We start from the raw sequence: 72,089 nt of genomic DNA, 5'->3' as shown, positions 1-72,089 counted from the left end.
TTTACTTTAATGTATGGAAGAACCCCGGCAGGCATCTGCCACTAAAAAGGGTCAATTTTTGGAGTGCTTGTCAAAAGCCATTGCTTGTTGCTTTTACATCTATGTATGGAAGAACCCCGGCAGGCATCTGCCAAAAAAAGGGTACATTTTTGGAGGGCTTGTCAAAAGCCATTGCTTGTTGCTTTTACATCTATGTATGGAAGAACCCCGGCAGGCATCTGCCAATAAAAAGGGTAAATTTTTGGAGGGCTTGTGAAAAGCCATTGCTTGTTGCTTTTACATCTATGTATGGAAGAACCCCGGCAGGCATCTGCCAAAAAAAAGGGTAAATTTTTGGAGGGCTTGTCAAAAGCCATTGCTTGTTGCTTTACATCTATGTATGGAAGAACCCCGGCAGGCATCTGCCAAAAAAAAAAGGGTCAATTTTTGGAGGGCTTGTCAAAAGCCATTGCTTGTTGCTTTTACATCCATGTATGGAAGAACCCCGGCAGGCATCTGCCACTAAAAAGGGTCAATTTTTGGAGTGCTTGTCAAAAGCCATTGCTTGTTGCTTTTACATCTATGTATGGAAGAACCCCGGCAGGCATCTGCCAAAAAAAGGGTACATTTTTGGAGGGCTTGTCAAAAGCCATTGCTTGTTGCTTTTACATCTATGTATGGAAGAACCCCGGCAGGCATCTGCCAATAAAAGGGTAAATTTTTGGAGGGCTTGTGAAAAGCCATTGCTTGTTGCTTTTACATCTATGTATGGAAGAACCCCGGCAGGCATCTGCCAAAAAAAGGGTCAATTTTTGGAGGGCTTGTCAAAAGCCATTGCTTGTTGCTTTTACATCTATGTATGGAAGAACCCCGGCAGGCATCTGCCAAAAAAAAAGGGTAAATTTTTGGAGGGCTTGTCAAAAGCCATTGCTTGTTGCTTTTACATCTATGTATGGAAGAACCCCGGCAGGCATCTGCCAATAAAAAGGGTAAATTTTTGGAGGGCTTGTCAAAAGCCATTGCTTGTTGCTTTTACATCCATGTATGGAAGAACCCCGGCAGGCATCTGCCAATAAAAAGGGTACATTTTTGGAGGGCTTGTCAAAAGCCATTGCTTGTTGCTTTTACATTAATTTATGGAAGAACCCCGGCAGGCATCTGCCAAAAAAAAGGATCAATTTTTGGAGGGCTTGTCAAAAGCCAATGCTTGTTGCTTTTACATCTATGTATGGAAGAACCCCGGCAGGCATCTGCCAAAAAAAAGGGTCAATTTTTGGAGGGCTTGTCAAAAGCCATTGCTTGTTGCTTTTACATCTATGTATGGAAGAACCCCGGCAGGCATCTGCCAATAAAAAGGGTAAATTTTTGGAGGGCTTGTCAAAAGCCATTGCTTGTTGCTTTTACATCTATGTATGGAAGAACCCCGGCAGGCATCTGCCAATAAAAAGGGTAAATTTTTGGAGGGCTTGTGAAAAGTCATTGCTTGTTGCTTTTACATCTAAGTATGGAAGAACCCCGGCAGGCATCTGCCAAAAAAAAGGGTACAATTTTGGAGGGCTTGTCAAAAGCCATTGCTTGTTGCTTTTACATCTATGTATGGAAGAACCCCGGCAGGCATCTGCCAATAAAAAGGGTAAATTTTTGGAGGGCTTGTCAAAAGCCATTGCTTGTTGCTTTTACATCCATGTATGGAAGAACCCCGGCAGGCATCTGCCAATAAAAAGGGTCAATTTTTGGAGGGCTTGTCAAAAGCCATTGCTTGTTGCTTTTACATCTATCTATGGAAGAACCCCGGCAGGCATCTGCCACTAAAAAGGGTCAATTTTTGGAGGGCTTGTCAAAAGCCATTGCTTGTTGCTTTTACATCCATGTATGGAAGAACCCCGGCAGGCATCTGCCAATAAAAAGGGTCAATTTTTGGAGGGCTTGTCAAAAGCCATTGCTTTTTGCTTTTACATCTATGTATGGAAGAACCCCGGCAGGCATCTGCCAAAAAAAAGGGTACAATTTTGGAGGGCTTGTCAAAAGCCATTGCTTGTTGCTTTTACATCTATGTATGGAAGAACCCCGGCAGGCATCTGCCAAAAAAAGGGTACATTTTTGGAGGGCTTGTCAAAAGCCATTGCTTGTTGCTTTTACATCTATGTATGGAAGAACCCCGGCAGGCATCTGCCAATAAAAAGGGTCAATTTTTGGAGGGCTTGTGAAAAGCTATTGCTTGTTGCTTTTACATTAATGTATGGAAGAACCCCGGCAGGCATCTGCCAAAAAAAATGGTCAATTTTTGGAGGGCTTGTCAAAAGCCATTGCTTGTTGCTTTTACATCTATGTATGGAAGAACCCCGGCAGGCATCTGCCAAAAAAAAGGGTCAATTTTTGGAGGGCTTGTCAAAAGCCATTGCTTGTTGCTTTTACATCTATGTATGGAAGAACCCCGGCAGGCATCTGCCAATAAAAAGGGTAAATTTTTGGAGGGCTTGTGAAAAGCCATTGCTTGTTGCTTTTACATCTATGTATGGAAGAACCCCGGCAGGCATCTGCCAAAAAAAAGGGTAAATTTTTGGAGGGCTTGTCAAAAGCCATTGCTTGTTGCTTTTACATTAATGTATGGAAGAACCCCGGCAGGCATCTACCAATAAAAAGGGTACATTTTTGGAGGGCTTGTCAAAAGCCATTGCTTGTTGCTTTTACATCCATGTATGGAAGAACCCCGGCAGGCATCTGCCCAAAAAAATGGTCAATTTTTGGAGGGCTTGTCAAAGGCCATTGCTTGTTGCTTTTACATCTATGTATGGAAGAACCCCGGCAGGCATCTGCCAATAAAAGGGGTACATTTTTGGAGGGCTTGTCAAAAGCCATTGCTTGTTGCTTTTACATCTATGTATGGAAGAACCCCGGCAGGCATGTACCAATAAAAAGGGTACATTTTTGGAGGGCTTGACAAAAGCCATTGCTTGTTGCTTATACATCCATGTATGGAAGAACCCCGGCAGGCATCTGCCAAAAAAAGGGTACATTTTTGGAGGGCTTGACAAAAGCCATTGCTTGTTGCTTATACATCCATGTATGGAAGAACCCCGGCAGGCATCTGCCAATAAAAAGGGTCAATTTTTGGAGGGCTTGTCAAAAGTCATTGCTTGTTGCTTTTACATCCATGTATGGAAGAACCCCGGCAGGCATCTGCCACTAAAAAGGGTCAATTTTTGGAGGGCTTGTCAAAAGCCATTGCTTGTTGCTTTTACATCTATGTATGGAAGAACCCCGGCATGCATCTGCCAATAAAAAGGGTCAATTTTTGGAGGGCTTGTCAAAAGCCATTGCTTGTTGCTTTTACATCTATGTATGGAAGAACCCCGGCAGGCATCTGCCACTAAAAAGGGTCAATTTTTGGAGGGCTTGTCAAAAGCCATTGCTTGTTGCTTTTACATCTATGTATGGAAGAACCCCGGCAGGCATCTGCCATTAAAAAGGGTCAATTTTTGGAGTGCTTGTCAAAAGCCATTGCTTGTTGCTTTTACATCTATGTATGGAAGAACCCCGGCAGGCATCTGCCAAAAAAAGGGTACATTTTTGGAGGGCTTGTCAAAAGCCATTGCTTGTTGCTTTTACATCTATGTATGGAAGAACCCCGGCAGGCATCTGCCAAAAAAAGGGTACATTTTTGGAGGGCTTGTCAAAAGCCATTGCTTGTTGCTTTTACATTCATGTATGGAAGAACCCCGGCAGGCATCTGCCAAAAAAAGGGTAAATTTTTGGAGGGCTTGTCAAAAGCCATTGCTTGTTGCTTTTACATCTATGTATGGAAGAACCCCGGCAGGCATCTGCCAAAAAAAGGGTAAATTTTTGGAGGGCTTGTCAAAAGCCATTGCTTGTTGCTTTTACATGGATATGTATGGAAGAACCCCGGCAGGCATCTGCCACTAAAAAGGGTCAATTTTTGGAGGGCTTGTCAAAAGCCATTGCTTGTTGCTTTTACATTAATGTATGGAAGAACCCCGGCAGGCATCTACCAATAAAAAGGGTCCATTTTTGGAGGGCTTGTCAAAAGCCATTGCTTGTTGCTTTTACATCCATGTATGGAAGAACCCCGGCAGGCATCTGCCAAAAAAAAGGGTCAATTTTTGGAGGGCTTGTCAAAAGCCATTGCTTGTTGCTTTTACATCTATGTATGGAAGAACCCCGGCAGGCATCTGCCAATAAAAAGGGTAAATTTTTGGAGGGCTTGTGAAAAGCCATTGCTTGTTGCCTTTACATCTATGTATGGAAGAACCCCGGCAGGCATCTGCCAAAAAAAAGGGTCAATTTTTGGAGGGCTTGTCAAAAGCCATTGCTTGTTGCTTTTACATTAATGTATGGAAGAACCCCGGCAGGCATCTACCAATAAAAAGGGTACATTTTTGGAGGGCTTGTCAAAAGCCATTGCTTGTTGCTTTTACATCTATGTATGGAAGAACCCCGGCAGGCATCTCCCAAAAAAAGGGTCAATTTTTGGAGGGCTTGTGAAAAGCTATTGCTTGTTGCTTTTACATTAATGTATGGAAGAACCCCGGCAGGCATCTGCCAATAAAAAGGGTCAATTTTTGGAGGGCTTGTGAAAAGCCATTGCTTGTTGCTTTTACATCTATGTATGGAAGAACCCCGGCAGGCATCTGCCAATAAAAAGGGTCAATTTTTGGAGGGCTTGTCAAAAGCCATTGCTTGTTGCTTTTACATCCATGTATGGAAGAACCCCGGCAGGCATCTGCCAAAAAAAATGGTCAATTTTTGGAGGGCTTGTCAAAAGCCATTGCTTGTTGCTTTTACATCTATGTATGGAAGAACCCCGGCAGGCATCTGCCAAAAAAAAGGGTCAATTTTTGGAGGGCTTGTCAAAAGCCATTGCTTGTTGCTTTTACATCTATGTATGGAAGAACCCCGGCAGGCATCTGCCAATAAAAAGGGTAAATTTTTGGAGGGCTTGTGAAAAGCCATTGCTTGTTGCTTTTACATCTATGTATGGAAGAACCCCGGCAGGCATCTGCCAAAAAAAAGGGTCAATTTTTGGAGGGCTTGTCAAAAGCCATTGCTTGTTGCTTTTACATTAATGTATGGAAGAACCCCGGCAGGCATCTACCAATAAAAAGGGTACATTTTTGGAGGGCTTGTCAAAAGCCATTGCTTGTTGCTTTTACATCTATGTATGGAAGAACCCCGGCAGGCATCTCCCAAAAAGAGGGTCAATTTTTGGAGGGCTTGTCAAAAGCTATTGCTTGTTGCTTTTACATTAATGTATGGAAGAACCCCGGCAGGCATCTGCCAATAAAAAGGGTCAATTTTTGGAGGGCTTGTCAAAAGCCATTGCTTGTTGCTTTTACATCCATGTATGGAAGAACCCCGGCAGGCATCTGCCAAAAAAAATGGTCAATTTTTGGAGGGCTTGTCAAAGGCCATTGCTTGTTGCTTTTACATCTATGTATGGAAGAACCCCGGCAGGCATCTGCCAATAAAAGGGGTACATTTTTGGAGGGCTTGTCAAAAGCCATTGCTTGTTGCTTTTACATCTATGTATGGAAGAACCCCGGCAGGCATGTACCAATAAAAAGGGTACATTTTTGGAGGGCTTGACAAAAGCCATTGCTTGTTGCTTATACATCCATGTATGGAAGAACCCCGGCAGGCATCTGCCAAAAAAAGGGTACATTTTTGGAGGGCTTGACAAAAGCCATTGCTTGTTGCTTATACATCCATGTATGGAAGAACCCCGGCAGGCATCTGCCAATAAAAAGGGTCAATTTTTGGAGGGCTTGTCAAAAGTCATTGCTTGTTGCTTTTACATCCATGTATGGAAGAACCCCGGCAGGCATCTGCCACTAAAAAGGGTCAATTTTTGGAGGGCTTGTCAAAAGCCATTGCTTGTTGCTTTTACATCTATGTATGGAAGAACCCCGGCATGCATCTGCCAATAAAAAGGGTCAATTTTTGGAGGGCTTGTCAAAAGCCATTGCTTGTTGCTTTTACATCTATGTATGGAAGAACCCCGGCAGGCATCTGCCACTAAAAAGGGTCAATTTTTGGAGGGCTTGTCAAAAGCCATTGCTTGTTGCTTTTACATCTATGTATGGAAGAACCCCGGCAGGCATCTGCCAATAAAAAGGGTCAATTTTTGGAGGGCTTGTGAAAAGCCATTGCTTGTTGCTTTTACATCTATGTATGGAAGAACCCCGGCAGGCATCTGCCAAAAAAAAGGGTAAATTTTTGGAGGGCTTGTCAAAAGCCATTGCTTGTTGCTTTTACATCTATGTATGGAAGAACCCCGGCAGGCATCTACCAATAAAAAGGGTACATTTTTGGAGGGCTTGTCAAAAGCCATTGCTTTTTGCTTTTACATTCATGTATGGAAGAACCCCGGCAGGCATCTGCCACTAAAAAGGGTACATTTTTGGAGGGCTTGTCAAAAGCCATTGCTTGTTGCTTTTACATCTATGTATGGAAGAACCCCGGCAGGCATCTGCCAAAAAAAAGGGTCAATTTTTGGAGGGCTTATCAAAAGCCATTGCTTTTTGCTTTTACATTAATGTTTGGAAGAACCCCGGCAGGCATCTGCCAAAAAAAAGGGTCAATTTTTGGAGGGCTTGTCAAAAGCCATTGCTAGTTGCTTTTACATCTATGTATGGAAGAACCCCGGCAGGCATCTGCCAAAAAAGGGTAAATTTTTGGAGGGCTTGTCAAAAGCCATTGCTTGTTGCTTTTACATTAATGTATGGAAGAACCCCGGCAGGCATCTACCAATAAAAAGGGTATTTTTTTGGAGGGCTTGTCAAAAGCCATTGCTTGTTGCTTTTACATCTATGTATGGAAGAACCCCGGCAGGCATCTGCCAAAAAAAAGGGTACATTTTTGGAGGGCTTGTCAAAAGCCATTGCTTGTTGCTTTTACATTCATGTATGGAAGAACCCCGGCAGGCATCTGCCAATAAAAGGGGTACATTTTTGGAGGGCTTGTCAAAAGCCATTGCTTGTTGCTTTTACATCTATGTATGGAAGAACCCCGGCAGGCATGTACCAATAAAAAGGGTACATTTTTGGAGGGCTTGACAAAAGCCATTGCTTGTTGCTTTTACATTCATGTATGGAAGAACCCCGGCAGGCATCTGCCAAAAAAAGGGTACATTTTTGGAGGGCTTGACAAAAGCCATTGCTTGTTGCTTATACATCCATGTATGGAAGAACCCCGGCAGGCATCTGCCACTAAAAAGGGTCAATTTTTGGAGGGCTTGTCAAAAGCCATTGCTTGTTGCTTTTACATCTATGTATGGAAGAACCCCGGCAGGCATCTGCCAAAAAAAGGGTCAATTTTTGGAGGGCTTGTCAAAAGCCATTGCTTGTTGCTTTTACATCTATGTATGGAAGAACCCCGGCAGGCATCTGCCACTAAAAAGGATCAATTTTTGGAGGGCTTGTCAAAAGTAATTGCTTGTTGCTTTTACATCTATGTATGGAAGAACCCCGGCAGGCATCTGCCAATAAAAAGGGTCAATTTTTGGAGGGCTTGTCAAAAGCCATTGCTTGTTGCTTTTACATCCATGTATGGAAGAACCCCGGCAGGCATCTGCCAATAAAAAGGGTCAATTTTTGGAGGGCTTGTCAAAAGCCATTGCTTGTTGCTTTTACATCTATGTATGGAAGAACCCCGGCAGGCATCTGCCAAAAAAAAGGGTCAATTTTTGGAGGGCTTGTCAAAAGCCATTGCTTGTTGCTTTTACATTAATGTATGGAAGAACCCCGGCAGGCATCTACCAATAAAAAGGGTACATTTTTGGAGGGCTTGTCAAAAGCCATTGCTTGTTGCTTTTACATCTATGTATGGAAGAACCCCGGCAGGCATCTCCCAAAAAAAGGGTCAATTTTTGGAGGGCTTGTCAAAAGCTATTGCTTGTTGCTTTTACATTAATGTATGGAAGAACCCCGGCAGGCATCTGCCAATAAAAGGGGTACATTTTTGGAGGGCTTGTCAAAAGCCATTGCTTGTTGCTTTTACATCCATGTATGGAAGAACCCCGGCAGGCATCTGCCCAAAAAAATGGTCAATTTTTGGAGGGCTTGTCAAAGGCCATTGCTTGTTGCTTTTACATCTATGTATGGAAGAACCCCGGCAGGCATCTGCCAAAAAAAAGGGTACATTTTTGGAGGGCTTGTCAAAAGCCATTGCTTGTTGCTTTTACATTCATGTATGGAAGAACCCCGGCAGGCATCTGCCAATAAAAGGGGTACATTTTTGGAGGGCTTGTCAAAAGCCATTGCTTGTTGCTTTTACATCTATGTATGGAAGAACCCCGGCAGGCATGTACCAATAAAAAGGGTACATTTTTGGAGGGCTTGACAAAAGCCATTGCTTGTTGCTTATACATCCATGTATGGAAGAACCCCGGCAGGCATCTGCCAAAAAAAGGGTACATTTTTGGAGGGCTTGACAAAAGCCATTGCTTGTTGCTTATACATCCATGTATGGAAGAACCCCGGCAGGCATCTGCCAATAAAAAGGGTCAATTTTTGGAGGGCTTGTGAAAAGCCATTGCTTTTTGCTTTTACATCTATGTATGGAAGAACCCCGGCAGGCATCTGCCAAAAAAAAGGGTAAATTTTTGGAGGGCTTGTCAAAAGCCATTGCTTGTTGCTTTTACATCTATGTATGGAAGAACCCCGGCAGGCATCTACCAATAAAAAGGGTACATTTTTGGAGGGCTTGTCAAAAGCCATTGCTTTTTGCTTTTACATCTATGTATGGAAGAACCCCGGCAGGCATCTGCCAAAAAAAAGGGTCAATTTTTGGAGGGCTTGTGAAAAGCTATTGCTTGTTGCTTTTACATCTATGTATGGAAGAACCCCGGCAGGCATCTGCCAAAAAAAGGGTCAATTTTTGGAGGGCTTGTCAAAAGCCATTGCTTGTTGCTTTTACATCCATGTATGGAAGAACCCCGGCAGGCATCTGCCAAAAAAAAGGGTCAATTTTTGGAGGGCTTGTCAAAAGCCATTGCTTGTTGCTTTTACATTCATGTATGGAAGAACCCCGGCAGGCATCTGCCACTAAAAAGGGTACATTTTTGGAGGGCTTGTCAAAAGCCATTGCTTGTTGCTTTTACATCTATGTATGGAAGAACCCCGGCAGGCATCTGCCAAAAAAAAGGGTCAATTTTTGGAGGGCTTGTCAAAAGCCATTGCTAGTTGCTTTTACATCTATGTATGGAAGAACCCCGGCAGGCATCTACCAATAAAAAGGGTATATTTTTGGAGGGCTTGTCAAAAGCCATTCCTTGTTGCTTTTACATCTATGTATGGAAGAACCCCGGCAGGCATCTGCCAAAAAAAAGGGTCAATTTTTGGAGGGCTTGTCAAAAGCCATTGCTAGTTGCTTTTACATCTATGTATGGAAGAACCCCGGCAGGCATCTACCAATAAAAAGGGTATATTTTTGGAGGGCTTGTCAAAAGCCATTGCTTTTTGCTTTTACATCTATGTATGGAAGAACCCCGGCAGGCATCTGCCAAAAAAAAGGGTCAATTTTTGGAGGGCTTGTCAAAAGCCATTGCTTGTTGCTTTTACATCCATGTATGGAAGAACCCCGGCAGGCATCTGCCACTAAAAAGGGTCAATTTTTGGAGGGCTTGTCAAAAGCCATTGCTTGTTGCTTTTACATCTATGTATGGAAGAACCCCGGCAGGCATCTGCCAATAAAAAGGGTCAATTTTTGGAGGGCTTGTGAAAAGCCATTGCTTGTTGCTTTTACATCCATGTATGGAAGAACCCCGGCAGGCATCTACCAATAAAAAGGGTCAATTTTTGGAGGGCTTGTCAAAAGTCATTGCTTGTTGCTTTTACATCTATGTATGGAAGAACACCGGCAGGCATCTGCCAATAAAAAGGGTCAATTTTTGGAGGGCTTGTCAAAAGCCATTGCTTGTTGCTTTTACATCCATGTATGGAAGAACCCCGGCAGGCATCTGCCAAAAAAAATGGTCAATTTTTGGAGGGCTTGTCAAAGGCCATTGCTTGTTGCTTTTACATCTATGTATGGAAGAACCCCGGCAGGCATCTGCCAAAAAAAAGGGTACATTTTTGGAGGGCTTGTCAAAAGCCATTGCTTGTTGCTTTTACATTCATGTATGGAAGAACCCCGGCAGGCATCTGCCAATAAAAGGGGTACATTTTTGGAGGGCTTGTCAAAAGCCATTGCTTGTTGCTTTTACATCTATGTATGGAAGAACCCCGGCAGGCATGTACCAATAAAAAGGGTACATTTTTGGAGGGCTTGACAAAAGCCATTGCTTGTTGCTTATACATCCATGTATGGAAGAACCCCGGCAGGCATCTGCCAAAAAAAGGGTACATTTTTGGAGGGCTTGACAAAAGCCATTGCTTGTTGCTTATACATCCATGTATGGAAGAACCCCGGCAGGCATCTGCCACTAAAAAGGGTCAATTTTTGGAGGGCTTGTCAAAAGCCATTGCTTGTTGCTTTTACATCTATGTATGGAAGAACCCCGGCAGGTATCTGCCAAAAAAAGGGTAAATTTTTGGAGGGCTTGTCAAAAGCCATTGCTTGTTGCTTTTACATTAATGTATGGAAGAACCCCGGCAGGCATCTGCCAATAAAAAGGGTCAATTTTTGGAGGGCTTGTCAAAAGCCATTGCTTGTTGCTTTTACATTCATGTATGGAAGAACCCCGGCAGGCATCTGCCAATAAAAGGGGTACATTTTTGGAGGGCTTGTCAAAAGCCATTGCTTGTTGCTTTTACATCCATGTATGGAAGAACCCCGGCAGGCATCTACCAATAAAAGGGGTACATTTTTGGAGGGCTTGACAAAAGCCATTGCTTGTTGCTTATACATCCATGTATGGAAGAACCCCGGCAGGCATCTGCCACTAAAAAGGGTCAATTTTTGGAGGGCTTGTCAAAAGCCATTGCTTGTTGCTTTTACATCTATGTATGGAAGAACCCCGGCAGGCATCTGCCAATAAAAAGGGTCAATTTTTGGAGGGCTTGTGAAAAGCCATTGCTTGTTGCTTTTACATCCATGTATGGAAGAACCCCGGCAGGCATCTACCAATAAAAAGGGTCAATTTTTGGAGGGCTTGTCAAAAGTCATTGCTTGTTGCTTTTACATCTATGTATGGAAGAACACCGGCAGGCATCTGCCAATAAAAAGGGTCAATTTTTGGAGGGCTTGTCAAAAGCCATTGCTTGTTGCTTTTACATCCATGTATGGAAGAACCCCGGCAGGCATCTGCCAAAAAAAATGGTCAATTTTTGGAGGGCTTGTCAAAGGCCATTGCTTGTTGCTTTTACATCTATGTATGGAAGAACCCCGGCAGGCATCTGCCAAAAAAAAGGGTACATTTTTGGAGGGCTTGTCAAAAGCCATTGCTTGTTGCTTTTACATTCATGTATGGAAGAACCCCGGCAGGCATCTGCCAATAAAAGGGGTACATTTTTGGAGGGCTTGTCAAAAGCCATTGCTTGTTGCTTTTACATCTATGTATGGAAGAACCCCGGCAGGCATGTACCAATAAAAAGGGTACATTTTTGGAGGGCTTGACAAAAGCCATTGCTTGTTGCTTATACATCCATGTATGGAAGAACCCCGGCAGGCATCTGCCAAAAAAAGGGTACATTTTTGGAGGGCTTGACAAAAGCCATTGCTTGTTGCTTATACATCCATGTATGGAAGAACCCCGGCAGGCATCTGCCACTAAAAAGGGTCAATTTTTGGAGGGCTTGTCAAAAGCCATTGCTTGTTGCTTTTACATCTATGTATGGAAGAACCCCGGCAGGTATCTGCCAAAAAAAGGGTAAATTTTTGGAGGGCTTGTCAAAAGCCATTGCTTGTTGCTTTTACATTAATGTATGGAAGAACCCCGGCAGGCATCTGCCAATAAAAAGGGTCAATTTTTGGAGGGCTTGTCAAAAGCCATTGCTTGTTGCTTTTACATTCATGTATGGAAGAACCCCGGCAGGCATCTGCCAATAAAAGGGGTACATTTTTGGAGGGCTTGTCAAAAGCCATTGCTTGTTGCTTTTACATCCATGTATGGAAGAACCCCGGCAGGCATCTGCCAATAAAAAGGGTCAATTTTTGGAGGGCTTGTCAAAAGCCATTGCTTGTTGCTTTTACATCCATGTATGGAAGAACCCCGGCAGGCATCTGCCAAAAAAAAGGGTCAATTTTTGGAGGGCTTGTCAAAAGCCATTGCTTGTTGCTTTTACATCTATGTATGGAAGAACCCCGGCAGGCATCTGCCAAAAAAAAGGGTCAATTTTTGGAGGGCTTGTCAAAAGCCATTGCTTGTTGCTTTTACATTCATGTATGGAAGAACCCCGGCAGGCATCTGCCAATAAAAGGGGTACATTTTTGGAGGGCTTGTCAAAAGCCATTGCTTGTTGCTTTTACATCTATGTATGGAAGAACCCCGGCAGGCATCTGCCAAAAAAAAGGGTACATTTTTGGAGGGCTTGTCAAAAGCCATTGCTTGTTGCTTTTACATCCATGTATGGAAGAACCCCGGCAGGCATCTGCCACTAAAAAGGGTCAATTTTTGGAGGGCTTGTCAAAAGTCATTGCTTGTTGCTTTTACATCTATGTATGGAAGAACCCCGGCAGGCATCTGCCAATAAAAAGGGTCAATTTTTGGAGGGCTTGTCAAAACCCATTGCTTGTTGCTTTTACATTCATGTATGGAAGAACCCCGGCAGGCATCTGCCAATAAAAAGGGTCAATTTTTGGAGGGCTTGTCAAAAGCCATTGCTTGTTGCTTTTACATCTATGTATGGAAGAACCCCGGCAGGCATCTGCCAAAAAAAAGGGTCAATTTTTGGAGGGCTTGTCAAAAGCCATTGCTTGTTGCTTTTACATTAATGTATGGAAGAACCCCGGCAGGCATCTACCAATAAAAAGGGTCAATTTTTGAGAGCTTGTCAAAAGCCATTGCTTGTTGCTTTTACATCTATGTATGGAAGAACCCCGGCAGGCATCTGCCAAAAAAAAGGGTCAATTTTTGGAGGGCTTGTCAAAAGCCATTGCTTGTTGCTTTTACATTAATGTATGGAAGAACCCCGGCAGGCATCTACCAATAAAAAGGGTACATTTTTGGAGGGCTTGTCAAAAGCCATTGCTTTTTGCTTTTACATCTATGTATGGAAGAACCCCGGCAGGCATCTGCCAAAAAAAAGGGTACATTTTTGGAGGGCTTGTCAAAAGCCATTGCTTGTTGCTTTTACATTCATGTATGGAAGAACCCCGGCAGGCATCTGCCAATAAAAAGGGTCAATTTTTGGAGGGCTTGTCAAAAGCCATTGCTTGTTGTCTTTACATCCATGTATGGAAGAACCCCGGCAGGCATCTGCCACTAAAAAGGGTCAATTTTTCGAGGGCTTGTCAAAAGCCATTGCTTGTTGCTTTTACATCTATGTATGGAAGAACCCCGGCAGGCATCTGCCAATAAAAAGGGTCAATTTTTGGAGGGCTTGTGAAAACCCATTGCTTGTTGCTTTTACATCTATGTATGGAAGAACCCCGGCAGGCATCTGCCAACAAAAAGGGTCAATTTTTGGAGGGCTTGTCAAAAGCCATTGCTTGTTGCTTTTACATCTATGTATGGAAGAACCCCGGCAGGCATCTGCCAATAAAAAGGGTCAATTTTTGGAGGGCTTGTCAAAAGCCATTGCTTGTTGCTTTTACATCCATGTATGGAAGAACCCCGGCAGGCATCTGCCAAAAAAAAGGGTCAATTTTTGGAGGGCTTGTCAAAAGCAATTGCTTGTTGCTTTTACATTCATGTATGGAAGAACCCCGGCAGGCATCTGCCAATAAAAGGGGTACATTTTTGGAGGGCTTGTCAAAAGCCATTGCTTTTTGCTTTTACATCTATGTATGGAAGAACCCCGGCAGGCATCTGCCAAAAAAAAGGGTCAATTCTTGGAGGGCTTGTCAAAAGCCATTGCTTGTTGCTTTTATATCCATGTATGGAAGAACCCCGGCAGGCATCTGCCAATAAAAAGGGTCAATTTTTGGAGGGCTTGTCAAAAGCCATTGCTTGTTGCTTTTACATCTATGTATGTAAGAACCCCGGCAGGCATCTGCCAAAAAAAAGGGTCAATTTTTGGAGGGCTTGTCAAAAGCCATTGCTTGTTGCTTTTACATCTATGTATGGAAGAACCCCGGCAGGCATCTGCCAAAAAAAGGGTAAATTTTTGGAGGGCTTGTCAAAAGCCATTGCTTGTTGCTTTTACATTCATGTATGGAAGAACCCCGGCAGGAATCTGCCAATAAAAAGGGTAAATTTTTGGAGGGCTTGTCAAAAGCCATTGCTTGTTGCTTTTACATCTATGTATGGAAGAACCCCGGCAGGCATCTGCCAAAAAAAGGGTACATTTTTGGAGGGCTTGTCAAAAGCCATTGCTTGTTGCTTTTACATTAATGTATGGAAGAACCCCAGCAGGCATCTACCAATAAAAAGGGTATATTTTTGGAGGGCTTGTCAAAAGCCATTGCTTGTTGCTTTTACATCTATGTATGGAAGAACCCCGGCAGGCATCTGCCAAAAAAAAGGGTCAATTTTTGGAGGGCTTGTCAAAAGCCATTGCTTGTTGCTTTTACATCCATGTATGGAAGAACCCCGGCAGGCATCTGCCAAAAAAAAGGGTCAATTTTTGGAGGGCTTGTCAAAAGCCATTGCTTGTTGCTTTTACATTAATGTATGAAAGAACCCCGGCAGGCATCTGCCAATAAAAAGCGTCAATTTTTGGAGGGCTTGTCAAAAGCCATTGCTTGTTGCTTTTACATCTATGTATGGAAGAACCCCGGCAGGCATCTACCAATAAAAAGGGTATATTTTTGGAGGGCTTGTCAAAAGCCATTGCTTGTTGCTTTTACATCTATGTATGGAAGAACCCCGGCAGGCATCTGCCAAAAAAAAGGGTCAATTTTTGGAGGGCTTGTCAAAAGCCATTGCTTGTTGCTTTTACATCTATGTATGGAAGAACCCCGGCAGGCATCTGCCAAAAAAAAGGGTCAATTTTTGGAGGGCTTGTCAAAAGCCATTGCTTGTTGCTTTTACATTAATGTATGGAAGAACCCCGGCAGGCATCTACCAATAAAAAGGGTACATTTTTGGAGGGCTTGTCAAAAGCCATTGCTTTTTGCTTTTACATCTATGTATGGAAGAACCCCGGCAGGCATCTGCCAAAAAAAAGGGTCAATTTTTGGAGGGCTTGTCAAAAGCCATTGCTTGTTGCTTTTACATCTATGTATGGAAGAACCCCGGCAGGCATCTGCCAAAAAAAAGGGTACATTTTTGGAGGGCTTGTCAAAAGCCATTGCTTGTTGCTTTTACATCCATGTATGGAAGAACCCCGGCAGGCATCTGCCAATAAAAAGGGTCAATTTTTGGAGGGCTTGTCAAAAGCCATTGCTTGTTGCTTTTACATCTATGTATGGAAGAACCCCGGCAGGCATCTGCCAATAAAAAGGGTCAATTTTTGGAGGGCTTGTGAAAAGCCATTGCTTGTTGCTTTTACATCTATGTATGGAAGAACCCCGGCAGGCATCTGCCAATAAAAACGGTCAATTTTTGGAGGGCTTGTCAAAAGCCATTGCTTGTTGCTTTTACATTAATGTATGGAAGAACCCCGGCAGGCATCTACCAATAAAAAGGGTACATTTTTGGAGGGCTTGTGAAAAGCCATTGCTTGTTACTTTTACATCCATGTATGGAAGAACCCCGGCAGGCATCTGCCAATAAAAAGGGTAAATTTTTGGAGGGCTTGTCAAAAGCCATTGCTTTTTGCTTTTACATCTATGTATGGAAGAACCCCGGCAGGCATCTGCCAAAAAAAAGGGTACATTTTTGGAGGGCTTGTCAAAAGCCATTGCTTGTTGCTTTTACATCCATGTATGGAAGAACCCCGGCAGGCATCTGCCAAAAAAAAGGGTACATTTTTGGAGGGCTTGTCAAAAGCCATTGCTTGTTGCTTTTACATCCATGTATGGAAGAACCCCGGCAGGCATCTGCCACTAAAAAGGGTCAATTTTTGGAGGGCTTGTGAAAAGCCATTGCTTGTTACTTTTACATCTATGTATGGAAGAACCCCGGCAGGCATCTGCCAAAAAAAAGGGTACAATTTTGGAGGGCTTGTCAAAAGCCATTGCTTGTTGCTTTTACATCCATGTATGGAAGAACCCCGGCAGGCATCTGCCACTAAAAAGGGTAAATTTTTGGAGGGCTTGTGAAAAGCCATTGCTTGTTGCTTTTACATCTATGTATGGAAGAACCCCGGCAGGCATCTGCCAATAAAAAGGGTCAATTTTTGGAGGGCTTGTCAAAAGCCATTGCTTGTTGCTTTTACATCCATGTATGGAAGAACCCCGGCAGGCATCTGCCAAAAAAAAGGGTCAATTTTTGGAGGGCTTATCAAAAGCCATTGCTTGTTGCTTTTACATCTATGTATGGAAGAACCCCGGCAGGCATCTGCCAAAAAAAAGGGTCAATTTTTGGAGGGCTTGTCAAAAGCCATTGCTTGTTGCTTTTACATTAATGTATGGAAGAACCCCGGCAGGCATCTACCAATAAAAAGGGTACATTTTTGGAGGGCTTGTCAAAAGCCATTGCTTTTTGCTTTTACATCTATGTATGGAAGAACCCCGGCAGGCATCTGCCAAAAAAAAGGGTCAATTTTTGGAGGGCTTGTCAAAAGCCATTGCTTGTTGCTTTTACATCTATGTATGGAAGAACCCCGGCAGGCATCTGCCAAAAAAAAGGGTACATTTTTGGAGGGCTTGTCAAAAGCCATTGCTTGTTGCTTTTACATCCATGTATGGAAGAACCCCGGCAGGCATCTGCCAATAAAAAGGGTCAATTTTTGGAGGGCTTGTCAAAAGCCATTGCTTGTTGCTTTTACATCTATGTATGGAAGAACCCCGGCAGGCATCTGCCAATAAAAAGGGTCAATTTTTGGAGGGCTTGTGAAAAGCCATTGCTTGTTGCTTTTACATCTATGTATGGAAGAACCCCGGCAGGCATCTGCCAATAAAAACGGTCAATTTTTGGAGGGCTTGTCAAAAGCCATTGCTTGTTGCTTTTACATTAATGTATGGAAGAACCCCGGCAGGCATCTACCAATAAAAAGGGTACATTTTTGGAGGGCTTGTGAAAAGCCATTGCTTGTTACTTTTACATCCATGTATGGAAGAACCCCGGCAGGCATCTGCCAATAAAAAGGGTAAATTTTTGGAGGGCTTGTCAAAAGCCATTGCTTTTTGCTTTTACATCTATGTATGGAAGAACCCCGGCAGGCATCTGCCAAAAAAAAGGGTACATTTTTGGAGGGCTTGTCAAAAGCCATTGCTTGTTGCTTTTACATCCATGTATGGAAGAACCCCGGCAGGCATCTGCCAAAAAAAAGGGTACATTTTTGGAGGGCTTGTCAAAAGCCATTGCTTGTTGCTTTTACATCCATGTATGGAAGAACCCCGGCAGGCATCTGCCACTAAAAAGGGTAAATTTTTGGAGGGCTTGTGAAAAGCCATTGCTTGTTGCTTTTACATCTATGTATGGAAGAACCCCGGCAGGCATCTGCCAATAAAAAGGGTCAATTTTTGGAGGGCTTGTCAAAAGCCATTGCTTGTTGCTTTTACATCCATGTATGGAAGAACCCCGGCAGGCATCTGCCAAAAAAAAGGGTCAATTTTTGGAGGGCTTATCAAAAGCCATTGCTTGTTGCTTTTACATCTATGTATGGAAGAACCCCGGCAGGCATCTGCCAAAAAAAAAGGGTCAATTTTTGGAGGGCTTGTCAAAAGCCATTGCTTGTTGCTTTTACATTCATGTATGGAAGAACCCCGGCAGGCATCTGCCAAAAAAAGGGTAAATTTTTGGAGGGCTTGTCAAAAGCCATTGCTTGTTGCTTTTACATCCATGTATGGAAGAACCCCGGCAGGCATCTGCCAATAAAAAGGGTCAATTTTTGGAGGGCTTGTCAATAGCCATTGCTTGTTGCTTTTACATCTATGTATGGAAGAACCCCGGCAGGCATCTGCCAAAAAAAAGGGTCAAATTTTGGAGGGCTTGTCAAAAGCCATTGCTTGTTGCTTTTACATCCATGTATGGAAGAACCCCGGCAGGCATCTGCCACTAAAAAGGGTCAATTTTTGGAGGGCTTGTCAAAAGTCATTGCTTGTTGCTTTTACATCTATGTATGGAAGAACCCCGGCAGGCATCTGCCACTAAAAAGGGTCAATTTTTGGAGGGCTTGTCAAAAGCCATTGCTTGTTGCTTTTACATCCATGTATGGAAGAACCCCGGCAGGCATCTGCCAATAAAAAGGGTCAATTTTTGGAGGGCTTGTCAAAAGCCATTACTTGTTGCTTTTACATCTATGTATGGAAGAACCCCGGCAGGCATCTGCCAATAAAAAGGGTCAATTTTTGGAGGGCTTGTCAAAAGCCATTGCTTGTTGCTTTTACATCTATGTATGGAAGAACCCCGGCAGGCATCTGCCAATAAAAAGGGTAAATTTTTGGAGGGCTTGTGAAAAGCCATTGCTTGTTGCTTTTACATTAATGTATGGAAGAACCCCGGCAGGCATCTGCCAATACAAAGGGTAAATTTTTGGACGGCTTGTGAAAAGCCATTGCTTGTTGCTTTTACATCCATGTATGGAAGAACCCCGGCAGGCATCTGCCAATAAAAAGGGTAAATTTTTGGAGGGCTTGTCAAAAGCCATTGCTTTTTGCTTTTACATCTATGTATGGAAGAACCCCGGCAGGCATCTGCCAATAAAAGGGGTACATTTTTGGAGGGCTTGTCAAAAGCCATTGCTTGTTGCTTTTACATCTATGTATGGAAGAACCCCGGCAGGCATCTGCCACTAAAAAGGGTCAATTTTTGGAGGGCTTGTGAAAAGCCATTGCTTGTTGCTTTTACATCTATGTATGGAAGAACCCCGGCAGGCATCTGCCAAAAAAAAGGGTACAATTTTGGAGGGCTTTTCAAAAGCCATTGCTTGTTGCTTTTACATCCATGTATGGAAGAACCCCGGCAGGCATCTGCCAATAAAAAGGGTCAATTTTTGGAGGGCTTGTGAAAAGCCATTGCTTGTTGCTTTTACATCTATGTATGGAAGAACCCCGGCAGGCATCTGCCAATAAAAAGGGTCAATTTTTGGAGGGCTTGTCAAAAGCCATTGCTTGTTGCTTTTACATCCATGTATGGAAGAACCCCGGCAGGCATCTGCCAAAAAAAAGGGTCAATTTTTGGAGGGCTTATCAAAAGCCATTGCTTGTTGCTTTTACATCTATGTATGGAAGAACCCCGGCAGGCATCTGCCAAAAAAAAGGGTCAATTTTTGGAGGGCTTATCAAAAGCCATTGCTTGTTGCTTTTACATCTATGTATGGAAGAACCCCGGCAGGCATCTGCCAATACAAAGGGTAAATTTTTGGAGGGCTTGTCAAAAGCCATTGCTTGTTGCTTTTACATCCATGTATGGAAGAACCCCGGCAGGCATCTGCCAATAAAAAGGGTAAATTTTTGGAGGGCTTGTCAAAAGCCATTGCTTTTTGCTTTTACATCTATGTATGGAAGAACCCCGGCAGGCATCTGCCAAAAAAAAGGGTACATTTTTGGAGGGCTTGTCAAAAGCCATTGCTTGTTGCTTTTACATCCATGTATGGAAGAACCCCGGCAGGCATCTGCCACTAAAAAGGGTACATTTTTGGAGGGCTTGTGAAAAGCCATTGCTTGTTGCTTTTACATCCATGTATGGAAGAACCCCGGCAGGCATCTGCCAAAAAAAAGGGTCAATTTTTGGAGGGCTTATCAAAAGCCATTGCTTGTTGCTTTTACATCTATGTATGGAAGAACCCTGGCAGGCATCTGCCAATAAAAAGGGTCAATTTTTGGAGGGCTTGTCAAAAGCCATTGCTTGTTGCTTTTACATCTATGTATGGAAGAACCCCGGCAGGCATCTGCCAAAAAAAAGGGTAAATTTTTGGAGGGCTTGTCAAAAGCCATTGCTTGTTGCTTTTACATCTATGTATGGAAGAACCCCGGCAGGCATCTGCCAATAAAAAGGGTAAATTTTTGGAGGGCTTGTGAAAAGCCATTGCTTGTTGCTTTTACATTAATGTATGGAAGAACCCCGGCAGGCATCTGCCAATACAAAGGGTAAATTTTTGGACGGCTTGTGAAAAGCCATTGCTTGTTACTTTTACATCCATGTATGGAAGAACCCCGGCAGGCATCTGCCAAAAAAAAGGGTACATTTTTGGAGGGCTTGTCAAAAGCCATTGCTTGTTGCTTTTACATCCATGTATGGAAGAACCCCGGCAGGCATCTGCCACTAAAAAGGGTAAATTTTTGGAGGGCTTGTGAAAAGCCATTGCTTGTTGCTTTTACATCTATGTATGGAAGAACCCCAGCAGGCATCTGCCAAAAAAAAGGGTACAATTTTGGAGGGCTTGTCAAAAGCCATTGCTTGTTGCTTTTACATCTATGTATGGAAGAACCCCGGCAGGCATCTGCCAATAAAAAGGGTCAATTTTTGGAGGGCTTGTCAAAAGCCATTGCTTGTTACTTTTACATCTATGTATGGAAGAACCCCGGCAGGCATCTGCCAATAAAAAGGGTCAATTTTTGGAGGGCTTGTCAAAAGCCATTGCTTGTTGCTTTTACATCTATGTATGGAAGAACCCCGGCAGGCATCTGCCAAAAAAAAGGGTCAATTTTTGGAGGGCTTGTCAAAAGCCATTGCTTGTTGCTTTTACATCTATGTATGGAAGAACCCCGGCAGGCATCTGCCAAAAAAAAGGGTCAATTTTTGGAGGGCTTGTCAAAAGCCATTGCTTGTTGCTTTTACATTAATGTATGGAAGAACCCCGGCAGGCATCTGCCAATAAAAAGGGTCAATTTTTGGAGGGCATGTCAAAAGCCATTGCTTGTTGCTTTTACATCCATGTATGGAAGAACCCCGGCAGGCATCTGCCAAAAAAAAGGGTCAATTTTTGGAGGGCTTATCAAAAGCCATTGCTTGTTGCTTTTACATTCATGTATGGAAGAACCCCGGCAGGCATCTGCCAATAAAAGGGGTAAATTTTTGGAGGGCTTGTCAAAAGCCATTGCTTGTTGCTTTTACATCCATGTATGGAAGAACCCCGGCAGGCATCTGCCAATAAAAAGGGTCAATTTTTGGAGGACTTGTGAAAAGCCATTGCTTGTTGCTTTTACATCCATGTATGGAAGAACCCCGGCAGGCATCTGCCAATAAAAAGGGTCAATTTTTGGAGGACTTGTGAAAAGCCATTGCTTGTTGCTTTTACATCCATGTATGGAAGAACCCCGGCAAGCATCAGCCGCCTAAAATGGTTAATTTTTGTACCTTTTTTAACAATGCATTAAGCATACAACATGCACAAGTGCAGTGGTTTCTGTTAGTTATCACCGTGTCCCATCCGTTTTCCTAGAGCCATACATGTTGGCGTAACTTTGACACTAACTTTGCCTTAACCCCTTCCCTCTTTAGCCACTTTTGACCTTCCTGACAGAGCCTCATTTTTCAAATCTGACATGTGTCACTTTATGTGGTAATAACTCCGGAATGCTTTCACCTATCCAAGCGATTCTGAGATTGTTTTCTCGTGACACATTGGACTTTATGTTACTGGAAAAATTTGCTCGATATGTTCAGTATTTAATTGTGAAAAACACCAAAAATTAGGGAAAAATTGCAAAAATTAGCATTTTTCTCAATTTAAATGTATCTGCTTGTAAGACAGGCAGTTATACCACACAAAATTGTTGCTAATTAACATCACCCATATGTCTACTTTAGATTGGCATCGTTTTTTGAACATCCTTTTATTTTTCTATGACCTCACAAGGCTTAGAACTTTAGCAGCAATTTCTCACATTTTCAAGAAAATTTCAAAAGGCTATTTTTACAGGGGCCAGTTCAGTTGTGAAGTGGTTTTGAGGGCCTTATATATTAGAAACCCCAAAAAAGTCACCCCATTTTAAAAACTTCACCCCTCCAAGTATTCAAAACAGCATTTAGAAAATGTCTTAACCCTTTACACATTTCACAGGAATTAAAGCAAAGTAGAGGTGAAATTTACAAATTTCATATTTTTCTGCAGAAATACATTTTTAATAAAAATTTTTTTATAAAACAGAAGGTTTTACCAGAGAAATGCAACTCAATATTTGTTGCCCAGTTTCTGCAGTTTTAGGAAATATCCCACATGTGGCCGTAGCGTGCTACTGGACTGAAGCACCGGCCTCAGAAGCAAAGGAGCACCTAGTGGATTTTGGGGCCTTATTTTTGTTAGAATATATTTTAGGCACCATGTCAGGTTTGAAGGGCTCTTGCGGTGCCAAAACAGTCAAAATCAACCAAAAGTGACCCCATCTGGGAAACTAGACACCTCAAGGAAATTATCTAGGGGTGTAGTGAGCATTTTGACCGCACAGGTTTTTTACAGAAATTATTGGAAGTAGGCCGTGAAAATTAAAATCAACATTTCTTCAAAGAAAATGTAGGTTTAGCGATTTTTTTTCTCATTTCCACAAGGACTAAAGGAGAAAAAGCACCACAAAATTTGTAAAGCAATTTCTCCCGAGTAAAACAATACCTCACATGTGGTAATAAACGGTTGTTTGGAGACACGGCGTGGCTGAGAAGGGAAAGAGCGCTATTTGGCTTTTGGAGTTCACATTTAGCAGGAATGGTTTGCGGAGGCCATGTCACATTTACAAAGCCCCTGAGGTGACAAAACAGTGGAAAACCCCAACAAGTGACCCCATTTTGGAAACTATACCCCTTGAGGAAATTATCTAGGGGTGTAGTGAGCATTTTGACCCCACAGGTTTTTTGCAGAAATTTTTGCAAGTAGGCTGTGAAAATGAAAATCTACATTTTTTCAAATAAAATGTAGGTTTAGCTAATTTTTTTTTATTTCCACAAGGACTAAAGGAGAAAAAGCACCATAAAATTTGTAAAGAAATTTCTCCCGAGTAAAACAATACCCCACATGTGGTAATAAACGGCTGTTTGGAGACACGGCGAGGCTGAGAAGGGAAAGAGCGCTATTTGGCTTTTGGAGTTCACATTAAGCAGGAATGGTTTTCGGAGGCCATGTCACATTTACAAAGCCCCTGAGGGGATAAAACAGTGGAAACCCCCCACAAGTGACCCCATTTTGGAAACTACACCCATTGAGGAAATTATCTAGGGGTATAGTGAGCGATTTGACACCACAGTTTTTTTGCAGAAATTATTGGAAGTAGGCCCTGAAAATAATAATCTACATTTTTTCAAAGAAAATGTAGGTTTAGCTAATTTTTTCTCATTTCCAGAAGGACTGAAGGAGAAAAAGCACCACAAAATCTGTAAAGCAATTTCTCCCGAGTAAAACAATACCCCACATGTGGTAATAAACGGCTGTTTAGACACACGGCAGGGCTTAGAAGGGAAAGAGCACTATTTGGCTTTTTGAGATCACATTTAGCAGGAATGGTTTGCGGAGGCCATGTCACATTTACAAAGCCCCTGAGGGGACAAAACAATGAAAACGCCCAAAAAGGGACTCCATTTAGGAAACTACACCTCTTGAGGAATGCATCTAGGGGTGTAGTGAGCATTTTGACCCCACAGATGTTTCATAGAATTTATTAGAATTAGGCAGTGAAAATAAAAACAATCCTTTTTCTTCAATAAGACGTAGCTTTAGCGCAAATTTTTTCATTTTCTCAACAAATAAAGGAAAAAAAGAACCCAACATTTGTAAAGCAATTTCTCCCGAGTACGGCAATACCCCATATGTGGTCATAAACTGCTGTTTGGGCAAACCGCAGGGCTCAGATGGGAAGGACCGCCATTTGGAGTGCAGATGTTGCTGGATTGGTTTCTGGGCACCTGTGGGCCCAAAACAGTGGAAACCCCCCAGAAGTGACCCCATTTTGGAAACTACACCCCTCAATGCATTTACCAAGGGGTGTAGTAAGCATTTTAACCCTGCAGGTGTTTTGTAGAAATTAGTGTGCGCTCAATGTTGCAGAGTGAAAATGGGATTTTTTTCCATAGATATGCCAATATGTGGTGCCCGGCTTGTGCCACCATAACAAGACAGCTCTCTAATTATTATGCGGTGTTTCCCGGTTTTAGAAACACCCTACATGGGGCACTAATCTTTTGTCTGGACATATGACAGGGCTCAGAAGTGAAGAGTACCATGCGGAGTGGAGGCCTAATTTGGCGATTTACTAAGTATTGGTTCACAACTGCAGACGCTCAGATGTGAAATAATAAAAAGAAACCCCTGATAAGTGACCCCCACTATGGAACTGCACCCCTCAAGGCATTTATTAAGGGGTGTAGTGAGCATTTTCAACCCACAGGTCTTTTCCATAAATGAATGCGCTGTGGATGGTGCAAATTAAAAATGTATATTTTTCCCTAGATATGCCATTCAGGGGCAAATATGTCATGCCCAGCTTATGACGCTGGAGACACACACCCCAAAAATTGTTAAAAGGGTTCTCCCGGGTATGACGATGCCATATATGTTGAAGGAAACTGCTGTTTGGGGACGCTGCAGGGTTCAGGGCCGAGGGAGCACCATTTGGCTTTTGGAGAGCGGATTTTGCTTGGTACTATATTTGTTTGAGTATTGCTGGTGTTTTATAATGTGGGGGTACATGTAAGCGGGGCGGAGTATATAAGGGGCATAGTCAGGTGGTATAAAAAAATAAAAATAATCCATAGATGTGTGTTACGCTGTGAAGCAATCAGTGGCGGACACAGACTGCAAAAGGCCCCTGTGCAGATAATGTGCCAGGGCCCCCCCGCCCCCCCCCCCAATACCGACAAAGTTACCTAAACATATATATGCATATAAAAATAAACCTTACTAATAAAAATTATGAAGGAAGATTTATATTGTACATTTTATTACCAGTTTAGAACACAAGTAACACATTTTTTTCCGGGTTAAATTCTTATCTAAACTAAGTCCCTAAATGTGGGCAAAGAAAATGAAAAACCTATACTCACCTCCTCCGGCGCCTCCGTTCCCCCTCCGCAGCCCCTATCCCTTTCTGTGTTTACAAAGCTGCTGTGGTGACGCGCGGTCGATGGCACATGACCGCTGCAGCCAATCAATGCCCTCAACAGCGATTTGCTGTGGAACTACTGTCCTCAGCAGCACACCAATGAGGAGTTATTGGCAGCAGCGGTCACGTGCCATCGGCAGCGCGTCACCAGTGCAGCCTTGTACACTTGTAACACAGACCGAGACAGGAGGATGGGGGCTGCGGCGGGTGAACGGAGGCGAGGGAGGAGGTGAGTATAGTTTTTTTATTTTCTTTGCCCACATTTAGAGACTTAGGTTAAATTGAATCATTGAATATAACACAAAGCACTCATGCAACTGAGATGCAATAATTTAGATGATCTTATCATGCTTAGCTTACTGCACTGTTACCTATCAAGCAGGACTGAATCTCAAGATATCTACAGAGGGGGCTGTATGGCGTTATCTACAGGGGGGACTGTATGGCGCTATCTACAGGGGGGACTGTATGGCGCTATCTACAGGGGGGACTGTATGGCGCTATCTACAGGGGGGACTGTATGGCGCTATCTACAGAGGGGGCTGTATGGCGTTATCTACAGGGGGGCTGTATGGCGTTATCTACAGGGGGCTGTATGGTGTTATCTACAGGGGGGACTTTATGGCGTTATCTACAGTGGGGTCTGTATGGCGTTATCTACAGGGGTTCTGTATGGCGTTCCCTACAGGGGGGGTCTGTAGGGAAAGTCATACAGCCCCCCCCTGTAGGGAACGCCATACAGACCCCCCTTTAGGGAACGCCATACAGACCCCCCTGTAGGGAACGCTATACAGCCCCCCCTGTAGGGAACGCTATACAGCCCCCCCTGTAGGGAACGCCTTACAGCCCCCCCCTGTAGGGAACGCTATACAGCCCCCCCCCTGTAGGGAACGCCATACACCCCCAATCACTCAAAAAAATGCGACCTACAGTGTGAAAAGACAAAAGACATGTATCCCCTATCCACAGGATAGGGGATACATGTGTGATCGCTGGCATTGATAGGGAGAGCGGGGGACCGAAAGTCCCCCGAAGTTCTCCATCACTCACCTCTGACTTCCGGTGTCTGCGCAGCTCAAGTGTGACCGGCGCTCCATTCATTTCTACGGAGCTGCCGACACAGACCCCGGAAGTCCGAGGTTTGTGATGGAGAACTTCAGGGGACTTTCGGTCCCCCGTTCTCCCTATCAATGCCAGCGATCACACACGTATCCCCTATCCTGTGGATAGGGGATACATGTCTTATGTTTAATGGCAGAGCGGGGAGATACTCCCTGCTCTGCCGTAGTGTTCCGTGGCATCGCGCTGTAGCAGCCATAGCGGCAGCTAGCGGAGATTCCGGCCAAGGTGGGGGCCCGTGCCGGCAGGTGACGCGGGCCCCCTCATGCCGCGGCCCCGTAGCAGCCGCTACGGCTGCTATAGCAGTAGTTACGCCCCTGTGTTAGGGGGAGTTCACACTGAGGTTTTTTTCGCGAAAAACGTCAGAAAGTGCCTCCCATTGAAATCCATGAAATTTTTCCTGCGAGCAGTAAAAACCGCATGCGGGAAAAAGAAGCGCAATGCCCTTTCTTCGGGCGTTTCTGTCTCTGACTTCCCATTGACAACAATGGCAGGCAGAAAATGCGTTTTTTGCTGCGTTTCCCTGCCCACGGCCCGATGGCCGAAAAACGCCACAAAAAAACGCAATGAAAAACGCGGGAAGTGTTCTACCGGCAGGTCAAAATATGCCTCAAAATTCCGGAAGGAATTATGAGGCAGATTTTTCTACATAAAAACTTCTCCCTTCTGACATGAACTTTTTAACTTCATCTACCTGTCCTCTGCAGTCTGCACGTCCTCCACTCGTCCTGTGTCTGTCCTCCGCTCATCCTATGAGTTCTCCGGCAGTCCTGACTGTACTGTCCAGCCGCCCGAAGTCTTACGTCGCACCGCCCCCTGTCCTCTCCCCTGCCTGAGCGCTCCTCCTACCACCAGCATCGCCGTCCTGTCCTATTCATCTGTGCCAGATTGGCAGTGCAGTGTAGCGGCTATCACCGGGCCCGGGCACCCGCCCCCTCCCTCCCGATTGGTAGTGCAGTGTGGCGGCTATCACCGGGCCCCCGCCCCCTCCCTCCCCTCATGCCTAGTGTTGTGATGCTACTAGGCATGAGGGGGCCCGTGCCGCCAGGCCTGGTACATAAAATGTAATGTGCCTGTCAGGGCGACACGGGCCCCCCCATGCCGCGGGCCCCGTAGCAGCTGCTACGGCTGCTACTGTGGTAGTTACGCCACTGAACGGGCCCCCTTCCCACGCGGGGCCCTTGTGCAGCTGCACCGGCTGCACATGCGGTATGTCCGCCCCTGGAAGCAATCCTTTCTGCACAGGCCAGTGTCGCACTGATAAATGGTGTCATTTCTTATCCCCCTTTTGGTCCACACTCCGCACCTTTGTAGTTTGGGGAATTTTGCTGGGAAAGTATTATCCTGGTATAATACGGGCACCGTCGCTTCCAGCGGATATGTTTGGGCCCTCCCCTTCCTGGTTCCCTAATTTTAGGTCCTTGATAAATCGCCTCTTGAAACTGAAGAAATGTTCCCCTCGGGCACAACTGCATATTTTTTTATTTCCTGACTTATTGGAGCCATAACTAATTTTATTTTTTAAACAGGGGAGTTGGATCCAGCGCTGAGAGTGCAATATCTGTTAAAACGGGAGTCTGATCCCAAGTTTTATTTCGTCTTAATTAAAATCGTAGCAGAGAAGCTACGAGCAGCAGTTAGTGACAAGTGGGTATCGTCCAAAGTGCAGAGGGAATAAGAAAAGATAGGAGGTAGCCTACGCGTTTCAGACCTTCTCTAGGTCCTTAGTCATAAGCCATGACTAAGGACCTAGAGAAGGTCTGAAACGCGTAGGCTACCGCCTATCTTTTCTTATTCCCTCTGCACTTTGGACGATACCCACTTGTCACTAACTGCTGCTCGTAGCTTCTCTGCTACGATTTTAATTAAGACGAAATAAAACTTGGGATCAGACTCCCGTTTTAACAGATATTGCACTCTCAGCGCTGGATCCAACTCCCCTGTTTACGAAGTATCTCTTGCGTGTGCCGACACGAGGATCCGTGTGCTGATTCCCATACCCTTCTTGTGACAAGGTGAGCTGGAGGATTTTTTTTTCACATTTTTTTCTGTAATTTTATTTTTCATAGACGTAGCGGTATGAGGGCTGGTTTGTTGCGGGACGAGCTGTAGTTATTATTGGTACCATTTTGGGGTACATGCGACTTTTTGATCACCTTTTATCCTATTTTTTGGGATGCCAGGTAAACAAAAAAACGCAATTCTGGCACAGCTTTTTTTGTTTTTTTTATACAGCGTTCACCACGCATTATAAACTACATGTTAACTTTATTCTGTGGGTCAGTACGAGTCCGGCGATACCTAATTTATAGCACTTTTTTATGTTTTACAACTTTTTGCACAATAAAATTACTTTTGTAAAAAGAATGTATTTTTTCTGTCGCCAAGTTGTGAGAACCATAACTTTTTAATTTTTTTGTCGACGGACGTGTATGAGGGCTTGTTTTTTGCGGGACGAGCTATAGTTTTTATAGGTACCATTTTTGGATACGTGCGACTTTTTGATCACTTTTTATTGTAATATTTGTAGGGCAAAGTGACCAAAAAACAGAAACTCTGGTAACGTTTTTTTACGGGTTTTTTTTACACTGTTCACCGCGTGCAATAAATAATATAATATTTTGATACCTCCGGTCGTTACGGTCGTGGCGATACCAAATACATATGGTTTATTATTATTTTTCAATAATAAAGGACTTGATAAGAGTAAAAGGGGGATTGTGTTTTATTTGATTACTTGAAACTTTTATTGTTTTCAAACTTTTATTTTTTGCACTTTTTTTTACACTTTTTTATACTTTTTTTACACTTTTTCTCAAGTCCCACTAGGGGACTTGAAGGTCCAACGGTCAGATTATTTTTTTTCTAATACATTGCACTACCTATGTAGTGCAATGTATTAGATCTGTCAGTCATTCACTGACAGCAAGCCGTTTAGGCTTCGCCTCCCGGCGGGGCCTAGATCGGCTTCCGTAATGGCAGAGCAGGAGACCATTGTGTCTCCTGTTGCCATAACAGCAGTCGCCAGTCCCGATTGCCTGTCAGGGCTGGCGATCTGCTAGTAACCGCTACGATGCAGCAATCGCTTTCGATTGCTGCATCGAAGGGGTTAATGGCAGGGATCGGAGCTAGCTCCGGTTCCTGCCGTTACAGGTGGATGTCAGCTGTACAGTACAGCTGACCTCCACCGCTGATGACGCCGGATCAGCTCCTGACCCGGCGCCATCTTGCCGGCAGCTACGGAAGCCGATCAGGCTCCGCCGCCGGGCGGATCTTGACCGGCTTCGGTGCTAGGCAGACCGGGAGGCCAGTATTAGGCCTCCGGTTGCCATTGCAGCCACCGGAACCCCGGCAATTTCATTGCTGGGGCTCCGATGAGCTGCAAACACCTTAAGTGCAGCGATCGCGTTTGAGCGCTGCACTTAAGGGGTTAATGGCGGGGATCGAAGCTAATTTCGGTCCCCGCCGTTACAGCCGGATGTCAGCTGTAAGATACAGCTGAGATCCGGTGATGATGGCACCGACTCAGCTTCTGAGCCGGTTCCAAACGTTTGACGTACATGTACGGCATTTTGCGGGAAGTCAATGCTTTCCATGACGTACATGTACGTCAAATGTCGGGAAGGGGTTAAAGACAGCTCAAAAGTACTTGGATACAGTCATGGGTGACCTAAGAGTTTTATACAGGGCTTCTAGGGCTTTTAACCGGTTAGTGACCGACCCATCGTGTTTCTACGTCGGTCACTAACGGGCCTTATTCCGATGCCATAGACTTTTTACGTCGCGGCATCGGAATAAGTAAACAGAGCAGGGAACTGTCAGATCTCCCTGCTCTCAGCTGCTAGAGGCAGCTGAGGGCTGGGAGCGTCCCTGCTCTGCCGTGTGAGATCGATATTAGTATCGATCTCACACGTTTAACCCCTCAGATGCGGTGCTCAATAGCGAGCACCGCATCGGAGTGGTTTTGGAGAGAGGGAGGGAGCTCCCTCTCTCCCTCACCGACACCCAGCGATACGATCGCCGAGTGTCTGTGTCTGTAATGGCAGCCGGGGGTCTAATAAAGGCCCCCAGGCTGCCTGGAGTGAATGCCTGCTAGATAATGCCGCAGGCATGACCTAGCAGATGCCTGTCCGTGTTAAACGGCCAGGCAGTAATACACTGCAATACAAAAGTATTGCAGTGTATTATAATAGCGATCGCAGAATCGCATATTATAGTCCCCTAATGGGACTAGTAAAAAAGTGAAAAAAAAGTTAAATAAAGTTAATAAAAAAAAAAATGTGAAAAAAAAATGAAAAACCCAGCTTTTCCCCTTACAAACTGCTTTACTATTAAAAAAACAAAATAAAGTTAAAAAGTTACACATATTTGGTATCGCCGCGTCCGTAACGACCCCGACTATAAATCTACTACATTATTTAACCCGCACAGTGAACGCCGTAAAAAAAATAATAAAAAACTATGGAAAAATTGCTGTTTTCTGTGAATACTGACTTTAAAAAAATGTAATAAAAAGTGAGCAAAAAGTCGCATCTACTCCAAAATGGTACCAATAAAAACTACAAGTCGTCCCGCAAAAAAACATGGAGACACAAAAACAAATAATTTTGAAAAAAAAGCGTTTTTACTGTGTAAAAGTAGTAAAACATACAAAAACTATACAAATTTGGTATCGTTGCAATCGTAACAACCCGCTGAATAAAGTTATTGTGTTATTTATACCACACGGTAAACGGCGTAGATGTAGGACGCAAAAAAGAGTGGCAAAATGTCCGATTTTTTCTATTCCCCCCAAAAAAAAAGTTAATAAAAGTTAATCAATAAATAATATGTACCTAAAAATGGTGCTATTAAAAAGTGCAACTTGTCCCGCAAAAAACAAGACCTTATACAGCGATGTCGACGCAAAAATAAGAAGGTTATAGCTCTTGGAATGCGACGATTGAAAAACGTAAAAAATAGCTTGGTCATTAAGGTCCAAAATAGGCCGGTCATTAAGGGGTTAAACAGTGTTATACACAATTTTTAGGGGCTTTCTTGTATTACAGGTTCGGTCAGAACTAGTTCGGTCCAAATCGAACTTTTTCACGAAATTCGGCGAATCTGCCGAACCGAACTTTTCATAAGTTCGCTCATCTCTAATTGTGACTAAAGAGTAAAATGTATATACTTTATTAATATCTCGCTAAAATCAGGGGTACAATCACCACCGTGACAAAAGCCCAATGTGCTCAAAAATTTATTTGAAAATGATTTTATATTTTATTCACTGATTCTATTGTAAGCCCTGCAAAATGAATATTTTCGTATGATATATGGTGTTAGAACGTTTAAACATTGGTGTAACAGTGAATCACTCCCAGACATGTACTGGAGTAACCAGGAAAAGGATTCCCGAGAACCACAGTGTCAGGGTAAAGATATCGATAACACTGCCACCTACGCTAAATTCCCCTTCTCATATTGAACCTACATGTTTCTATCTCAACATTTCATCAGGGGTCTTATTCATTATAGAGCTAGCTACTAAGCCAGCAACATTAAATTGTGCAAACATTTCATTCCATATGCACAAACACAAAGCGTACTCACATTCATATTAGCGGCACTCTTCTCTCTGGACTCGGAGTATATATAACTTATACTCCGCCCCCTATGCTGAGGCCAAGCCCCCATATCGACCAATCATCGTCACATGCGCAAGCAGTGACTTGCGGATATTTAATGCCGGGCGCGTCATGTGACATGCCCACCATACACATCCACCATACACGCATGCGCAGAGTAGGGGAGCGGGGCGTATCTGGCTGCAGCCTCAAGCCTTTCCTATCTAGAAGGAGGAGTAACCTATTCCTATGGGAACAAAGGACGCTGCCCAGCTCCAGACAGCGTCCTGGCACACCACTATAATCCATGCATAAGTAATCCGGCACTATAGGAAGTGAATTAAGAAAGGTATTAAATTGACCACCAGTAGATTAATCACAAGTTGATTAACCACTAGTATTGGGGAACCTAGAAGATAGACATAGATAAAGCCCCAAAACCAATACAGAAGGATAGGCAAATATATAAATGACTGGACTCATATAGATATGAGTTTAGATAAAGCATGTATAATTTATCTGCTCGTTTAGCCCATCTGGTTGTATACATGCTAACCTATAGATCCACTGGGCTTCTTTTCGCAGGATCAAGTTGTCCCAATCCCCACCTCGTTTAGGTGGACACACCAATTCTATTGCCTGAAAATGAAGACATTCAGCGTTTCCTTGATTTTTCTCATGTACATGTTTGGATACGGGGGTATCACTTGTATTTTTCACGTGCCCTACATGTTCTCTAATACGCCAATGAAATTGCCAAATGGTCTTACCTACATAATTCAGTGGGCATGGACACGTGATCAAATACACAACCCCCGCTGTTCTACAATTAACAAAGTCCTGAATGTCGTATTCAATTAAGGTGGCGACACTTTGGAATTTCTTACAAGTCTGAATAAAGTTACAGGCTGTGCAATCCCCACATCTATATGTGCCCAGAACCTTCCGGTCCAACCATGTTCCATAGACCAGAGTGTCATCACCGCTGCTGATGGAAAATGCGATCTTCGAAGACAAACATGTTCCTTTCCAACACCAAGTGCAGTAGTTGAAGGACAAAGTCATTGTGAGCCACATATTGAGTGCCTCTTTACATAAGAAAATAGCCCACTGCTTGGCAGCCCAGCCCATGTGGTATCGAGGAATATAATGCCTCTACATCCAAGCTTGCCAGCATAGTTCCTCTTTCCAAAGTAATACCATCAATTTGTTTAAGTACGTCCATCATATCACGTACATAAGATGTCAGACTAAAAACAAAAGGACGCAGGACTACATCAATATATGTGCTGACATCCTGGGTTAGATTATTAATGCCTAACACAATAGGCCTACCACGTAACGGGGGATAACCCTTGTGGATTTTTGATAGACTATAGAAACATGCCATAGTTGGAAATTGTGGAAGGAGAAAACTAAGTTCACTGGGATTTATCAGTGCATTACTTTTTGAGTTGAGTAGTATGTCCTCACACATCTTTTTTGTAATCCTCCCTAATCATAATCACGATATTCCCACCCTTATCGGATGCTTTTAAAATTATACTTTGCTTCTTCTCTAACACAGTTAAAGCCTCACGTCGCAACCCAAATTTTTTTTATAAAAAGTGACCAAAAAGTTACATGTAGCCCAATAAAAACGACAGCTTGTCCCGCAAGTAACAAGCCCTTGCACAGCTTTGTCGATGAAAAAATAAAAAAGTTATGGCTCTTAGAATATGGCAGCCTAAAAAAGATACGATTTATGTGGTAACGCTGTAAAACATTAAAACCGATATACATGGTATTGCCGTAATCCTATCAACCCGCAGAATAAACTTAATATGTCATTTATAGCGCATGGTGAACGCCATAAAAACAAATAAAAAACATTGCCAGAATTGCTATTTTTTGGTTACCTTGCTCGCAAAAAATTAAATAAAAACTGATCAAAAAAATCGCATGTACCCCAAAATGGTACAAGTGAAATCCACAAATTGACCCACAATAAATTAGCCCTCACACAGCCCGGTGGAGAAAAAATAAACAAGTTCTGGCTCTCAGAATATGAAGACACAAAAAGTGCAAAGTATATTCTAAAAGCGGATAAGATCGTGCACCATTTATCAGTGCGACACTGGCCAAACATCTATGAATTATTTATTTACCGCATTATTATACCCTCTTATTAAATACTGATGTACTCCGCACAGCTCACATATGCCCCCACGTTATAAAATGAAATGTCAGAAAAACCCCAAACAGAACAACTACCAAGCAAAATCTGCACTCTAAATGCCAAATGGTGCTCCCTCCCTTCTGAACCCTACAGTGTGCCCAAACATCAGTTTACGTCCACATATATTAAATCGCCATACCTGGGAGAACCCGATTAATAGTTTATGAAGTATTTGACTTCAGTGGGACAAACTGGGCACAACATATTGTGCACTTAAATGGAATTAGTGGCCATTTTCACTTTGCACTATCTGCTACGCATTAATTCCTACTTGATAAATGCCAAGAGGGGAGTAGTTTCCGAAACTGGGTCACTTCTTGGGGATTTGTTTTACTATTTGACCTCGGATCCCTGAAATTGTGGAACATTGCTGTGAAAATAACCAATAAAGAACTCCAATGTGCATGGTGCTCTTTCAATTCTGAGCCCTGTCATACTTCTAGGCAAATTCTAAATGCCTTCAGCGGTGTGGTTTCCAAAATTGGCTCACTTCTCGGGGCTTTTATCACTGTACTCTGGTACCTCAGGGGCTTTGAAAATATTGTATGGCGCTCGAAAGCTATCCAGTAAAATGTGAGCTCCAAATGCCAAATAGCGCTCCTTCCTTTCTGAGCCCTGCCATGTGCCCTACTGCCATACTCGGGAGATATTGCGTAACATATCTTGGGGTGTTTTTCTCCTATTACCCCTTGTGAAAAGGAAAAATTAGGAGCTAAATCTAGATATTTTTGGAAAAAATAAAAATTTTAATTTTCAATGCCTAATTCTAATCAACCTAGGAAACACCTCTGGGGTCAAAATGCTAACTACACCCCTAGATGAATGCCCTGAGGAGTGCAGTTTCAAAAATTGAGTCACTTCTCTGTGTTTTCTACTGTACTTGTACCTCAATGGTTCTGCAAATATGACATGTCGCCTAAAAAACAATCCTGCAAAATCTGCAGGCAAAATAGTGCTCCTGCCCTTCTGAACTCTACCGTGTGTCCAAACAGCACTTTAAAACCACATATGGGGTATTAACGTACTAGGGAGAGATTGATTTACAAATGTGTGGGAGGTTTTTCTCCTTTATGCCTTGTAAAAATGAAGAAATTCTACAATTTAGTGGAAAAAGTGTAGAGTTACATTTTCACGACCTAATTCCAATAAATTCTGCAAAAGACATGTGGGGTGCTCACTATATCCCTGGATAGATTTCTTGTGGGTGTAGTTTCCCAAATGGGGTTACTATAGTTAAATACACAAATGGGACCAGGTTTATCGGTTGCAGTATTTTAGCTGGAACAGACCTTGGCGGTTACAGTTTCAAAGTGGTACAGGCGGTTTTTGAACTGTAAATACGCATGGCGCAACTCATTTCATTTTCGTTACACAGACTCACGACACGTGAGACACTCTCCTTGACTGAGCTTCTGGCCACTCTCTATTCGACAAGTATCCACAGCCTCCGCCTGCCTTAGTTCAGGAGCTCTTTCCCTTAGGAGGAGGTCCGTAACCACATGCAGCAGACACAAGATCTCCCAATCAAAAGTCACTCGGATCAGCCGGTTTTGGTCAAGGTTACTGGTGCATACCGCCCAGCAGGATTTTATCAGCAATAAAAGCTTGCACAACTAACTCCTTCCAAAATCCTTTCTGCTGTTTCGGTTCCGCCGCCAGTCCCATGCAGTATTTCATCCTCACAGTTGACAGAATGCTCCACTGTACTCTCTCAATCAAGAACCATCACTCTCCACTGACGTGCTCTCTGCAGCCAACAACAACAATGAAGCATGGCACACACTAAATCACCTCCTTATATAGAATTAGCTCTGCCTACTTACAAAGTCTGTGCAGCATTATCTCAGGTGTCCACATCAAGACAAGAGTCTACCAACATCTCTCACATGCCTACCATATTGCCAAATCATCACAGCTTTAACCCCTTCCCGACATTTGTCGTATGGATACGTTATGGAAAGCCAGTGCTTCCCGCAAATTGCCATATCCATATGACAAATGGATGGCACGGATTTAGAAGTTGAGTCAGTGCTATCATCCCTGGTTGTCAGCTGTATGTTACAGCTGACACCATGATATAATGGCGGGGACCGAAATGAGCTCTGATGTCCGCCGTTAACCCCTTAAATGCAGCAGTCAAAAGTGACCGCTGCATTTAAGGTGTTTGTAGCCAATTGCCTCCCCAGGTGGCGAAATTGCCAGGGGGCAGATGGCTGCAATGCCAACCGGAGGCCTAACACTGGCCTCCCGATCTGCCTAGTACGGAAGCCTCATAGGCCCCACCTGGAGGCGGGTCCTAAATGGCTTCCGGTACTGATGGGAAGAAAGAGCTGGCTCAGAAGCTGAGCCTGCGTCATCAGTCGTGGGTGTTAGCCTAATCGGCTTGCTATCAGTGAACGACTGACTGTTTTAATACATTGCGCTACATAGGTAGTGCTATGTGTTAGAAGATAAATCAGAAATTAGACCTTCAAGTCCCATAGTGGGTCTAAAAATAAATGTAAAAAAAGTACAAAAAAAGTTGTAAAAAATAAAATAAAAGTTTCAAGTCATAAAATAAAACACAATAGCCTATTTTCCCTTATTAAGTCCTTTATTATTGAAAAAATATATAAACCATACATATTTTGTATCGCCGCGTCCGTAACGGCCTGAACTGTAAAAATATTATGTTATTTATTCTATGTGGTGAATGCCGTAAAAAAATTAATATAAAGAACAATACCAGAATTGCTTTTTTTTGGTCACTTTGCCTTCCAAAAATTGGAATAAAAAGTGCTTAAAAAGTCGCATGTATGCAAAAATGATATAAAAACTATAAAAACTATAGCTCAGCTTGCAAAAAACAAGCCCTCATATAGCTCCATCAACGAAAAATTAAAACGTTATGGCTCTCAGAACATGGTGACAGAAAAAATATTTTTACTAAACTAACTTATTTTGCAAAAAGTTGTAAAACAGAAACAAAGTGCTACAAATTTGGTATCGCCGGAATCGTACTGACCCGCACAATAAACGTAACATGTAATTTATAATGCATGGTGAACGCTGCATAAAAAAAAGGAGAAAACTCTGCCAGAATTGCTGTTTTTTGGTCACCTTGCCTCCCAAAAATAGGATAAAAAGTGATCAAAAAGTCTCATGTACCTCAAAATGGTAGCAGTAAAAATGACAGCTGGTCCCGCAACAAAACAGCCCTCATCCACTACGTCTATAATAAAAATAAAATAAAATTAGGGAAACAGGAATGGGAGGGCCCAAACATATCTTCTGGAAGCGAGGACACCTACATTATACCAGAACACTTCCCAGCAAAATTCCCCAAACTGCAGAGGTGCAGAGTGTGTACCAAAATGGGGATAAGAAATGACACCATTTAGGAGTGCGACACTGGCCTGTGCATAAAAGATTACTTGACAGCGTAACACACATCTATGGATTATTGTTTTTCTATTTTTTACCCAATTATTATGCCCTGATGTACTCCGCACAGCTTTCATGTACCCCCACGTTATAAACTGAAACACCAGTAATACTCCAAACAAAACTACTACCAAGAAAATTTCAAATGGGCGGTCCCTCCCTTCTAAGCCCTACAGTGTGCCCAAAAAGCAGTTTACTTACACAAATATACCCGGGAGAACCCATTTAACAATTTTTGGGTTGTGTGTCTCCAGTGGCACAAGCTGGGCACAACATATTTGCCACTGAAATGGCATATCTAGGGAAAAATTGCAATTTTACTTTGCACCATTTGTAGCGCATTAATTTATAGAAAAGACCTGTGGGTAAAAATGCTCACTACTTTACTACTTTGTAAATCGCCAAATTAGGCCTCAATTTTGCATTGTACTCTTTCCGTCCTGAGCTCTGTCGAATGTCCAAGGAAAAGATTAGGGCCAGATGTAGGATATTTCTAAATCTGGGAATCACAGCATAATAGTTAGAGAGCTGTCTTTTCATGGTGGCACAAGCTGGGTACCACATATTGGCATAGCTATGGAAAAATTGCCATTTTCACTCTGCAACATTGAGTGTACACTAATTTCTGGAAAACACCTGCAGGGCTAACATGCTGACTACATAACTAGGTGAATAACTTGAGTGTGTCATTTCCAAAATGAGGTCACTTCTGGTGGGTTTCCACTGTTTTGGTACCATAGAGGCTTTGCAAATGCGACATTGCGCCCCGATACCAATCCAGCAAAATCTGCACTCCAAAAGCCAAATGGCGCTCCTTCACTTCTGAGCCCTACCATGTACCCAAACAGTAGTTTATTACCACATATTAGGTATTGCCATATTCGGGAGAACTTGCTTTACAAAGGTTGAGGTATTTTTTCTCCATTTTTTGTTAAGAAAATAAAAATGTTGCGCTAAATCTAAGTCTTATTGGAAAAAAATGAAATTTTTATTTTCACTGCCCAATTCTAATAAAATCTATAAAAGTCCTTTGGGGTCAAAATGCTCACTACACCCCTAGATAAATTTGTAAAGGGGTATAGCTTCCAAAATGGAGTCACTTTTGGGAAGTTTCCAAAGTTTTGGTCCCACAGGGACTTTGGAAAAGCAACATGGTCCCAAGAAAACAATCCAGCAAAATCTGCGCTACAAAAGCCAAATCGCACACCTTCCCTTCTGAGCCCTGCTGTCTGCCCAAACAGCAGTTTATTACCACATATGGGGTATTTCCATACTCTGGAGAAGTTGTTTTACAAATCTTGGGGGCTTTTTCTTCTTTATTCCTTGTCTAAATTGGTTTTTTTTCAGCAAAAATGACATCTTTATTTTCACGTCCAAATTCTATGAAGCACCTTTGGGGTAAAAATGCTAGATGAATTTCTCAAGGCGTGTAGTTTCCCAAATGAAGTCACTTTTGGGAAGTTTCCATTGTACTGTAACCTTAAGGGGCTTTGCAAATGCGACATGGCACCAAGAAACCAATCCAGCAAAATCTGCACTTAGTAACTATTTTGTGTGGTATAACCATATGTATTACAAACAGATACATAGAAATTTGTAAAAATGCTAATTTTTCGCAAAATTTTTGTGTTTTTCACAAATAAATACTGAATGTATCTACCAAGTTTTACCAGTAACAAAGTCAAATGTGTCACGAGAGAAGAATCTTACAATCGCTTGGATAGGTAAAAGCATACAAATATTTGCTAAAATTTACATGTTTGGAGGATTGACATGTCCTCATTAAATCCAGTGACTCACAGGTGACGTCTTCGCTGATTGTAGACGTTCTCTTTCCGTTTCTTCCCTTTCCAGCCAAGATTGTTATGACGACTTGCCATAATAAATGCAGAGTCTGCTGCCCAGACTATTTTGGCCGATTGCTTCTGCAGCAATTCCCAGCATTTTAAGTAACAAGAATAAACTCAGACCCCAGACCAAACACCAAAATTAATTCATACCCCAGACCAGACCCCTATATAAATTCAGAATTTAAACAGGACTCCTATATAAATTAAGATTCCAAACCTTACCGCTTTTATAATCCAATTCCTAACAAGACCCCTTAATTTTAATGGGACAGGGGTGCAATACCGTGCATAGCCACTAGAAATGTAACAGCACGTGCTAATACGAACGAGAAGGTAAACCATGAAAACAATGAAGAGGCTGCAGCTCTCATACAAGGGTTGCAGACCCTTCAAATAGCTGATCGGCGAGGGTGACAAGAGTCGAACCCACCCCGCTCTAATATTGACAGCCTATCCTAAGTACAGGCCATCAGTTTTAAAAACCCAGATAACCCCTTTGAATAATAAAATTCCTGCTTTCTGCAGCTGTCACTGTGTACTGTTTGCTGTATATAAATTTATATAACTTCCACTTAGTGCAATGCAACATGCAGTAAATCCATATACAGAAAGCTGCCCTAGTTGTACCTGCAGGCACCCAGAATTTTATTATTTCAATAAAGCTGTGTAAAGGGAAGCAGGGAATAAACTCTCTATCAGAAAAACGGAGCTTGGCTTAAAAAGATAATTGGTGCATTTCTGGGATCACATATAACACCACTAACTTGAGAAATATAGAAACATTTATGCCCGATAAACATTATTATGACAAATTATTCACTTAATTAATGACTAATAAAAGAAACACCTTGAACCTTCTACATGCTGTGGATTTCTCAGGTATTAATGGGTTTCATACATACTGTAGTTATATGAGGTTCACTGGCAACCATTGAATGATGAGGACATGAGACATTTGTAAATCACTTAAGCATTTCTTGATGTCGCTCCCTGTCTTTACAGTTTACCTAATGGGCCAGCAATGGTTTTAGGAGTGACCCGGATTAAGGGACCAGGCAGGAATTCTTTGGTCCTCTTGACTTCAAATGCTGCAGAGAATGTGGTATCCATAAAATTATCATGCAGCCATTTTTCATGAATACATCTGGGTGTTGGTCTTCTACCCCCTCTGGGAGGCCTATGATTAGAGATGAGCGAACTTATCAAAAGTTTGGTTCGGCTAGTTCGCCAAATTTCACTAAAAAGTTCGATTCGGACCGAACTAGTTCGGACCGAACCTGTTATTTCCGTGCGCCGAGCATAGTACTGTCCAGGGTGCTGATAGAGTTAATGGGCTGCACTAACTCTTTCAGCAACCTTGACAGTACATGCTCGGCGCGCGGAAAATAAAATTTTAATGTAATAAAAAAAAAAATAATACGTTCATACTTACTTTCCTCCTGTCCGGCCTCCAGCGATGACGTTCCATCCATGTCGCCGCTGCAGCCAATCACCGGCTGTAGTGGCGGTCACGCACGTCAGGATGACGTCAGAAGGCCGGCCTCCAGGGATGACGCTTCATCCCACGTGACCGCCTCTGCAGCCAATCACAGGCTGCAGCGCACTCTACACTACACTACACTACACTACATTACAAATCTTCGTGGGAATGTCTTAGGTGAGTTTATGTATGTATGTTTGCATGTATGTATGTTGTCATGTATGTATGTTGTCATTTATGTATGTGTATATGTGCATGTATGTTGTCATGTATGTATGTTGTCATGTATGTATGTTGTCATGTATGTATGTGTATATGTGCATGTATGTTTGCATGTATGTATGTTTGCATGTATGTATGTTGGCATGTATGTATGTATGTTGGCATGTATGTATGTTGTGATGTATGTTTGTATGTATGTATGTTTGCATGTATATATTTGCATGTATGTATGTATGTTTGCATGTATGTATGTTTGTATGTATGTTTGCATGTATGTATGTTGGCATGTATGTATGTTGGCATGTATGTATGTTGTCATGTATGTATGTATATATGTGCATGTATTTTTGCATGTATGTTGGCATGTATGTATATATGTGCATGTTTGTATGTATATTTGCATGTATATATTTGCATGTATGTTTGCATGTATGTATGTATGTTGTCATGTATGTATGTTGTCATGTATGTATGAGTATATGTGCATGTATGTTTGCATGTATGTATGTTGTCATGTATGTATGTGTATAGGTGCATGTATGTTTGCATGTATGTATGTTGGCATGTATGTATGTTGGCATGTATGTATGTTGTCATGTATGTATGTTGTCATGTATGTATGCATGTTGTCATGTATGTATGTATATATGTGCATGTATGTTTGCATGTATGTTGGCATGTATGTATATATGTGCATGTATGTATGTATATTTGCATGTAAATATTTGCACGAATATATTTGCATGTATGTATGTATGTATGTTTGCATGTATGTATGTTTGTATGTATGTTTACATGTATGTATGTTTGCATGTATGTATGTTGGCATGTATGTATGTATGTTGGCACGTACGTACGTACGTACGTACGTACGTACGTACGTACGTACGTACGTTGTCATGTATGTATTTATGTATATATGTGCATGTATGTTTGCATGCATGTTGGCATGTATGTATATATGTGCATCTTTGTATGTATATTTGCATGTATATATTTGCATGTATGCATTTGCATGTATGTATGTATGTATGTATGTATGTTTGCATGTAAGTATGTTTGCATGTATGTATGTTGGCATGTATGTATGTTGGCATGTATGTATGTTGGCATGCATGTATGTATGTATGTTGTCATGTATGTATGTATATATGTGCATGTATGTTTGCATGTATGTTGGCATGTATGTATATATGTGCATGTATGTATGTATGTATATTTGCATGTAAATATTTGCACGAATATATTTGCATGTATGTATGTTTACATGTATGTATGTTTGCATGTATTTACGTTGGCATGTATGTATGTATGTATATATGTGCATGTATGTTTGCATGCATGTTGGCATGTATGTATATATGTGCATGTTTGTATGTATATTTGCATGTATATATTTGCATGTATGCATTTGCATGTATGTATGTATGTTTGCATGTAAGTATGTTTGCATGTATGTATGTTGGCATGTATGTATGTATGTTGGCATGTATGTATGTATGTATGTTTGCATGTATGTTGGCATGTATGTATATATGTGCATGTTTGTATGTATATTTGCATGTATATATTTGCATGTATATATTTGCATGTATATATTTGCATGTATGTATGTTTGCATGTATGTATGTATGTATGTATGTTTGCATGTATGTATGTTTGCATGTATGTATGTTGGCATGTATGTATGTTGGCATGTATGTATATATGTGCATGTATGTAATTATGTTTGCATGTATGTATGTTTGCATGTATGTATGTTGTCATGTATGTATGTTGTCATTTATGTATGTGTATATGTGCATGTATGTTGTCATGTATGTATGTATGTTGTCATGTATGTATGTTGTCATGTATGTATGTGTATATGTGCATGTATGTTTGCATGTATGTATGTTTGCATGTATGTATGTTTGCATGTATGTATGTATGTTGGCATGTATGTATGTTGTGATGTATGTTTGTATGTATGTTGTCATGTATGTATGTTTGCATGTATATATTTGAATGTATGTATGTATGTTTGCATGTATGTATGTTTGTATGTATGTTTGCATGTATGTATGTTGGCATGTATGTATGTTTGCATGTATGTATGTTTGTATGTATGTTTGCATGTATGTATGTTGGCATGTATGTATGTTGGCATGTATGTTGGCATGTACGTATGTTGTCATGTATGTATGTATATATGTGCATGTATTTTTGCATGTATGTTGGCATGTATGTATATATGTGCATGTTTGTATGTATATTTGCATGTATATATTTGCATGTATGTTTGCATGTATGTATGTATGTTGTCATGTATGTATGAGTATATGTGCATGTATGTTTGCATGTATGTATGTTGTCATGTATGTATGTGTATAGGTGCATGTATGTTTGCATGTATGTATGTTGGCATGTATGTATGTTGTCATGTATGTATGTATATATGTGCATGTATGTTTGCATGTATGTTGGCATGTATGTATATATGTGCATGTATGTATGTATATTTGCATGTAAATATTTGCACGAATATATTTGCATGTATGTATGTATGTATGTTTGCATGTATGTATGTTTGCATGTATGTATGTTGGCATGTACGTACGTACGTACGTACGTACGTTGTCATGTATGTATTTATGTATATATGTGCATGTATGTTTGCATGCATGTTGGCATGTATGTATATATGTGCATCTTTGTATGTATATTTGCATGTATATATTTGCATGTATGCATTTGCATGTATGTATGTATGTATGTATGTTTGCATGTAAGTATGTTTGCATGTATGTATGTTGGCATGTATGTATGTTGGCATGTATGTATGTTGTCATGCATGTATGTATGTATGTTGTCATGTATGTATGTATATATGTGCATGTATGTTTGCATGTATGTTGGCATGTATGTATATATGTGCATGTATGTATGTATATTTGCATGTAAATATTTGCACGAATATATTTGCATGTATGTATGTTTACATGTATGTATGTTTGCATGTATTTACGTTGGCATGTATGTATGTATGTATGTATGTATGTATGTTTGCATGCATGTTGGCATGTATGTATATATGTGCATGTTTGTATGTATATTTGCATGTATATATTTGCATGTATGCATTTGCATGTATGTATGTATGTTTGCATGTAAGTATGTTGGCATGTATGTATGTATGTATGTATGTATGTATGTTTGCATGTATGTATATATGTGCATGTTTGTATGTATATTTGCATGTATATATTTGCATGTATGTATGTTTGCATGTATGTATGTTTGCATGTATGTATGTATGTATGTATGTTTGCATGTATGTATGTTTGCATGTATGTATGTTGGCATGTATGTATGTTGGCATGTATGTATATATGTGCATGTATGTATGTTTGCATGTTTTTATTTTTGCATGTATATTTGCATGTATGTTTATATATATGTGCATGTATGTAATTATGTTTGCATGTATTTACGTTTGCATGTATATTTGTGCATGCTTGTATATATGTATGTATGTATGTATGTATGTATGTATGTATGTATCTTTGCATGTTTGTTTGTATGTATGTTTTCATGTGTGTGTGTGTATGCATGTATGTATGTATGATAGTTTGCATGTATGTATGTATATATGTTTATGTTTGCATGTATGTATATTTGCATGTATATACAGCAAACATAGAATGGTGACAGCACCCTGCGACACTAATGCCACCTAAACCACTAAATATAAATAAATATGCACTAAAGCTAAATCTACTTACAAATAGGGAGGTTCTTAGTGCACATTTTGATCAAAAAGTGTTAGCCCACCTGCCACGACAAGGCGACCTCTGTAAGGTGGGAACCTACGCTGCACATACACCCAGAACTGGGACTAAGCCTACATATATACCTGGGGATGGTAGGATCCAGCATTGAACTGATTAAAATCACCCAGGGCAGAATGGGAGGAGTGCAAGAACAACAAGTGGAGGCAGTCACTAACCCCACATATATGGATCACATAAACACAACAAAAAGTTGAACAGCACATTCCAACTAAATGATACAAAATGTATGCAGGTGCAAGAACACCCATGACTGCAGATATACAGCAAACATAGAATGGTGACAGCACCCTGCGACACTAATGCCACCTAAACCACTAAATATAAATAAATATGCACTAAAGCTAAATCTACTTACAAATAGGGAGGTTCTTAGTGCACATTTTGATCAAAAAGTGTTAGCCCACCTGCCACGACAAGGCGACCTCTGTAAGGTGGGAACCTACGCTGCACATACACCCAGAACTGGGACTAAGCCTACATATATACCTGGGGATGGTAGGATCCAGCATTGAACTGATTAAAATCACCCAGGGCAGAATGGGAGGAGTGCAAGAACAACAAGTGGAGGCAGTCACTAACCCCACATATATGGATCACATAAACACAACAAAAAGTTGAACAGCACATTCCAACTAAATGATACAAAATGTATGCAGGTGCAAGAACACCCATGACTGCAGATATACAGCAAACATAGAATGGTGACAGCATGTATATATGTGCATGCTTGTATATATATATGTATGTTTGTATATATGTATGTATGTATGTTTGCATGTATGCTTGTTTGTTTGTATATATGTCTGTATGGCCATGTATGATACTGTCTGCTGGCGCCCTGTATCTAAGTCAACTTCGCGGCAGGCTTCTATACATGGTATAACAGTCAGTATCACACATTAAACTGAATCTAAGAATACGACATGTTTTATTTCATTTTTTTTTATTTATTTTTTTACAGGTTTGGTGTTTGGACTACGTCGGTTTCGAGGACTACTTAGATGATGGTTTTTTTTTCTACAATAAAATGGTTAATGAGGGTTGTGTTGGGGGTGCTGTATTTCAATAAAATATTTTATCTATATCTTTGCCTTTTTCTTTTCAAATTTTATTGCTACCACTTTAGTAATGGCCGCTGTCTGAGTGACAACATCCATTACTAAGGCGAGGCTTAGTGTTAGCCGGTGCAGAGGCTAACACTAAGGGTATGTGCACACACACTAATTACGTCCGTAATTGACGGACGTATTTCGGCCGCAAGTACCGGACCGAACACAGTGCAGGGAGCCGGGCTCCTAGCATCATACTTATGTACGATGCTAGGAGTCCCTGCCTCTCTGCAGCACAACTGTCCCGTACTGTAATCGTGTTTTCAGTACGGGACAGAAGTACCACGGAGAGGCAGGGACTCCTAGCATCGTACATAACTATGATGCTAGGAGCCCGGCTCCCTGCACTGAGTTCGGTCCACTACTTGCGGCCGAAATACGTCCGTCAATTACGGACGTAATTAGTGTGTGTGCACATACCCTAACCACCATTATTACCCCGGTACCCACCACCACCAGGGGTGCCGGGAAGAGCCAGGTACGATCCAGTACCCGACCATCTGTTGTGATGGCTGGGATCTGGGGCGGCCGCAGGCTGGTATTATGAGGCTGGGAAGTGCCAAAAACAGTGGATCTTCACACCCTTGTAATGCTAGGCTGCTGCTGCTGTGTTGTATCTGGCTGGTTATAAAAGTGGGGGGGACCCCACGTCATTTTTTAAAATTATTTATTTTTTTTTTTTATTTTTTTTTTAAAAAAGACATGGGGTTCCACCCAATTTATCATAACCAGCCACATACAACACAGTGTTATTAGCCTGGGAATGGACAAAACCAGTGGCCCTTCCCACTCATGTAATGCCAGACTGCTGCGGCCTTGTATATGGCTGGTTATTAAAAATGTGGGGGACACGTCTATTGTTAAATTTAAAAAAAAAAAACGACGTGGGGGTCCCTCCCATTTTTATAACCAGCCCGATACAACACAGCAGCAGCAGCCTAGCATTACAAGGGTGGGAAGGTCCACTGTTTTTGGCCCTTCCCAGCCTCATAATACCAGCCTACGGCCGCCCCAGTACCCGACCATCACAACAGATGGTCGGGTACTGGATCGTACCAAGCTCTTCCCGGCACCCCTGGTGGTGGTGGGTACCGGGGTAATAATGGGTGGTTAGTGCTAGCCTCTGCACCGGCTAACACTAAGTACCGCCTTAATAATGGACGCTGTCAATCAGCCAACTGCCATTATCTAGGCACTAATAAAGTTTTAAAAAAACCACAAAGACAATTCTTTTTTATTGAAATAAGAAATCCCCAACAAAACCCTCGTTAACCATTTTATTAAAATTAGAAAAATGTAGATCTACGCAGTAGTCCAACGTATCGAAGATGTAGTCCAATCGGTACATCAAAATCTGCAACAACATAAAAAAACAGTTATCAATGTGAACAATACCAATACTTCTACTCACCTACACACATATATACACGCACACACAAACAAACAACCATACACAAACATACACATATATACACAAACACAACAAGATATACACACACACACACACACACACACACACATATAAACAGACAAACACACACACACATATACACGAACTAACACATATACAAACAAAAACACACATATCCAAACACACACATATACACGAACACACACATATACACAAACACACACACACATATACACAAACACACACACATATATACACAAACACACACACACACACACACACACACACACACACACACACACACACACACACACACACATACACAAACACATATACACAGTTATACACAAACACAACAAGATATACACAAACACACACACATATACACGAACTAACACATATACACAAACACATATACAAACAAAAACACACATACCCAAACACACACATATACACAAACACACACATATACACAAACACATATACACAAAAACACCCATATATACACAAACACACACACATAAACACACACCCATATACACACATATACACAAACACACACATATAAAAACACACACACACAAACATATACACAAACACACCCATATATACACACACATATACACAAACATATACACACACACATATACACAAACACACATATAAAAACAAAAACAGACAAAGACACATACCCAAACACACATATATACACAAACACACACATACACAAACACACACACACACTGTTTCTTTTAAATGCTGCTGGGGAACCCGCTCGATCCACTATATAAGGCTGCGCTACAGTGCAGCATTTAAAAGAAACAGGATCCTGACCTGTCCATAGAGTTTAAGGCAGCACAGAGTATTTCAGGAGATGAGCGTGCAGATTCAGTGCTGCTGTGAACTCTGCTCTTACCATTACGTAGCTCTCAGTCTGTTACCTCTCCTCCACTCCTGTCCTCAAGAACACCTTCACATGATTGGCAAGTCACCACGTAATGGTAAGAGCAGAGTTCACAGCAGCACAGAGTATTTCAGGAGATGAGCGTGCGGATCTTGTGCGGGGTGGTGACTTGCCAATCATGAGAAGGTGTTATTGAGGACAGCAGTGGAGGAGAGGTAACAGACTGAGCTACGTAATGGTAAGAGCAGAGTTCACAGCAGCACAGAGTATTTCATCAGAGGAGCGTGCAGATTCTGTGCTGCTGTGAACTCTGCTCTTACCATTACGTAGCTCTCAGTCTGTTACCTCTCCTCCACTCCTGTCCTCAATAACACCTTCACATGATTGGCAAGTCACCACGTAATGGTAAGAGCCGAGTTCACAGCAGCACAGAGTATTTCAGGAGATGAGCATGCGGATCTTGTGCGGGGTGGTGACTTGCCAATCATCTGAAGGTGTTATTGAGGACAGGAGTGGAGGAGAGGTAACAGACTGAGAGCTACGTAATGGTAAGAGCAGAGTTCACAGCAGCACAGAATCTGCATGCTCATCTCCTGAAATACCCTGTGCTGCTGTGAACTCTGCTCTTACCGTTACGTGGTGACTTGCCAATCATGAAGGTGTTATTGAGGACAGTAGTGGAGGAATCGAAAGGAATAAAGGAGAAAAATCACCCCAGCATTTGTAAAACAATTTCTCCTGATTACGTAAATACACCATATGTGGTAATAAACTGCTGTTTGGACCCACACCAGGGCTTTTGGAGCTCAAATTTAGCTGGAATAGTTTTTGGGTGTCATGTCGAATTTGCAAAGCCCCTGAGGTACTAAAACCGTGGAAACCGCCCAAAAGTAACCCCATTTGGGAAACTACACCACTTAAGGAATCTATCTAGGGGTATAGTGAGCATTTAGGCCCCACACGTCTTTTGCAGAATTTATTAGAATTAGGCCGTGAAAATTAATATCAACATTATTTCCACTAAAATGTTTAATTTTTTCAATTTCACAAAGGATAAAGGAGAAAATGCACCCCAACATTTGTAAAGCAATTTCTCCCGAGTACGGCAATACCCCACATGTGGTCATAAATGTTTTTTCATTAGAAAATAAATTAACCCTTTCCGGACTGATCCATGTTTTGCTTTTTCTTTTTCGTTTTTTCTCCCCGCTTTCCGAGAGCCACAACGTCTTTATTTTTCCGTCAATAGAGCGGTGTGGGGGCTTATTTTTTGCGGGACGAGCTGTAGTTTTTATTGGTACCATTTTTTGGTACAGAAGACTTTTTAAGCACTTTTTATTACATTTTTTGGTAGAGCGAAGGTGACCAAAAAACGGCGATTTTGCCATTTAAAATTCTTTATTTTTCACGGCGTTCACCGTGTGAGTTAAATAATGGTATATTGTAATAGCTTGGACTTTTACGGACGCAGCAATACCAATTTTGTGTATTTTTTTACATTACTTTAGAGAAAAAATATGAAAAGGGTTTATTTTTGGACTTTAAATATTTATTTCATTTTTTCCACTAATAATAACTATTTACTTTTGTTTTTACACATTTTATTAGTCCCGCTGGGAGACTTGAACCAGCAATCATTAGATCACTGGGAGAATACACTGCAATACTAATGTATTGCAGTATATTGTGATTTTTACATGATCCTGTAACAGCGCGATCGCTGTTTCTGTCCGTTAGTCCCGGGTATCAGCTGTAATATACAGCTGACACCCGCAGCGTATGGCGCGGGCTCAGCGCGTGAGACGCTCCATATATCACCCCCCACACCACGACATGCTATTAAGTCATGGTGCGCGAAGGGTCTAATGCGCAGCCGATGGTGGAAAGTGAAAATTACAATTTTCCACTGATGTGCCATTTTAGTGCACTATATGTTGTGCCCAGTTTGTGCTACAAATACCACAAATAAAATATTAACAGGGTTCTCCCGGGTATGGCGATGCCATATCGGTGGACGTAAACGGCTGTTTGGGCACGCTGTAGGGCTCAGAAGGGAGGGACGCCATTTGGCTTTTGGAGCGCAGATTTTGCGTGGTAGAAGCTCTGGCGTTTTGCTGGTATTTCAGTTTATAATGTGGGGGCAAATGTAGGTTGGGCAGAGTACATCATGGGCATAATAAGAGGGTATAATAATGGGGTAAATAAATAATAATCCGCAGATATGTGGCCAGTGTTGCACTTATATTATAAATGGCGCCCGATCTTATCCGCTATTGGAACGCTCTGCACATTTTGCATCGCCATATTCTGGGAGCTGGAACTTTTTTTCTTTTTTCACCACCGGAGCCGTGTGAGGGCTTATTTGTTGCGGGACAATCTGTAATTTTCATTGGTACCATTTTGGGGTACATGCGATTTTGTTGATCACTTTTTATTCCATTTTTCGGCAAGCAAGGTGACCAAAAACCATCAATTCTGACAATGATTTTTATTTATTTTTTACAGCGTTCACCCTGGGCTATAAATGACCGTTATATTTTATTCTGCGGGTCGGTTCGATTACGGCGATACCATATGTATATAGGGTTTTTTATGTTTTGCAGCGTTTGCGCAATAAAATTACTTATTTAGAAAATTATTTATTTTCTGTGTCACCATATTCTGAGAGCCGTAACTTTTTTATTTTTCAGTCAAAAAAGCTGTGTAAGGGCTTGTTTTTTGCGGGACGGGTTGTAGTTTGTATCGGTATAATTTTGCCGTACATGCGACTTTTTGATCACTTTTTATTGTATATTTTGTGAGGGGTGGTGACCAAAAAATAGTGATTTTCGCTTTGTTTTTGATTTATTTTTTTTGCGGTGTTCACCGTGCAGGATAAATAATATTATAGTTTTATAGTTGGGGTCGTTACGAACGCGGTGATACCAAATATGTTTACTTTTTTTTTACGTGTTCATTTTTTTTCCTATAATGAAAGACTTATTATAGGAAAAAAAGCAGTTCATGTTTATGTCACTTATAACTTTTATTTTTACACTTTTTTTAAAACATTTTTATCCTTTTTTTTACTTTCTTCACTTGTCCCACTAGGGGACACTTAGACTTGCAGCTCTGATCGCTGCTGGAATACATTACACTAGACACGAAGTGTAATGCATTCCAACTGTCATTGTGACGTAACAGTCACACTGACAGGAAGCCTACGACGACCACCCTCGGGGTGGTCCTCATAGGCTTCTGTACATGGCAACCCGGAAGCCATTGTCTGGCGTCCGGTTGCCATGGGTACGATCGCCAGCCCCCGTGATTTCACATGGGGGCTGCCGATCGAGGCTAAACACCTTAATTGTGGCGTTCAAATCGAACGCCGCAATTAAGGGGTTAACTGACGAAATCAGCTGCGACAGGCCGCTGATCGGCAACGGGGAATGCAGGGCAGACGCCCTGCACAGTTAACCGCCGCTGCGGTGTAGCGCCCATTATGCACGCGACCGTAAAAACACCCGTTATTGCGGGTCGTAATTACGACCCGCAATAACGGGCTCATAGACTTCTGTTACCCATGGGTACCTTCCCGTTTTCTCACGGGAAGGTGCCCGTGCCGTTAAAAAAATAGAACATGTTCTATTTTTCTATTTTACGTGCCGTGCTGCTATACATTATAATGGAAGCACGGCTCTCAAAAGCGGCTGGCTGCCCGTGGCCGGCCGTCCCCGGCCGTGCTCGTAATTACGAGTCGTAATTACGAGCATGGCCCGTAAAATAAAAAAATACAACATGTTCTATCTTTTTAACGGTACGGGCACCTTCCCGTGAGAAAACGGGAAGGTACCCGTGGCTAACAGAAGTCTATTGGCCCGCTATTTCGGGTCGTAATTACGACCCATAATAACAGGTTTTTCTACAGTCGTGTGCATGAGGCCCCGTAATGACGGGTGACTACATGTGTGCACCCGCATTACGGCAGCGTTGCTAGTCGACGTCAGTAAATAGTCACTGTCCAGGGTGCTGAAAGAGTTAACTGATCGGCAGTAACTGCTTCAGCACCCTGGATAGTGACTACCGATCACAATATAGAGTAACCTGTAAAAAAAAAAACACGTTCATACTTACCGAGAACTTTCTGCTTCCTCCAGTCCGGTCTCCTGGCCGTTGCCTTGGTGACGCGTCCCTCTCGACATCCGGCCCGACATTCCTTGATGACGATGCAGCCCATGTGAGCGCTGCAGCCAAGCACAGAATGCAGAGGCCTCTGCAGCCAATCACAGGCTGCAGAGGCCTCTGCAGCCAATCACAGGCTGCCGCATCAGAAAAGAAGGTCGGACAGGAGGAAGAAGAGGGACTCGTCACCAAGACAACGACCAGGTACGTATGAAATGCTTTTTATTTTATTTTTAATCAGCAGCCTCTTTTCTCTATCAGTGATTGATAGAGACAAGTGGCTGCCGATTTTTATAATATTTTTGACCGGGTTCGGTCAAAACGGGTTCGGCCAAACCCGGTAAAGTTCGGATTCGCTGCAAACAGAACTTTTCCGGAAGTTCGGACCGAAACCGGGTTCGGTTGTCCCGGTTCGCTCATTTCTACCTATGATCTATATACTATTCCAACTTAGTTGGTTCCCGAAGTTATCCGCCTTCTGGTGCCACAGATCTACTTTTTAGAACAGGAGAGCAACTGGCAGAGATTATGTGCAGTTATCTGTGAGCTATTTATGCTGAATACGTTCACATCAGGTCTGACCGTCTCCTCTCAGGATGAATAGATCGATTCTTACCACCTCTTTATTCCCTCGAGAGCTGAGCACAGGAGATGCAGCATGTAGGATGTTCTTACTGGTGCAGAGCCCCAGCACCTTATGAGGGTCTTCAGGTTTTTAGTCATATTTATTACAAAGATTATGTATTTTAATATAATATTAATTGTTTCCTCAATGTCACACAGACAGAAATTATTATCTATCAGATGTTCAGCAGCTGCAGATCCGTCCAGATTGTAATAACTAGACACACACTAAACCAACTGTGAGAGATGAACATTACAAGTTCCATGCACCAAGACTGAACCATATCTCCGACTTTTACAATTTATTATGGGTTTTAATTCTATCCCTGATCTCCTTTCTTGGCAGTACTGGGTAAGAGTCTGTCCACGGAAACATTATGAATATAGAAACTACATTCAAAATATAAATAACAATCAAACATTAAAAATATTGTTAAAGCCATACTGAAATATGCAAATTATGGGTGTGGTCATAAAAGCAGCTCACGCCGGGTATATCTATTGTGATGTCACTACTATTAATGATGGTAAATCTATAATTGAAATATGCAAATTATGGGTGAGGTCATAAAAGCATCTATTGTGATGTCATAGAGCTTGGGTATATGCAATGATGCTGGTCACAGAGCTGTCACTCAGTTGGATGTGACCGGTAAGTTCTCTATCATTTCTCTATCTGTACCTGACTCTGATCGATCCATTATATTAGGAACATTGAATCCATGTCTTCAAGATATGGTTTATTAGAGGTTGTAATATCTTTTTTTGTTTCATTATACAATTGAATTGCTTAAATATCATAGAAAGAACACAGGCTGTAAGAAATGGCAGCCTACATTCAGCCGATAATAGATTTGCAGGGTAACAGCACATAATTTTGGTTCCCTGCAGCCCTGAGAACTTATTTTGTCTCTCGATTGTAAAGGAGAAATTACAGTATGGTCATATTAGGGGACTGTTATGTAGTAAGTCCTTATATTAGTGTAAATTCCCTAAAAAGAATTCCATAAATTAACACAATGTAATAAAATTCAGAATTTTGATCAAGTAATATAAAAAAAACATGTAAAAGCCATTGAAAATGCCATATTAAGATCTGTAAGTTATAACGAGTGTAGTTAGGTAATCCACCTACACTATATGGCCAATAGTATTTGGACACCTCTCCTAATTATTGAGCCAAGAATCAGCTGGATGGGTGTAAAACACGTCGCCGTTGAATTTTGGAGCAGGGGAAACATGTTCTGTTGAGTAATAAATCACGGTTCACTATCTGGCCATCTAATGGACGAATTTGCGTTTTGTGCCTGCCCGGGAAATGCTACCTACTGGACTGTATAGTGCCTATTATAAAATGGAGTGAAGTTTGTATAATGGTCTGGATTGTTTGTAAGGGGTTGGATTAAATCCCCATTTTTCCAGTAGGGGTTAATAAGACTTTTAAACAATTGTATGATTCCAACTTTGTGGTAATAGTTTGGGTAAGACCCTTTCCTGTCCTAGTATGACTGTGCCCCTGTGCACAAAGAGGGTCCCTAAAGACATGGTTTGACAAGTTCGATGTGGAGGAACTTGCGTATCTGCACAGAACCCGGACCTCAATCCCAACAAAACCTTTGGAGTGAATTGGAAAGGCAATTGCGAGCCAGACCTTTTTGCCCAACATCAGTGTCTCAACCATTGGTGTCCATATACTTTTGGCCATATACTGTAGTGTACCAAGTGTATATCTATTGTGATGTCACCGAGCTTAGGTATAAAGTATAGTGCTGGCCAGAGGGCTGTCATTTATCAGGTGGATGTGATCGGTACGGTAAGTACTTTATCATTGCTACGTCTCTAGAACAGTCTCATCTATCAGTCTCTTTATGAATATTGGATTCTTACATGTAATTCTAGTGTTTGTCGTGTTATTTTTGTTTTTTATTTGGCATACTTATACACTAGGAAATTGCTTAAATAGCAATATTGTGGCCTGTCACATCTGCTCCATAGACAGAATGCAGATTGCAGACAGAAATTGGTGTCTGTATTCTGCTGGTAGATTCATAAAGCAACCACAAAGCAAAGAATGTGAATCTCTGGGAACTTATTATCACACCCTCCAGTTTATAACACCAGTAATTCTCATAATAAATGTTTATAAGGGAATTCATATTTATGAATTTTAGGTTTTCTGTCTGTAGACTATACTATTTATATATCAGGTCAATCCTGAATATTAGCTGGTATGGCTATGCAACCAACCTACATCAGGTGCTGCTATTGTGATGTCTTGAGATGAGTCTAGATAGCCGTGTTTCTTACTGCGTCTATGGTAGTATTGGTTTTATTACAAGATTTAAACTATTTGATGTTTGAATCATGTACATAAATAAATGATTATAAGGAGTATTGCTTTTTTTTAAAAAAAATTTTAGTAATAAAATATTAGTAAGTCCAGGAATAAACAGTCTAATAGCATTTGTCAGACTAAATTGTAGAAGGATAGTGCTAATCCCCTGGAAACGCGTCCTTATTAACAATTGAAATGAATAATTATGTATATAATAATAATAATAATAATAATAATAATAATAATAATAATAATAATAATAATAATAACAATAAAAAAGCTAACAATAAAAAGTATTTATTACTAACTCCAATTACTTAGGTTCTAAATTCTGGTTATCAATTAATATAAAAAAAAATTCAACCGTTTAAAATGCCATATGGTCAATTTAACAACCAATACATTGTTTCAGCTTCCAAACCTAATACAATGTTATCAACAGGGGCTCCCAGGTCATGTGATCCTCTGACACTTATGATTGACAATATTCTGTTATAGGAATACCCTATTTAATAACTAATTTTTCCAGCTAGTTTCATCACAAGTAACGACTCCCTTATAGTTTTCTGGTCTTTCTAGGTCTTGCTGTTGGATTGACACTGTGTTACTTACTGTGTTGCTTATACGGTTAGCGATTTGTCCTATTTTCGGAGAACTAGAGGCGATTAGTCAAATTCTATCTTGACTGTCTCCTGGTTTTCTACCAAGGACATTGGTGCAGTTTTGCACCCGGGCATTAAACAACCATGCCCTTTTGGAAAAAATCTAAGAAATATCATGTCTCCCAAATTCCTGATAAAGGAAATCTGATGGGAGACATACCAACTATGGAGGAGCCTAACATCTCGCTCCAGAAGTTTTCTGTCATCAAAGATATGGCAGATGAAAAATCCAGCGATCTTAGTCACAGCAAATATTGTGACATTACGTCAAAGAACACCAAGAAGAGCGCATTCAGCCTGCTGACCCGCCTGCGCTCCAAAAATATCCGTAAAAGGTATGTAACTAATAATTCTCATACATTGCTCAGATATCCAGAACTGTGGTATAACAGTCACTAGATCTTTAATTCTCCCCATATCTTCACAGAAACTTTGGCAGCAGCGCTGTGATCGGCGCTAGAGAACTGGATCGCTATTTCCCAGATAGACGGTTGAGACTATATGTTGCCATCTGGAATATGGAGGGAAAGGTGAGAAGTAATGTACAATATTTATTGTGACCCATCAGTGTGCCCGAGCTCAAGTTGGATGAAATGGGCCAGTAACCATGTCTCTTTAGTTTGTAGTTGAATATCACATAGACAGGTTATATTCTACCCTATGTCAGTTGAGTTGGCGCTCTTTGTATACAATATTAATGTTTGTATATTTTGAACAGGATTACCCGCAAAATGTGGAGGATCTGCTGTTACCATCAGATGATACGAAAGACATTTATGTTATTGGCGTTCAGGAAGGATGTCCAAACAGGTAAGTCTTCTCAGGTTGTCTTACACCAGCCTATGACTGCAGATGGACAGCAGGGCGGCTGATACAAATTCTCTCTCAATGCTCTACTTATTGTATTATCACTCCTTAATTTTCAAAATGTATCCCCAGAGGTTATTATATGGAGTGTTGATACAGATGAGTTGAGTATCTTAATCTTGTGTCATTTATTAATATGTAAATCTGAAATTGTGTCTTCTTGTAGACGGGAATGGGAGATAAAATTACAGGAGACCCTTGGACCACACTATGTATTATACCACTCCTCCGGGCTCGGAGTCCTGTATCTCACCATCTTTGTTCGACGGGAACTAATCTGGTTCTGCTCAGGTAAGATTCACATTCCTACGTCTACATAAGAAGTCTTGAATGTAGTCATTAGCTGGAACATCTTATTTAGTTATTAGAATTAGATGCCTAAGAGCTTGGCTCTCAGATTCTTGACTTCTGAGTATTGGAGATCTAAAAGTTCACACCACAGTTACAAAGTATGAAATTATGTTCTAGTAATATTTCCATAGTTTAATTGGAAATAATTTCTATTCCATTGTTGCAAGTAGTACTCTTAACCACTGACCCGTCTTTTTGTGTTTAATTTCTTATACAGAGGTAGAGCACACCCATGTAACAACCAGGCTATTCCACCATGTGAAAACTAAAGGAGCCTTGGGTGTTGCCTTCACCGTCTTTGGAACATCTTTCCTTTTTATTAATTCACATCTGAGATGTAAGTATTTACAATATTAATATATGACCATGTACAGTTTTACTTTGTATAAAATTGCTGCTATTTGATAATTAACTGAAATATATGGGATGATATCAAGAGATCTGTACTTATGTTTTGGTAAAAATAAAAGGTTTGTTCCAGTTTGATCAAACTTTTTCTAATCTATCAATCTCATTCTATGTTGTGAGTGGCCAGTAATACAGATACACGCAGGTACAATTAGTGCAGGAGGGGGTGGCGGCGGCTGGTTTCAGTTGCGCCGCCTCCCCCTCAGGGAGGCAGCAGGGCGGACGGTGCGGCCGTATAATCCCTCACACCCACCCCTCCTCTCCATTAGCGGCGGTGGCGCGCTGCAATGTGTTTTTTTGAAAATAATATGCGATTCGGGCCGCCCATATGATCATCCGCTACTGCTAATATGTATTTTTTTGTTGGCAGTTGGGGCAGTCAACAAGAGGATCCAGGACTATAAAACCATCACTGAGGGTCTCCGTCTGCCTCAAATTATTCCGGAAAGAATCAACTCCAATGCCTGTGAGTATTACTTATGTGGTTGAACCTATGGATCCTTTTATCTCTCTATTTGTCTCCGTTGAGTCTAATGCAGTCATGTGCTATAATTTTTTTATTTATTTTTATTCTACAGTGGACGTCACCAGCCGCTTTGATCGGGTGTTTTGGTTTGGAGACCTCAATTTTCAACTTAAAGAGGACAGAAAAAATGTGGAATCTCTTCTGCAGAAGATCCAAGGAAAAGATATGTCCAGTCTCCTCAAACACGACCATCTGAATGAAGCCAAGAACAATGGTATATTTACTAGTAGACCAGTATATCATCGTTGCGGGTCCGACACCTGGACGCTGCACCGTTAAGCTGCTCCAGTGGCCTGCGGGCACCGGATGTTATGCCACACAATGCTATGTACGGAGCCGGAAGCAGTTGGCTCCTTATATAGCATAGCTGCCATGATGCATAACTGCAGGTCTGCCTCCTATTCACTTGAATAGGAGCAGAGTTGCAGTACTGCAGCTCGGCTGCAATTCCGTGGCCGGCGCCAACTGCATCCGACATGTACATCCGGTGCTCAAAGGCACCGGACCAGCTGATTAGTGCAGGGTCCGGGTGTCGGACCACCACAGATCATGTACTGATGACCTATCTGGTGAGTATGTCATCAGTTGTCAGAAGTTGGAAAACCCCTTTAATACCACAACCACTTCCACAGATTAATACAAATCACTGACATGATGGTTGATATGTTCCCCAAATTCTTATATAGTGCTAAAATTATCAATTGCTCCTTTTTTTTTTTAATACTGACAACTTTTTTTTCTTTCAACTTAAGGGTCCATATTTCTAGGGTTCAAGGAGCACACCATTGATTTCCTTCCTACATATAAGTTTGACATTGGCACAGACACCTATGATACATCAGCAAAGCATGAGAATTCCATCATATACGGTAAGATATCTTATTTCCAGGTCTACAGAGCTTGAGAGACAATAGAATCCATGGGCCAGAGCACCCATTATATAATGAATCCCCTCCCCCAATGTAATGAATTGTTATTATTATAGCTGGAAGAGTAATTTCTTATGAACAAAGCTTTCAGTTAATTTTACTTTTATGTAGTGAGTTTGTCATCACAGTTTCCCAGTGTAATATGTCGTTGCCCAGCATGGGTCAAGGATACTTATTTAATGAAATCTGTGTGACCAAGTCAAACCTAAAATGCAATAAAGTCTCAATATTCTGCAATATAAATAAAGTAGGCCCAACATTTAGGTCTGTGTTGTTTTGCAGTTTAATAATATATTATAATATGATTTCACTAATGATATTTGTTATTTTCATGACCTCTACAGGACAGGGTGTTGTTTAAAAGCCAATGTGAGGGAGATGTACGAGTCCTGAGATACGACTCTTGCCCTGTTTTGAAGACCTCAGACCACCGACCTGTTTTTGGCATCTTTGAAGTAAAGATCAGGCCCGGTTCAGATGAGTAAGTCATGTTTTCCTCCATATTGTTCGTATGATACTTTCAGTAGCCGTCATTACTACATGGTCCTTATAGCCAGAGCTCACACTTTGGGGCAGGTGGCTGTACACCTTGGTAACAGTACTGGAGGATTATAGGATGTGAAACTAAGCAAAGTGTGGTTACCTGCTAACATTATTATATGTCTTACATAAATATATTTCTCATTCCAGCATCCCCTTGGCTGGTGGACGCTTTGATCGTAAAATCTATGTAACGGGCATTAGGAGGAAAGGACAAAAAAAGTAGCTGCATCTGTTCATGTCCTTACAGGTAAGAGCTTTGTAGTTGTCTATTATGTTTGCGGTGAAAATGTTCTTCCATCTCTTAGGTTTTCCTCTGTATCTGTAATTTATTTTATCAACTAATTTAACTAAAGTGTAAATAAGTATTTTCAATCTTAAAATTCCAACTCCTTGTATTCAGACACGTTTTCATTTCTGAATGAAGGTTGTGGGCTTTGGGGAACAACTTCCCCAACTGTAAGCATGTATGTAGTATAGTACAATGAGTTTCCTAAAGGAACCTGTCATCTGAATGGATGGAACAACTGGATTTTATGATGCATTAGCTTCTAAGCAAAAATGATGGATACAAGGAACATTGCTATTGATGGAAGACATTACTTGGCATCTTGCAGGACTCCTAAGGAACAGTTACAATCTCCGGGGCATAAAACATCGGAACATTAGAAAGTTCCCGTAACATGCTGAAGAGCGTAGCTCTAGGTCAGACCCACTGCTTGCATCAACCATCTTCAAGGTTTGTAGTGTGACGCCAAGGATCAATTAAGAAATGTATTTACCTCAAATCACCTTAAAAAGTCTTCTAGATTTTGTGTCTGCTAAGAAACACACATTATAGAACATTAATAGCAAATATTTGTCTTGCAGCATAAACATCAATTCCGCAGTACATCTGGCGAGAATAGCGCTCCCTGTCACCGGAGGAGCCACCATCAATGCTGATAGAAAGGTAAGTTCCTCTGGATGTGTCCCCTCTCTATATTTATCAAGCAGCCTGAATGATCAATATTTAATAGGGTTGTGTGCTTCTCCCCCCAGAACAAGTCAGCAGATATCAACAGAACATCAACACTAATAACAACCAAGGGCAGAATCCGCCATCTTACAAGAATTCCAATGGCGAGACTTAACATTTCTACAACATCTGTCACAGAAGAGACATCAATGTGGTCACCAGGGCATCAATATCACCCAGAAGACCAGGTTCAGAACAGGACAATATGTCATCTCTACTTGTGTCTGTGGAATCCAGATTTTCCACCCCTTACTGATACTATGGTATATACTGTGACATATACCGTAGTTTTTGCTGGATCTTGTATTACCATCATCTTTACCATTATATATTTTGATCCACAAAAACCTTAAATAAATCTTTAACATCAATCCATAAGTGTGACTGGTAATTGTTATGTGCGCGGCTGCAACTTAACACAGTGTATACATTTCACCTAACCGACCCTTCACAGCGCTATTTGTGTGACATTGCGTTTAATCCAGTGGTAGGTGACAGGACATTGTATCATATGTACACAATACAGAGTGTATGGAACGTGCCGCCATATGTACTGGATTATATACTGTAGGACAAAGAGTGACAGGAGATGTAAAACATTGATATATTTGATAGTTGCTTAACCCCTTCCCGCTCCTTGACGTACTATTACGTCATGGCAGCTGTATCGTTCGCGCTCCATGCCGTAATAGTACGTCTCGGGAGTAACGGCCGTTTCGGCCGTCCTCCCGACACATACAGGAGCTGTGACGCTGCTGTCTTGTTCAGCAGCTGTCACAGCTCCTACAGCGGGGACCGATCGCTGTGTCCCCGCTGATTAACCCCTTAAAAGCCGCGTTCTATAGAGATCGCGGCTTTTTAGGGGTTAAGCTGCCATCGCCGGCCTGCTACGCGATAGCGGCCGGCGATGGTGACTATGGCAACCGGACACCAAACAATGGCGTCCGGCTATGCCATAGACGGAAGCCTAGTGGGTCCTGACAACGTCAGGACCCACTATGCTTGCTGTCAGTGAGTAGCTGACAGTTCTAATACACTGCACTACGCATGTAGTGCAGTGTATTAGAATAGCGATCAGGGCCTCCTGCCCTCATGTCCCCTAGTGGGACAAAGTAATAAAGTAAAAAAAAAGTTAAAAAAAGATGTGTAAAAATAAGAAAATAAAAGTTTTAAAAGTAATAAAAGTAAAAGTCCCACTTTTTCCCTTATCAGGCCTTTATTATTAATAAAAATATATAAACAAACAAATAAACTATACATAATTGGTATCGCCGCGTCCGTAACGGCCTGAACTACAAAATTATTTTGTTATTTATCCCGCACGGTGAACGCCGTAAAAAAAAATATTAATAAACCGTACCACAATCACAATTGTTTGGTCACTTCACCTCCCAAAAAATGGAATAAAAAGAGATCAAAAAGTCGCATGTACCTAAAAATGGTACTGATGGAAAATACAGTTCGTTACGCAAAAAATAAGTCCTCGCACGGCTTTATTGATTGAAAAAAAAAAACGTTATGGCTCTTAGAATAAGGTAACACAAAAAGTGAATGATTGTTTACAAAACGTATTTTATTGTGCAAACGCCATAAGACATAAAAAAAAACTATAAACATCTGGTATCGCCGTGATCGTATCGCCCCGCAGAATAAAGTTAATATATCATTTATAGCGCACGGTGAATGCTGTAAAAAAAAAAGTATACAAAAACAATAGTAGAATTGCTGTTTATTAGTCACCACGCCACCTAAAAATGGAATAAAAACTGATCAAAAAGCCGCATGCACCCCATGAAAACTACAATGGATTCCTCAAGGGGTCTAGTTTCCAAATTGGGGTCACTTTTGGGGGGTTTCCAATGTTTTGGCACCACAAGACCTCTTCAAACCGGACATGGTGCCTAATAAAAAAGAGGGCTCAAAATCCGCTAGGTGCTCCTTTGCTTCGGAGGCCGGTGCTTCAGTCCATTACCGCCCGAGGGCCACATGTGGGATATTTCTCTAAACTGCAGAATCTGGGCAATAAGTATTGAGTTGCGTTTCTCTGATAAATCCTTTTGTGTTATAAAAAAAATGGTATAAAAAGAGTAAATGTCACCTCTACTTTGCTCTAAATTTCTGTGAAACACCTAAAGGGTTCATAAACTTTCTAAATGCTGTTGTGAATACTTTGAGGGGTCTAGTTTCTAAAATGGGGTGTTTGATAGGGGTTTCTAATATATGGGCCCCTCAAAGCAACTTCAGAAATGAACTGGAACCTAAAAAAATAAATAAATGAGGCAATACTTCGCTTCTTACATTATACTGATAATGAGCCGTGCCCACTCCGAGATGACCCCAGTTTTGACCGTTTGTATAAACGGAGACCCCTATTAGACCGTTCCAGTGCCCGGTTTTCCCAAGCATACACCCCCGAGAAGTGTTTTTCTATTGATGAGTCCCTGGTACATTTTAAAGGGAGGGTTCAATTCCGCCAGTACCTGCCAGGTAAGAGGGCAAGGTATGGCGTGAAGATGTATAAGCTGCGAGAGTGCATCAGGGTATACCTACAGATTTAGGATATATGAAGGAAAGGCCACCCCCAAACCAGACTGCATCCTGGACTACAATAGGTACATGGGAGGGATGGACTTGTCAAATCAAGTCCTGAAGCCCTACAGCGCCATGCGGTGAGGTATAAGAAGCTGGCCGGGCACATCATACAGATGGCATTGTACAATGCGTATGTGCTACGTCGATGTGCAGGCCAGAGGGGAACTTTCCTGGAATTTCAAGATCTAATCTTTAGGGACCAGGAAGGGGGGGCGCATCGTACCAGGGCAACACTTTCCAGGAGAAGGTCCCCAAACCGGTGGAAAGGGAAAGAGTCAAAAGAGGTGCAGAGTCTGCTATAAGAGGGGGATAAGGAAGAACACAATATACCAATGTGACACGTGTCCCGAAAAACCAGGGCTCTGTATAAAAGATTGTTTTAAAATGTATCATACATCCCTTGATTTTCAATTTACCCTGATGCACTCCGCACAGCTTACCCCCCTCATCTTTCCCTTCTGAGCCCTGCCGTATGCCCAGGCAGCTGATAACAGCCACATGTAGGGTATTGTCGTACCCAGGAGAACCCACATTACAATTTAAGGGGTGTATATCTCCGGTGGCGCATGCTGGGCACACTATATTGGACACTGAAATGGCATATATATATATAAAATTGCAAATCTCACACTGCACCATCTGCTGCGCATTATCTTTTACACAGTACCTGTGGGGTCAAAATGCTCACTACACCTCTAGATGAATGTCTTAAGGGGTGTAGTTTTTAAAATGGGGTCACTTATCGGGGGTTTCAACTGTACTGGTACCTCAGGGGCTTCTGCACACATGACTTAGCACCAGAAAAGCTCCAGTAGGCCAAATGGTGGTCCTTTCCTTCTGAGCCCTCCCATGGGCCCAAAGGGCAGTTTATCACCACAAATGGGGTATTGCCGCACTAAGGACAAATTGGGCAACAAAATGGGGTATGTTGTTCCTTGTGAAAATAAGAAATTTTGATCAAAAATGACATCTTATTGGAAAAAATATCATTTTTTTCATTTCACAGCCCAATTCAAATAGGTGCTGTGAAAAAACTGTGCGGTCAAAATGATAACAAAAACCATAAATGAATTCCTTGAGGGGTGTAGTTTCCAAAATGGGGTCACTTCTGGTGGGTTTCCATTGCTTTGATACCTCTGGGGCTCTGCAAATGCAACATGGCACCCGAAAACCAATCCAGCAAAATCTGGACTCCAACAAACACATAGCGCTCCTTTCCGTCTGAGCCCTCCCATGGGCCCAAACGGCAGTTTATCACCACAAATGGGGTATTGCCGCACTAAGGACAAATTGGGCAACAAAATGGGGTATGTTGTTCCCTGTGAAAATAAGAAATTTTGATCAAAAATGACATCTTATTGGAAAAAATATAATTTTTTTCATTTCACAGCCCAATTCAAATAGGTGCTGTGAAAAACCTGTGCGGTCAAAATGATAACAAAAACCATAAATGAATTCCTTGAGGGGTGTAGTTTCCAAAATGGGGTCACTTCTGGTGGGTTTCCATTGCTTTGATACCTCTGGGGCTCTGCAAATGCGACATGGCACCCGAAAACCAATCCAGCAAAATCTGGACTCCAACAAACACATAGCGCTCCTTTCCTTCTGAGCCCTCCCATGGGCCCAAACGGCAGTTTATCACCACAAATGGGGTATTGCCGCACTAAGGACAAATTGGGCAACAAAATGGGGTATGTTGTTCCCTGTGAAAATAAGAAAATTTGATCAAAAATGACATTTTATTGGAAAAAATATCATTTTTTTCATTTCACAGCCCAATTCAAATAGGTGCTGTGAAAAAACTGTGCGGTCAAAATGATAACAAAAACCATAAATGAATTCCTTGAGGGGTGTAATTTCCAAAATGGGGTCACTTCTGGTGGGTTTCCATTGTTTTGATACCTCAACGCCTCTTCAAACCTGGCATGCTGCCTAAAATATATTCTAATAAAAAAGAGGCCTCAAAATGCACTAGGTGCTTCTTTGCTTCTAGGGCTTGTGTTTTAGTCCACGAGCGCAGTAGGGCCACATGTGGGACATTTCTAAAAACTGCAGAATCTGGACAATACATATTTAGTAGTGTTTCTCTGGTAAAACCTTCTCTGTTACTAAAAAAAAATTGAATAAAATTGAAATTCAGCAGAAAAAATGAAATTTGCAAATTTAATTTCCACTTTGCTTTAATTCCTGTGAAATGCCTGAAGGGTTAAAAAACTTTCTATATGCTGTTTTGAATACTTTGAGGGGTCTAGTTTTTAAAATGGGGTGTTTTATGGGGGTTTCTAACACATAGTCCCCTCAAATCCACTTCAGAACTGAACTGGCACCTTCAAAAAAAGGCTTTTGAAATTTTCTTAAGAATATGAGAAATTGCTGTTTATGTTCTAAGCCTTGTAACGTCCAAGAAAAATAAAAGAATGTTCAAAAAACGATGCCAATGAAAAGTAGACATATGGGAAATGTGAACTAGTAACTATTTTGGGTGGTATAACCGTCTGTTTTTCAAGCAGATGCATTTAAATTCTGAAAAATGCTATTTTTTGTAAATTTTCTCTAAATTTTGCAATTTTTCACAAATAAAGACTGAATATATTGACCAAATTTTACCACGAACATGAAGCCCAAAGTGTCACGAGAAAACAATCTCAGAATCGCTTGGATAGGTTTAAGCATTCCGACGTTATTACCACATAAAGTGAAATATGTCAAATTTGAAAAATGGGCTCTGAGCCTTAAGGCCCAAACTAGGCTGCGTCCTTAAGGGGTTAACCACTTAAGGACGCAGCCTAGTTCGGGACTTAGGGCTCAGAGCCCATTTTTCAAATCTGACATATTTAACTTTATGTGGTAATAATGTCGAAATGCTTAAACCTATCCAAGCGATTCGGAGATTGTTTTCTTGTGAGACATTGGGCTTTATGTTAGCTGTAAAATTGTGTTGATATGTTCAGTGTTTATTAGTGAAAAATTGCAAAATGTAGAGAAAATTTAGAAAAAATAGAATTTTTCTAAAGTAAAAAATGCATCTGCTTGTAAAACAGATGGTTATACCAACCAAAATATTTACTAGTTCACATTTCCCATAATTCTACTTTAGATTGGCATGATTTTTTGAACATAAACAGCAATTTCTCATATTTTTAAGAAAATTTCAAAAGCCTTTTTTTTAAGGTACCTGTTCAGTTCTGAAGTGGCTTTGAGGCACCTATGTATTAGAAACACCCACAAAACTTCCAGTTTTAAAAACTAGACCCCTCAAAGTATTCAAAACAGCATTTAGACAGTTTTTTTTAACCCTTTAGGCATTTCACAGGAATTAAAGCAAAGTGGAGGTGAAATTTGCAAATTTCATTTTTCTTGCTGAATTTAATTTTATTCTATTTTTTTCTGTAACACAGAAGGTTTTACCAGAGAAACACTACTAAATATGTATTTTACAGATTCTGCCGTTTTTAGAAATGTCCCACATGTGGCTCTAGTGTGCTCTTGGACTAAAACACAAGCCCCAGAAGCAAAGAAGCACCTAGTGCATTTTGGGGCCTCATTTTTATTAGAATATATTTTAGGCAGCATGCCAGGTTTGAAGAGGTGTTGAGGTGCCAAAAAAGTAGGAATCCCTCAAAAGTGACCCCATTTTGGAAACTGCACCCCTCAAGGAATTCATTTATGGTTGTTGTTACCATTTTGACCCCACAGTTTTTTCACAGAGCGTCTTTGAATTTGGCTGTGAAATTAAAAAGATGAAATTTTTTCCAATAAGATGTCATTTTTGATCAAAATTTCTTATTTTCGCATGGAACAAAATGCCCCATTTTGTTGCCCAATTTGTCCTGAGTGCAGTAATATCCCATTTGTGGTGATAAACTGCCGTTTGGGCCCATGGGAGGTCTCAGAAGGAAAGAAGCGCTATGTGTTCTTTGGAGTCCAGATTTTGCTGGATTGGTTTTCGGGTGCCATGTCGAATTTGCAGAGCCCCAGAGGTATCAAAGCAATGGAAACCCACCAGAAGTGACCCCATTTTGGAAACTAAACCCCTCAAGGAATTCATTTATGGGTGTTGTGACCATTTGGACCCCACAGTTTATTCTCAGAATTTATTTGAAATGGGCTGTGAATTAAAAAAAAAGTGTGATAAACTGGGCCCATGGGAGGGCTAAGAAGGAAAGGACCACCATTTGGCCTACTGGGGATTTTCTGGTACTAAGTCATGTATGCAGAAGCCCCTGAGGTACCAGTACAGTTGAAACCCCCGAGAAGTGACCCCGTTTTAAAAACTACACCCCTTAAGGCATTCATCTAGAGGTGTAGTGAGCATTTTGACCCCACAGGTATTGTTTAAAAGATAATGCGCAGCAGATAGTGCAGAGTGAGATTTGCAATTTTCTATACATATATGCCATTTCAGTGTCCGATATATTGTGCCCAGCATGCGCCACCGGAGACATACATCCCATAAACTGTAATGTGGGTTCTCACGGGTACAGCAATACCCTACATGTGGATGTTAACAGCTGCCTGGGCACACAGCATGGCCCAGAGTGTAAAGATGAGCGGGATAAGCTGTGCGGAGTGCATCATGGTAAGTAAAACTGGGGTAGATTGAAAATCAACGGACGTATGATACATTTTAAAACACTTTCATACAGAGCCCTGGTTTATCGGGACACGTGTTATATTGATATATTGTGTCTTACCTTATCCCCCTCTTATAGCAGACTTTGCACTTCTTTTGACTTTTTCCCTTCTTGCCAGTTTGGGGAACTCCTCCTGGAAAGTATTGCCCTGGTACGATGCGTGTTGCCCTGCTTCCAGAAGTACTTGGTGCCCCCCTTCATGGTCCCTAAAGATTAGGTTCTTGATAACCACCTCTTGAAATTCCAGGAAAGTTCCCGCCTGGCCTTTACATCGATGTAGTACGTACGCATTGTACAATGCAATCTGAATGATGTGCATGGCCAGCTTCTTATACCACACCGCATGGCACTGTAGGGCTTCAGGACTTGACCTGACAAGTCCACCCCTCCCATGTACCTATTGTAGTCCAGGATGCAGTCTGGTTTGGGGTTCTCTGTACTGGTACCTCGTACAGGTACATGGGCACTGGTATGGCCATGTATTGTTGTCAATACAACGACATCTCTCTTGTCCTTGTACTTAACACACAATATGTTGCTGCTAGAATGTGCCCTGCTTCCACCCCTTCTTGTTTGCCCAAGCAGTGTCTTAGGGAGGTGTAATGTCAGGATAGGGAGACAGACAGGTGAGCCCTAATCTATCCGCCACTCAGACCCTGCCTACTTTCACAGCCCGTCCTAGGCGACGGCGTACAAATGGGCGACGGTCCATACGCTCAATATGTGCACGACAGACAAACAAGACAAGGGTACACAAAAGCAAAGGGAAGTGGGGCAGTTGCCCACGGCAAAACCGTGAGCAACAGAGTAGTGGATGAGCCGAGTCAAACCAGGAGTGTACGTGGTAACAAATGCAGAGCAGGAGAATAGTCAGTCAAGCCAGGGTCAATATGAAGCAGAGGTCAATGGTAACAGCAGGAACAGCAGAGCCAGGAAACAAGAGAATCACAGGCAAAGGACAAGCATCAAATTAAGTTATAAGTAGACCAAGGGCGGGAGCTAGAACCGTCTGGCCAGGCTGCGATAGGCTCTCCCACTCCTCAGCCTACCAGCCTGAGTGGTAGCAGATCGAGTCACTCTAGCAGACCTAGACACAGATGCAGGCTTATTAACCACGGGCGTTGACACAGAAGCTGTGTCAGGCAAATCCTTCACAGGAGGCCTCTCCGATTTCTTCTAGCAGTGCCGCATGCCACAGTACTTCTGGAAGCGAGGCACTTGAAGAGTAGGACGCTGGTATAAAAATTATCCAGTTAGAGGTGGTAAACCTGGTCCAGCAGGGGTGCACCAAATCCCACCCAATTTTTGCGTTAACTCCCAGTAAGGGGAGGCATTCTAAGGGCTGAATACTGCTGTCCTTGTAAGTATACCCTGATGCACTCTCGCACAACTTATACATCTTCACGCCATACCTTGCCCTCTTACACGGCAGGTACTGGTGGAATTGAAGCCTCCCTTTAAAATGGACCAGGGACTCATCAATAGAAATACAATTCTCGGGGGTGTATGCTTTGGAAAACCGGGCACTAAAATGGTCTAATAGGGGTCTCCGTTTATACAAACGGTCAAAACTGGGGTCATCTCGGGGTGGGCGCTGCTCATTATCAGTATAATGTTAGAAGCGAAGTATTGCCTCATAACGCATCCTGGACACGGCCATACAGTACATTGGGGTATGGTATAAGAAAAAGCCTCTTTTTTTTTATTTTTAGTTACCAGTTTAGTTCTGAAGTGGCTTTGGGGGGGCCTATATATTAGAAACCCCTATAAAACACCCCATTTTAGAAACTAGGCCCCTCAAAATATTCAAAACAGCATTCAGAAAGTTTATTAACCTTTTAGGTGTTTCACAAGAATTTAAAGCAAAGTAGAGGTGAAATTGACATATTTCTGTTTTTTTGTAAGAAAATTGTTTTTATTCCTTTTTTTTCTGTAAAACAGAAGGTTTTACCCCGAGAAACGCAACTCAATACTTATTGCCCAGATTCTCCAGTTTAGAGAAATATCACAGATGTGGTCCTAGTGTGGTAATGGACTGAAGCACCGGCCTCCGAAGCAAAGAACCACCTAGAGGATTATGAGGCCTCCTTTTTATTAGGCACCATGTCCGGTTTGAAGAGGTCTTGTGGTGCCAAAACAGTGGAAACCCCCCAAAAGTGACACTATTTTGGAAACTAGACCCCTTGAGGAATTCGTTGTAGTTTTCATGGGGTGCATGTGACTTTTTGATCAGTTTTTGTTCTATTTTTTTTATTTTTTTAAAACAATCCAATTTTATTGATACGAACACAGAAATGAAATAACACATTAACATTCACATTACAATTTTCCAACATCGTATACAATAGTGACAGCATATCAGGAAATCCCCAACTTCCCCCCTTTCCCCCCTCCCTGCACAGCCCCCCACTATATCTCCGCCCTTTGTTTCTAGTACCATTCCTGGTCAGAGCACATGTCTCTTATCAAGTTTCCCCACCACCCCTTCTTTGCTCCAGACTCTATCACCTCCAGTTCCTCAGACGACTCTCGCACTTAGTCTGCTCAGTTCAGGTGACAGCACCTCAGGACAGGCCAACCATCTGCTCCATTGTTTCTCAATTTTTTTTTCCGTGCCCCTTTTAGAAAATATCTTATGCTCCATCAGGATATTATAGTTCAACATTCCTACAATTTCCCTCATCCTTGGTGGCTCCGCGTCCAGCCAGTGTTTAGCAATGCATTTCCTCGTTTGATATAATATCTTGGCAATTGCCAGGCTTGCCATTCTGTCACTCTCCAATTCTCCCACCGCTCCCAACAACATAATTTTAGGGTCTGCCGCCAATTCCCGACCATACACCTGCTTTATCAGGTCCAATATTTCCCCCCATAGGGTCCTCAGGGCCTCACATGACCAAAACATATGCAATATGTCTGCCTTCTCCTCCGTGCACCTAGGACATTTAGCATCCGCTCTAATACCCATCTGTTTTAATACCCACGGGGTGCGGTACACTCTGTGTATCAGGAAGAGTTGTGATCTCCTCTGCGCCAGACTGAGCGTTAAGTGACATGTGGACGCTAATATCTCCTCCCACTCCTCCTCGGTCAATGGACCGACATCCTGTTCCCATTTCGCTTTTACCAGCACCATTGGGTTTCCCAAGTGTTTGGACAGTAAGCTCCTGTACGCCATTGAGATCAGGCCTTTGGTCGTGTCAGCCCGTCCCACATACTCTAGGACCCCAAGAGCACAGACCGTCAGGTCCACCACATGCGCCTGCGCCTGTAGGGCATGATGGATCTGCAAATATTGGTAAAACATATTGTGCTCCAGTGGAAATAGGTCTTTCAACTGCTGAAATGATCTCAGCCCGTTATCATCATACAGGTGTTGTAATCGCCTAACCCCTGCCGATTCCCATTTTTGCATGCCCTCTAATTGGTATAATTCCCACAAGACCGGATTATGCCATAGGGGAGTATATTTGGTACACATTCCCACTCCCAGTATCTGTTTGCACTGCCACCATATTTTATGTATCAGGAGTAACGTTGGTTTAGCACTCGCCAATCTCTTAAAGGTATGCGCTTCCAGACCCTCTAGTGGGTTGAGTCCTCCCCCCAAATATGACAATAAACGTGCACTGGAGCCCCAGGTCTCTGTGTCCTCCCACCCCTTAAATTGTTGGCTCTGGGCAGCCAGGTAATATATCCAGGCATTTGGCAGCGCTACCCCCCCTTCGTCTTTAGGCAATTGCAATTTCTCCAATTTAATCCTTGGAACCCATTTTTTCCAGACCAGATCCCGAAAGAGATTGTGCAATCGTCTGAACCAGTGCTTAGGTATCCATACTGGGGAGTTATGAAGAATATATAAAACTTGAGGCATAAGGATCATCTTGATTAGATTAGTCCTCCCCAGAGCAGAGAGCGGGAGCCTGTTCCAGGCATCCACCTTATGTTTCACCTTGAGCAGCAGTGGTGAAACATTCAAAGACATATAGTCTTGGACCCTAGCCGTCACCTTATCCCCTAGGTACGTAAATTCAGAGACTATCGGAATCCGGGGTCCCACTCCAGTATCTACCATATTCACCGTGTCAAGTGGCATCAGAGCAGACTTGGTCCAGTTAATATTTAATCCCGAGAACTCCCCAAACCTTGTG

The 72,089-nt window shown here is 41.9% G+C and overlaps 1 long non-coding RNA gene across 1 annotated transcript; it reads left to right on the top strand.

Moving 5' to 3' along the window:
- Nucleotides 1-58,380: 58,380 nt before the first annotated feature.
- On the top strand, nt 58,381-59,627 carry LOC142741303 (uncharacterized). The gene is made up of 3 exons (XR_012881077.1): nt 58,381-58,439; nt 58,978-59,094; nt 59,499-59,627. It is a non-coding gene; the product is annotated as an uncharacterized LOC142741303 (long non-coding RNA).
- Nucleotides 59,628-72,089: the final 12,462 nt, after the last annotated feature.

This window comes from Rhinoderma darwinii, chromosome 2, assembly GCF_050947455.1.
Source record: "Rhinoderma darwinii isolate aRhiDar2 chromosome 2, aRhiDar2.hap1, whole genome shotgun sequence".
NCBI lineage: Eukaryota > Metazoa > Chordata > Amphibia > Anura > Rhinodermatidae > Rhinoderma > Rhinoderma darwinii.
This window is presented reverse-complemented; position numbering and strand designations above follow the sequence as displayed.